Source organism: Pinus tabuliformis, chromosome 4_2 (assembly GCF_031772625.1).
Source record: "Pinus tabuliformis cultivar Carrire ecotype Pingquan chromosome 4_2, CPIR1, whole genome shotgun sequence".
NCBI lineage: Eukaryota > Viridiplantae > Streptophyta > Pinopsida > Pinales > Pinaceae > Pinus > Pinus tabuliformis.
In genome coordinates, this window is record NC_142304.1 from 1,160,870,312 (window position 1) to 1,160,942,400 (window position 72,089).

A 72,089-nucleotide genomic window follows, 5' to 3' on the forward strand; every position below is an offset into this window, starting at 1 on the left:
CGCCATCTTCACTGTCTTGGAGACATGGCCTCCAGACTGGTGCGCCCCAGACCTGGCAGAACTTAAGAAGACAATAGCTCGAAAGAAGAAGGATAATGCCAAGCTGCGCGTCACACAATTGGCTGAAAAAAGGCGGCAGGAAACAGTAGCAGCTAAGGAAAACGCAGTGCGGGAAGCGACACAGAAAGCCGCAGAGCAGAAGAAAGCCGTAGAAGCAGTAGTAGTAGCGCAGGCGATAGAGGCAGCAACCGCGAAGGAGGATGAAGGACAAGCAACGTCCTCATAGGGGCAGGAGGCAAAGGAAAAAGAAACAACAGAAGGGAGCACGGACCCAGGGACCGCGTCCACACAGTTGAAGTGCCCACACATCACAGAGAGAGCGAGACCAAGAAAGAAGGTCAAGGCCTCGAAGTTGGCCATTGACCTGATCACCTTAACTGAAGGTGATCTCCATGACATCGCCGAGACGGTCCGCAATGTCACCAATGAGGCCCTTCAGGAGTTTATGCAGGAGCACCAGACTGTGTTGGGGTCCCTCAAGGTGCAGCTGCAGGAGTTACAGGTGCGGCCCCCTCAGGTGCGCACCCTTCCTACCCACCTCGCAGCAGGATCCTCGGCAGCAGAGTAGATGCTATGCGCACGGATGGAAAACTTGATAGTGTTGCTAGAAGGGGTCCTAGTCGTAGCGAATGTGACCGATATATTTTCGGTTAACATGTTGAAATGCCTTGGCCTTAATTTGGCTACCCTTCCACGAGAGACGTTGTATCAACTACATGATGGGATAACGATAGAGCTACATGCCAGGGAGAGCCGGCGATCCAAGTTCTCAGCGAACAAAAGATCAACATGGAACAACTCAGTCTGTAGCATGAAAAATTGGTGTTGCAAAACCAATAGTTGGTGCAGGTGGTAGATGACGCTTACTGATGTGTCCCGGAGCTAGCCATGCCAGCAGATATACCAGTAGAGGTACGGATTCATAGGTTGGAAACTAGAGTTCGCGAGGCTAGAGAAGAAATGACAAAGGTTCAGTTGGAGCTGAATCTTCAGATCGCTGAGCTGCGATTGAAGGCACAACATTCCACTCCCCCAAAAATCAGAGAATAGCGCTATTGCAGTAGGGTGTGAAGAAAATAGGGGTGTAGTGCGCGACTGTACTAACATGTTGGAGCAAGCACTTGAGGTCCTCACAAATTTGCAGGAGGACCCCAACATCCAGTGCCTGGAGACAGAGGTGTGAGAACTCTTGCAACAATATGATAGTGTCCGAGGAATTTCACAAACAGTCATCCTCACTCAGCGTCTTGTGAGGATGCAGCAAGCTAAGGCACTAAAGGAGAAGGTGGATGCTGTGCGACACAAGGAGGCAGTTCTCAAAGCGCGCGTTCAGCCATGGATTGATGAGGCCTTCATGATCACGGTGAATATCAAAGGAAAGCTCATGCACATACAGGGCATGCATGTGCAGATGCAGGGAAGCATGCCAGACACAAAGGTCTCAAAAGCACAAATGCAGCAGGTTCAACAAGTAGCAGCTCAGTGCGATGCGGACATCAGTATTGTTCGAGAACAATTGGAGTGACTCTGCGCCAAGATTTCCGTGCCGACAAAGTGACTCGAGAGCAAGTCACGATGTTGGTGTTGGGGGCCTGTTGGGCATGGAATCCCCCCACGACATGTTTTTTGGGTCAAAGCCCAAGTTTTGATCTAATATTTTTGTAAATATATTTGAATTGCGGGCGCGGAAGTATGTTAGAGTCATAGGGTTGTTCGCCCTAGTTTTGAATGTAATGTCGGCCTACCCATGGTTCGCAGACCATATAGAGTGAGGCTCTAAGTTGTAAAGAGACATCAGATTGGATAGAGAGAAAAGTAGAAGAAAAGAGTAAGAGTCTAAGTGTGTCGTAGAGTAGGAAAAGGCTCTGCAGCTCAGTGCGTAGAGGCCTAGTAGAGTCTGTAGCTGAGTGCGCGGACCCCTGCAGCTCAGTGCGAAGGGCAGAGTCAAGTTTGTAACCGAAGGAAGATAATAATAAAGAGAATTTTTATCTTAATTCCATGTATCTGTTCTTGGGTTATTGTTTGTTGATATGAAGTGCAACTATACTATTTATTTACTGCACGCACTTGTATGAATGAATTATATTGCTAAGAATGCTTTACACCCGCAAATAAGCTAAGAATCAACTAATCGCAAAATACTAGTAAGACATTGGGTAATAATAGCGTTCACCCCCCAAGTAGGGTGGTGTGAAGGCAGCATCTCAAGCTGTGAGGTACAGGTAAGTGCGCGTAGCAACGTGCACGTAGGGTTAAACCGCGGACCATCTGAATTCATCAGACATCCCCAGGGTGCGGAAACTGGTTCTGCACCCTCCCATACTACTTCGGGTGAGACCTGAGTCTGCGCTCCGTGGACTGTTGCTGAAAGGGCCAGTAGTATTGGGATTTGTTTAGCTAAACCACCTCTAAACCCGGGTCAAGCCCGTACAAGCCAACAAAGGGACACCCATTTTCCACCACCATTCAAGACTTGAGATCATTGAATATCTCTTATCACCAAGCCATGCGAGGTGAAAAGAAGATCATTCTCAAGTAGACCTGCAAAACACAATAGCAACAATGGCTTGACGTTGCCACATCTTCAAGCAGTCTATTTCAACAGTGTGTCATGTCATGCCATGTCATGAGTTGTCACATGCCACACCATTGTGGTTAATGAAGTAAATTATGTTTCAAAAATGTATTGTAAAGTGGAAGTCCAAAGGACATGTATGGAATATAGAGAGTCATGTAAAGTTGAAAAGTCATAGGAAGTCAAATAGTCATGAGGGAAGATGAAGAGGAATAAGGAAGGAAAAGCATCACTTCCTCATTGTTATATATACATGCTCATTGTAAGAGCAAAGGTCTTTTCACCTTGGCTCCTCCCGCAAGGCATTAAAGAGATGAGCTAGTTCTTTTGAGGAGCAAGGAGTGGTTCCAACGCTCCACTATTAAAGCTAGGGGCGTTCATTGTATACATGTGTCTTGGAACTTTTACTTAATATAAGAAGCCTTATGGGCTAGCACATTCTTCATGCATGGATTATAGATATTAGTAAGACTATTATGTGAATGTTTGCTTTCATCTGTGCTAAAGCAGTTGAACTATTTCAATTATTTTGGTACTTATCATAATGAGAATGTGTTGTAATTTCTATTATCGTTGTCGCATCCTCATGGACTATTCCACTTGATATTAGACAAATCTTCCTCATTACATTGGTTGCAATGATCGCCACATCTTTGTGGACTATTTCGATTGGTGTTGTACGAATCCTTCTTGTTTACGTGTGTCTTTACTAGGGTGATACTATTACCTCTCTCTTAAAGGCTCACTTCTCCTCCCCTCTGTGTTGAAATAAATTTGACACACATACAATTGAACACTCACTAGGCACACCCCCTTTCTTTTTGAAAGTTAATTCACATTCCTCTCTCTTGCTGACAATTTGAGCTAAGGCATATCTTTAAGATAATTGACAACTAGGACATATTCTGGATGGGGCTCCTATCCCAAAAGATGTGAGGTCTAATTGGGACCACATACCAGGGAGACCCCTTGAATGTTGGCAGGTCTAGCATCATTGATCAGGTGATCAAATTTATGCTCAAAATTCAAAGTGTTAAAAAATTCTCGAAATCTATACCAGTGCATAGATCTCAGTGACCTAAATCCAACACAACTTGTTTCACTCATAGCTGATATCATATGCTCCTGATATCATGTTTTGATCGAATTCCTAAACATGCAAAATTTTAAAAGTTGGGTTGCATGTATGCCCAGTCGATAGTCCATATGTTAACTAGGTAGATGACTAGGTATTTGATTATACAATTCAGGCCAATGATTGATTAACAAGTGTCTCCTTTTATTGGTTCGTGGATGGTGCAATTTTACTCGATGCAAGGTTTGTTGACTTGGACCAATGGGGGAGAGCCACCTGGGCCAATTGGAGGCTGCCGTGTGGCCTCCAGTGACAGGTCAAAAATTTAGTTTGTGGGTTGAACGGGCTTGGTGTGATTTGAACGCACGCCCTCTGGGGTGGCAACACAATGCTCCACCATTGCGCCACCCATGTTTCTTATTAACCATAGCCAAATTTTTTTACTTAAAGTTTACCATCGACATATTTTGGGGTAGGGTCGGGGCTAAGCCCCAGACCTGGTCACCACAACCAAGAGATCCAAGGGGTGGGACTAAGGGTTGGGGCTTAGCCCTGGCCCCATGGTCACAACCCATAAAAAAATCAACGAAGTGGAGAACTATGGCGGGTAGAGTCATATGTGGATCAGCCCTAAAGAATCAGCCCAGATCACATGACCCTTCATACAACCGTGGGTGAAGAACAAAGGGAGATAGCCCTGGGCCATATGAGGTCAATACGACCACCAGCACAGAGAGATGAGGGGGGTCAACCCGTAAGGCACTTGCAGCGGGGGCCTGTTATCACTCCAAGACACTCTCCTAGGTTGTAGGTCGAAGATTCTTGGTAACATATAGTCTTCAATATTGTTCTCTGAACTATTGGAATAAATGAGGTTTTGGATCAAGTTAGATAACCATTTCAGCTCTATTCTCACTGAAGACATGCATGAACACTCTCACCAATACAAGGCTTTAGACCACTAATGCTCAATAATTTATAGATTCAGTAGATAGATGGAGAACACTGACTGTACCAACAGATTGAATACATAAACATAAATGAATGGCTAGCTACAGGTAGCAAAAGAAAATACTGATTGTACTGGTAGATGCATATATGACCACACATGGATGGCTAGCTACATGCAGCAAAGAAGCTTGCAAATCTAGATTATCAAAGCAGAGATAAGACGATAGTTATCTGGCCTTAGACACAAAGAAAACATGAACAAACTGTTCAAATGCAAGCATGGAACAACAAAGAGAATGTACATTGAACATATAATGTCAAAAGAAGCTTGTATTGCTAGAATAAAGATGAGAAGCTTGAAGGAATGGAGGAGGAATAATCTCCAAAAGTTGAACCCTTATTACATTTTACTTTCAACTATTTATAGCTTGTTTACAATTCTCGTGAGCTCTAAGAGGATCAGAGTCTTGATCTGTCTTGTTAACTGATTGATTCCCTCAATAGGAAAGCGTGGCTCAGAGATTTTCTCCTTCTGATAGAGGAATAACCATATTCAGATATTTTGGATAGCTTGTTGCGCTGTCTGGGAGCTCTCCCATGCTAGAGATGCCCCACAATCATCTTGTTTTTTCTGGTTGTGTTATTTTGTGGTTCCATGATTGTTTCTGGTTGATTTGGCAGTGTTGCGTTGTCTATGCTCCTTGATCACTTTTGTTGTGGGTTAGCTATGCATGCTATGGCTCCATGACTGCTTTGTCGTTGATTCGGCCTCTACTCTGTGGTGGAATGGCTCTTCAGGCCTATGAAATCCCTCTAAAAATGCGGACAATGACTACTTTCTATTATGAACAAAAAACACAACATTATTGTAAAACTCTCACCTTCTTTGTGTATTTTGGACTTTAAAAGTCCTAAAAATGGTTTATTCACCTATCGGGGCCACCCTTAGGCTGTCGTAAGTCACATTCAGCCTGGGTCCCTTGCTTCCTTTGTATTTAGACTTACGCCTGAAAAACACTGAAAACATTGGAAAATTGGCCTTTGGCAGACTTCAAAATATATATATATATTTCACTTCCCAGACCCGAAATCGCTATCGGCGCTGCCCTGTTTCCCTATGTATTTTGTTAAAACAACGAAAATACACATAATACATTAAAAATGGCCAATCCGCGGACTTGAAATAATATGTGATTTTATTCTGAAACCCATCCAGTCCGGGTCTTATCACATCACACACATACACATGTAAAGGCTGCGCCCCTTGGTCTTCCCGATTACGATCCGCCGATGTGATGTGGGTTGTCGATCCACATGCGCGATCGATAGTCCACATTGAATCGCCAATCGTGTTCGCTCATTCCACACAACTTGCGTCGATACCTTCGTCAATGCGACCCGCCGATAGCGATCATCGACGATCACTGATCGGCGGTGTCATGCACCTATTGCCACTATCTGCAACCACCGATTGCCGATTTGCCGCTTAGATCTGGGATGTTGATTAGCTAGATCTAACAACTGCTGTGCATTCTTGAGTTCAAGCCTCTGATAATGGTTTTTCATGGTTTTTGGAGTGTTTTAGCCTCCCGATAGTGCATTTCTGCCCTTCCAAGGCTAACATTGGCTCCTTCTGGGGATGAAATCCTCCCTGTGAGGTTTGAAGAACTACATATCAATGCCTTTCCTGTAAAAAACAAGATCAAATCTTCCTACTAGTGTTGCATTGGGCATGGAGTCTCTTTAGCATGAAATAAAAACTTGAACAAGGCTTGAAAAACTTAACTTAAATAAAGTTCAAAGAACAACCCATTGAATAGGCCATCAAAAACATCTCCTCCTTCCTTTAATGCGTTCCTCTTGAGAAAACAATCACCAAACTGAAAGTTGACCCTTTTTACCTTTCTAAGAAAGGTTTCTTTCTCTTGGTCAATGTGCATATTGACCAATTCATCAAAGACTTGCAAAAGCCTATTGATTTGATCCTCTACTTCAAAAAATTTCTAGCATTTGAAATTATCAGGCAGAGATGGTCTATATTTCACCTCATCTCCGTATGCTTTCAACCTTGGATGTTTTGCTTGGAAGGTTTTGTACACCTGTTGAATAATAAGGTCCGCTTTATACTCTGCTATGTCATTTGTGACTTGAAAAGTTGATATAAAAGATGAATCAATGTATTCCTGTGTGGGGGACACAAGGACTTCACCTTTTCTTGCAACTCCCTTAGAGCAAGCCCCATCAAAGAACATGTCCCAAATCTATGGGTCTTCTTCCTCCACGATGTGGAAAACTGGTTCTTTAAGCTGCGTAGAGGCCAACTGATAAGGCTTGGTAATGTCATGACTGAGCTTATCCATGACAGCCTTGGGCATTGGATTATGGCTGGATCCAGTGTCTAGAAGGAAATTATGAAGGATTTTTTCATGAATAGTCAGAGAGGGATAGAATGATGGGGAGATGTCTTCACACTTTTCAATGATTGGGCTGAGAATAACAGCTGGTTGGTAATCTTGCAGATTTACATAGTCAGTGGAAGCTTGGATGGCATTAGGATCAAGAGCCTCAAGGATAGATTTCTTGAAGGACTCAGTAATCAGAGGCATAGATATTCTTGGCTTCTGAATTACTAATTGAAAACTGAAAGAAGAAGGGGACTTGTCAAACCCTCTTACCTCTATGGCTGGAGCTTTGAGGATGATAGGATCAATTGTTGGTTGCTTCTGCTTATTAGCTTGTTGTTCTGCAGGGACAACAGCTTTAGGAACAGGAGTTTCCTTGAAATTATTCATCATAGACCTCAGATTATATTGGTGCTGATCTTTAATTTGTAGAACAACATCACCATCCCATTCTTGGCTGATATGGTCATTTTATAATGACTTCGCATAGGCATCTTTGGTTAAAAGGTCGCGCTCCCTTTGTCTTCCATACAATGGATCTCATCATCTTCTTCAAAGTGCTCTTCTTCCATGACTGCATTTTGAAAAGGGGTCTTCACCCTTTGGTATTCATTGGCATCTTTGTTTCTTTGCAAGATTTGCAACTGGTCGTTTACCATTCTATATGGATTTGGATTTGGAGGAACAAAGGTATTAAGAACCTTTCCTTTCCCAGAATGCTACTCAACCTTTAATTTGGAAACTTCAGAGGCTAATGACTCTATCATCTTGGTCATTTTATCGATCTTGGGATTTGAAGATGATGAAGGTTCGCCCCTCCGTCTCCTTCTATCAGCATTACCTTTGAGATTTTCTGCAGCCATGATGTTTGATTCTACTTCCAGGGCTGCATCTTGCATATCAGCCAAAGAAGCACATCGCCTCTCCCTCAATAGTAAAAAAAAGTCAGAATCAAAGGCGCTGACATAGATGAGTCTAGCAGAGGTAGTGGTGGGTTTCACTTCAGCTGCTATCTTGCTATACATGCAATTAAATCTCTTATTAAAATCAGATAGCAGCTCACCATTTTCCCTCTGTAAGTTCCCAAACTCAGTGTGGTAGTAAAGGAGATCCTTCTTATCCCCCCAATGCTTTAGGAATGCATCATATAAGGCCTCAATATCTGCTATAGATGCTGGGGTCAGTTCCTTGAACCATTTTCTAGCCTCTCCATATAGGCTTTGGACAAAGACCCTCATCTAGACATCATCTTCACTAATGTCTAGGTTATCAGCATAGCTATAGAATGACTCAAGATATTCTTCAGCTGAAACACCTTCAGTTCCAGTGAACTTAGGCATATACTTTTGATATTATCCAGTAGGCATAGCATTCAAAGGAGTGGGTAGTATTAGAGGTCCATACCTAGCTATTGGTAAGGTAAATCCCCTCTGCGGATAGAGGCGATCCCACTAGTCTAATACAGAACTAGCCACAAACAAACCACGCTGCCGCGCAAGTTCCTACTTATATATTAAAAGTGAGTTGAAGGGACCAACCTGTAGTCCACGCTATGGTTGAAGCAGTTGAGTTCGTATCCCTGCTCCCTCGTTCCAACAAGTCACAGTCCTCACGATCCTTATAAGTGAGCTCCTGTACATGCAAACGAAGAAACGGATACAAGCATACAATTCACTGATAATAACAAGTATACTTCAGTCGGAAAGGAAATAAATCATGTTACTATGATGAATAACGAGATTGGAACTATAACAGCAGTCGCTCATTTATTAATAATAGAAAGGAAAAATTACAACCAAGTTCCGACGCTGTGAACTTTCCCTTTTACTAGGCGAGCAGCTATATGTCCTGCAGTAGCATTCTCCTTCTCTCAGAATCTCGGCAGCATAACCCCTCTAGCATGACTCTGACAACTCAATATCTACAACACTCTTACTCCAGAAGTCTCACAAACTCCATCACAAACTCCCTCACCAACTCCCTCACAAACTAGCTTATCTTAATGAACAATGACAAGCTTTTATAGTTGAAGGTGGTAGAAGGGTTCGATGTACAAGGACACACTTCTGTGAATGGTAAAAATCCATGAAAAGCTTCAAAATCCATAAAGATGGATAAAGCTCGACAAAAGACTGACTTTTTATCCTCAGAAAAGCTCCATGTAATGAAGGAAACAACAGTCGGGCGTGCATTAAGGCAAAAAGCATGACTAAATTTGGTTGGCGCGACTGTTGCTCTAAGATAGGGCGCCAATGGTCGCGCCCTCTTTTGAGGATTTTCATCATTGGCGCGGGTATAATACTGTGAACTAGCGCCAATGGAAAAAGATCACTTTCCAGGGGTAATCAGCAGAAGATGTCTTCAGGGAACTTGGAGTACATGCTCAGGGGAACATAATGCAAGTGTTTTTAGACTTTGTCACTTCTTATAACTCCTGGGATGGGTCCTCCAAGGTATGACAAGAGGAGTAACAGGGATGGTGACAAATTACTGTGTAACACTAGCAGCTATGATTCTTTCCATTTTGGTAGGTGCTTTTGGACCTGCCATAGCTGTGGTGGCTAAAAGAGTACCGGGAGTCTGAATGATAAAGGGCTAAGGAGTGACTGATAAGACTAAAGGAGTATGATGGATAGGAGGTGAGGTTTCCTTTGGGCATACAACAAAAGGAAAACCTAAAGAATAAGGAGATTTATGAATCTCTAAGAGTTTTTCTTCACTGCTAGTATTAGAAGCTATACTCTCAACATATATTTGTTCTATTATAAGATTTTCTTGAAGAGATATAGGAGATTGTTTAGGTTTACCTGAACCGGATGCTCCTTTTTGCAATACCTTTCTTTCTTTGATGATCCTTTCAGGATCAGGGACTTGGTCAGCTTGTGACTTCTGAAGATTTCTTCGAGTATGCCTCACGAATTGAGCCAGAACTATGAAGTGGAGTCGCCAAGAGGTTCGGCCTCCAGTAGAGTCGCCAAATAGATGATTATAACCAAAAATGTGCCCAGATTTGTCTATCATCAAAGCTGGATCTATGTCATTTCCTAGGGAAGTTGAGCTTCAGTTTCCTCTCCTCGGCAGTGGTGCCAATTATGTTATCACTCCAAGAAAATATCCTAGGTTGTAGGTCGGAGATGCCTGATAACATATAGTCTTCAATATTGTTCTTTGAACTATTGGAATAAATGAGGGTTTGGATCAAGTTAGATAACAATTTCAGCTCTATTCTCACTCAAGACATGCATGAACACTCTCACCAATACAAGGCTTTAGACCACTCATGCTCAATAATTTATAGATTAAGTAGATAGATGGATAACACTGACTGTACCGGCAGATTGCATAAATAAACATAAATGAATGGCTAGCTACAGGTAGCAAAAGAAAATACTGACTGTACTGGAAAATGCATATATGACCACACATGGATGGCTAGCTATAGGCAGCAAGAAGCTTGCAAATCTAGTTTATCAAAGCAGAGATAAGATGACAGTTATCTGGCCTTAGACACAAAGAAAAAATGAACAAACTATTCAAGTGCAAGCATGGAAAAACAAAGAGAATGGAAACTGAACATATAATGGCAAAAGAAGCTTATATTGCTAGAATGAAGATGAGAAGCTTGAAGGAACAGAGGAGGAATAATCTCAAAAAGTTGAACCCTTATTACATTTTACTTTCAGCTATTTATAGCCTATTTACAATGCTCCTGAGCTCTAAGAGGCTCGGAGTCTTGATCTGTCTTGCTAACTGATTGATTCCCTCAATAGGAAAGCGTGGCTCAGAGTTTTTCTCCTTCTGACAGAGGAATAACTGTATTAAGATATTTTGGATAGCTTTTTGCATTGTCTGGGAGCTCTCTCGTGCCAAAGATGCCCCACAATCATCCTATTTGTTCTGGCTGTGTTATGTTGTGGATCCATGATCGTTTCTGGTTGATTTGGCAGTGTTGCGTTGTCTATGCTCCTTGATCACTTCTGTTGCAGGCTAGCTGCGCGTGCTCTGGCTCCATGACTGCTTTGTCATTGATTAAGCCTCTTCTCTGTGGTGTAATGGCTCTTCGGGCCTATGAAATCCCTCTAAAAATGTGGACAGTGACAGCTTTTTGTTATGAACAGAAAACACAACATTACTGTAAAACTCCCACCTTCTCTGTGTATTTTGGACTTCAAAAGTCCTAAAAATGGTTTATTCACCTATCGGGTTCACCCTTAAGGATATCGCAAGTCGCATTCAGCTTGGGTCCCTTGCTTCCTTTGTATTTTAACTTACGCTTCAAAAAAACTGAAAACACAGGAAAATTGGCCTTTGGCAGACTTCAAAATATATATATTTCACTTCTCGGACCTTATTGGGTTCGGGCTTTATCGCCATTGGCACTGCCCTGTTTCCTTTTGTATTTCGTTAAAACAATGAAAATACAAACAATACATTAAAAATGGTCAATCCACAGACTTGAAATAATATGTGATTTTATTTTGAACCCATCGGGTCTGGGTCCTATCGCATCACACACATATACATGTAAAGGTTGCACCCCTTAGTCTTCCTAATTGCGATCCGCCGATGCGATGTTGGTCGTCGATCCAGGCACGCGATCGACGATCCACGTTGAAACGCCGATCGTGATCACTCATTCCACACAACCTGTGCGAATACCTCCGCCGATGCAACCCGCCGATAGCGATCATCGGTGATCGCTGATAGGCGGTGTCTTGCGCCGATTGCCACTATTTGCGACCGCTGCTTGCCGATTTTCCACTTAGATCTGGGCCGTTGATCAGCTAGATCTAACAGATGCTGTGCATTCCTGAGTTCAAGCCTTTTATAATGGTTTATCATGGTTTTTGGAGTGTTTTAGCCTCCTGACAATGCATTTTTGCCCTTCCAAGGGCTATTGGCATGCTACGGTTTTGACTTTGAATGATTCTTAAGAGAATCTTCAAGACATTTGGGGCATACTTGGATCACTTGGCATGATTTTAAGCAAACTCTTGAGACTTTGGGAGTGTTTTGGGTCCATTTTTGGGCCAAATGCCTCCAAGGCTAACAGGGCCAACCCCAGGGCCTATGGTCCGTCACATGACCTTACATCGAATAGTTGGAGCGTGAAGCCCTTAGTGTGAATTTTAAGCACCAGGATCGGGTTTTATGGGCATGATATAACCAAGTGCCAGATGTTGGAGGCCCGATCAGTGGGGGCGAACGGTTAGACCTAACCCCTTGGCACGTGGCCCCCATGTGACTGAAAATTTCAGAACTAGTGGATTAATGGACATTTTAATTGTTCGACAAATTTTCCCATCGGTGAGATTGTAGGCCAGGTTTGCATGCCGATTCCTGACTTGTGGCGCTCAAGCTAGGTTTAGGTTGAATTGTAGGATGGATAACATAAGAAATTCATGAGAGAGCTTAAAGGCTCATAAATTTTGGAGTTTTTATGCAAATTGAGCTCAAAAAGAGGCTGCTTAGGGGTTTCTGGATGTTCTAAATCTATTGGTAACCTCTATTTTCTGATTTGAGCACATCCACAGGCCTTTTTTCAGGTTTGAGACTAAAGGTGTATGGATCAATCAGGGATTGGAAGCAGTTACGGGAAGTTTTTGTGCATGGAGAATACCATGTAGGGATATTCTCAATTCTAGGAGGCTACTAAAACAACTATAACCAATAGGGTTCAACTCAGGTTCAACTTATCTTATCATGAAGTTTTGATTATATGTTTCAATGTGGAATTGAAGCATGCACATGAAGGTTTTAACTCATTTCAGTTGAAGTATGTCATATTTGAAGAAGATGGTTTGAGTTGATGTTGTTGTGCGAGTTATTTGTAGGAGAACATTACCTTGCAGGGGTAATAGCCATTTATTTACCTGTAGCAATTGTTTATGTACTTCATTGATACTAAATATATGAGTGGTCTAGTCATGTTGAAAAGCTTAGAGATGTAGCCCAGGAAGGGTGAACTCCTTCAGCAAACCTTTGTCTTTCTCTTCTTTATGTTTTCATGGATTATGTGTGTTATGTTCATTATGTTCAGCTACATATGGAGACTATTTCATGATTTGAAGAGACATTGAATGAGCCTATTATTATAAGACCCATTTTTAAACTTTCAAAGCATTGACATAGTCCTAATTTTTGTTTATTTGATTTTGGAAAAGAGCAAGAATTCACGTAAATCCAATTTCAGATCAACCGTCAACATTTATGGTGCTAGAAGGAGGGCAACCATATTTTTATGGTTGACAATCTCACCAACCCCAATCTTACTTCCTCTAGTCAAGGCAGTAATATTCCCAACAACTCCCTTGCACACATTTATGAAGTTGGTAATTCTTCTCAACCTAGAAATGTGAAAGCTTACAAAGTATCTTACGATCAAATATGGGCCATACACCCCATCACCAAAAAGTTTGCGAGAGTTATTGGATGGATACTCAGAGTAGATGCTCTTCCATATTTTACAAATAAGATCCAAACCACCCCCACTGGGATATTGGTATTAATAGTTGAAGAATTGGTTCTTTCCATCCTTTAAGAGTTAGCAGATTATGAAGAAAACACAGAAAAAAAAGAACCTCCAACCTTCAATGGTGGTGATGGTGATAACTTAGTGCTCTCGAATGATACTTTCTGTGGGTTAGGCGGAGAAGAAGAAGAAAAAACCAATCAGATTCTAACAAAGAAGTGGAAAACAATGACGAAGACATGACATACCAAGATTTGGACTAGATGACTCAGGTCCCACTTGCACTATCGAGTGTTTTACACAAAATGCCAAGGCACCCAGAGAAGCTATTAACGAAGTATGACCCTGACAAAGTAATTAAAGTGGAGGACCATCTAGACAACTTCTACCTACATCTGTAAACACTTGAGGTACGTCATGATGATGTTGCATGTGGATTGTTTCCATGTACCTTAAATGGCAGAGTAGCTATATGGTATCATAACCTTCCTTCGAACTCAATCTAGAATTGGAGGGGTTTTAAGAAATTATTTCTTGAAAAAATCATTGATGATAAAACCCCCACCATGCTTTTGAAAGAGTTGGGAAATCTCAATATGGAATAGAAAGAGAAGGTGAAAGATTTCAGTCATAGGTTTAACTGTATCTTCAACATATTTCCGCCAATCACAAAACCTCATGACTCGATCACGATTGAATTTTTCACATATACCTTACCATCAAGCATTGCGCAATTTGTGAAAGAACCGTGAAACCAAATTTGGCTAAAACTTTTGAAGAGGCGATCATAGTTGAAAAGGACTTGTGTGTGATTAGAGTCATCGCAAATGACGAAGTAACAAAGGACTCCAAAGACACGGGGAAAAGGTCTCAGACCTCCATAAGAAAGGCTAAAGAAAAGCAAGCAATTAATCTTGAGAGCTTGAACCACATTATCAAGTATCTGTCCAATGAGTTGGAAGAATTGAAACAAAGGTCAAGTGATACCACCGTGTGTAATAGGCCTCCTAAGTTCAACCTTCTGAGAAGGACTTCAAAATATGGCAGCAACAACAACTAGCCAACCAAGTCTACGCAAAGCGCGAATTTTTTGTTGAATATTGAAAGTATGGGCATGGATCAATGCTATTCATTTCATCAATAATACCATTTAGAGAAAACATGCCCATAGTGGAACCACAACATGAACGCTCTGGCTGCACACTTTATTGACATAGTGCTTACTGACAAGCAAATTGAGCCTGTAGAAGAAAAGGAAGAAAATGTTGCAGCCAAAGAGAGCCCAAGCATGGGGCATGAGGTGAACACATTAAATTGCATACTCGCAGCTAGAAGAGCGATTCTGAAAAGCAACCATGTAATGACCTGGCCCAGAAGCAGACCACCCGATATAACTTAAAAAGCCAAGGGCTGACTCCTACACAAGAGTTGACGAAGCAAAAATTGAAGGAACATTTGTTAAGAAAGATCAATCCACTCGTCAACTCAACGAAAAATACTCAGAACTAGTGTAGAAATGAATTCATAGTGAAAAGCACTTCCATAGGCAGCAAAAGTAAGTCCATCACTCCAAAAGTAGTGGACAAGTCAACTCCCACAAACACTTTGGCAATCTCTTCTGCAATAGATTATAACATAGCTGATGAAATGGAGAAGGCTCATGTGAATATCTCACTATTAAATTAACAAATATCATGAGCCAGCGAGACATGTTGCTATGCACACTTGGGCAGTTCGTCTCAAGTAACAATGTGATCAGGGATCAATATTTTAGCTAAAAACTGAAAGTGCTCAAAATTTATTCATACATGAATTAATAGATAGAGTTCATCTCCATCTTTCCAACTCCGCAAACGGTTTGAAAAACTGACATCGTATGCAAAAGTTATATCTTCTGCAAGTTTGGTAAAAAGAAAGCCCCAGGGCCATCCCCCATCCCATCTGACCAAGCTCCTAAACCAGGAGCTAGGGGCCAACTGTTAAGCAGGATTAGTGTGGCACTAATCAGTTTATCATTTAATTAATTCGTAATTAAGTTGATGGAATTTATGGCGGAGCCACTAAATCTAGAACAACCACCAAACTTGACACACTTAACTGGTAGTTCTCTAGATTTAGAGGAGGTTTTCTAGGAAAACCTATTTGAGCCATAACTTACTCAATACTCAACCAAATTTCGAAAATGAATAGTAATTTTTGGCTAATTGGCATGCTGGGAATTCATTGGAGTATGTTTCAGAGGTAGAAGAGGTCATATACAAGTGTGTGTGTGTGTGTGTGTTTTTTTTTTCACTTGTAGATTTTTGAAGCCTAGGGCCACTAGGTGTTAGAGGCCATTCCCAGAGAAGCTGGTAATCAAATCAAGTAAAAAAATAGTCATTTCTGATAGATTTGAATGTTTTAAACTCATTGGAATAGGTACCAAGGGCATTGGATGCATGTAACAATAACTTGAGCACTCTTGAAGCTAACACAAAGGCCTACACTATGAAGCTGGACCAAGGAGATGTAGCCCAAGAGGGGTGAACTCCTTAAAAAAAAATTGTGTATTGAGCTTTGTTGTTTGTGCTTGTTGTGTTTTTATATGCTTCTATTCATCCATTTAAATTCATTCTTTTTAGTTCATGCAAAACACTAAATTTCACCAAGTTAGATGAATTGAAAATCACATGCTCATGGATAAACTCTCTATGGATAAGAAAACCAAAGAAAATAAAATTTTATATATGGAAATAATACTAGCATAGCATTAAACATAAATCAATTTCATATCAAGTTGGTATCAGAGCACAAGGTTGCTTGCTTGATTTGCTTGAAGGGTTTGATAGTTGCAATTGTTGTTATGATTACAAGGTTGAAGTTGCAGAGAGGAGAAGGGAAGCTACTGATAGCTAGTCTTGAGATTAGGACAAGAAGGAAGAAGGTTGAGAAAGCATCATCCTCATCTAAAGGACCACTCAAGGCAACACCTGAATCACCTCAAGTTCCATCTCCATCAGTTGAGATTGAAGAGGCACAAATTGCACAAGAGGCTGAAGTGATTGAAGAGGTACAATCAATACAAATTTCTGACCCTGAATCTATACCCATTATGTCTAGAGAAAGAGAGCATGAAGGTCCCTCTTCAGAAGAGAAAGGATTCAAGAAAGCTTTCTATACTTTGACTAAGATCGTTAAAGTCCTCTATGCAGAGTGGAACACCAAAATGGTTGGAGAGAGTTCTAAACCTCCACATGGAGAAGGAAGCTCAGAGGACAAAAAGGATGAAAAGAAGGACTCCAAAGGAAATGGTGGAAATCCACCTCCATATCCTTCATCCTCATCATCTCCATCATCTCAAACAACGTCATCTTCCACAACCACCACTACCCATACTCATTCCAAAACCCCAAAAGGAAAAACTCCATTACTGAAAGTGGACATAAAATTCGAACTTCCCATGTACAATGGAGAAGTGAATGTAGAAAAGTTGGAAAATTAGATTCAACAGTTGGAGGTATACTGTAGAATTCAGAACCTTCAAGAAGATGACATAAAGATTCAGTTGGCTTCACTGAGGCTAGTAGGAGCTACACTAGTTTGGTGGGAAGTAAGGACTCAAGAGGAAATGTGAATCCATGGTAAGATATCCATTTCTTGGGTTGAATTTGTTTCTGCAGTTAAAAGATAGTTTTATCCTTTAGCCTATATGTAAAACCCATTATGAGTTGGCAGAATTTTAGGCAGCTTAAAGGCCAATCAGTCCAATATTATACACAGGAGTTTAGAAAAGGGCTTTGTTATTAGGAGTAAACTTGAATTCACAAGACACACGCTTGAAATATATTGGAGGTCTACATTCCTATTTGCAACATACTATCCTTATGTTTAACCCAAGAAACTTAGATGAAGTATGTGTGCAAGCCACACATATTGAGGTGAGGGGAAAACAAAACATAGAGGAGAAAGGTGAAAGTGAGGGTAAGGGAAAAGAGAAGGGAGGAAAATGGAAGGGAAAAAAGAATGCAATTATAAGAAAATAGAAGGAAAAACTCACATGCAAAAATTGTTCAAAGACTGGCCATGACGAAGACCATTGTCGGCAACTTCATCTAGAATTAAAAATAGATAGATTGAAAGCTAAAGAGAAGGGAAAAAATGTTGCTATAGCTGAAAAAGACTTAGGGTCAGATTCAGGAGATGAGACAAAAATTACAGCTATGGTTTTGAAAGGTCAACATGTTGAAAGTACTAGTTGCTCAAATAATCACAACAACACTCCAAATGTAGACAAAAGGGAAGAGTTGTTCACTGTCAAAGTAATCTCAAATCATACCAAGATTGATGCACTCTTTGATAGTGGATCACAAGAAAACCTAATTTCGAAAGACTTAGTTAAAGAGATTAAACTTGAAACTGTACCACATCATAAACCATACCCTTTGGGTTGGATAGTTAAGGATGCCAATTTACAGGTTTCAAGGAAATGCATTTTTAGATTTGCTATTACTACAAGCTTTGTTGATGAAGTCGAGTTAGACGTGGTTCCACTTCACATTTCTAGAATTAACTTGGGAAGTCCATATTTGTATGACAAGAAAGTGGTGTTTCATCACTATGAGCACAAATATCATTTGCTTAAAGATGGGGTGAAGTATATTGTGAGAGCTCATCACAAGAAACTGAACATCTTTTTAGTTAATGCAAGGAAAATGAAGAGGCTAGTTCATGCAAGTCATAACTTGACATTGTTGATGATTAAACAAAGAGATGTTTTGAATCATACTTTTCATAAAGATGCTTATAATTGTAATGAGTTTTTTTAGAATGATAACAGGTTTCCTTTGAAAGAAGGTGAAAAACATTTGCAGCAGCCAACATTGGTGTTGAGCGGTGTTGAAAACAAGGTGCCGGTGCAAGAAGTTGCAAAGGTCAAAGAGAAGAGGACAAAGCAGCTTGTCAAAGAAGGCATGGGTTTCACAAATGTTCATTTCTAGTTTCCAAAAGGCACATTACAATGGCGAAGAAACTTGGGCAAAATTCGACTCAAGTACAAGGCAAAAGTAGCTAAAAATCGCCATAGAGACAAAGTGCAAGGTGAGAAATATTCCAAGTTTCCTTTGATTGTTGACCAAGGTAGGAACAATATGTTTTCTGCAAAATTAGATTATTTTTCTACAAATTCAAAAATATTGCAGCATGACGGTGTCAAAGACAACAATAGATGGTCGTCAGAATCAAGGAAAAATTTGACTTTTTATGAAAAGCTCCAAATAATGAAATTAGGAAAACTTCAATTGATAAAGATTGGAAGGATGATGGAACAATCCCCTCATCAATATAATGAGTGATCAAAAGAGCTTTTGGGGTCCAAAAGGCTTCTAGTGGGGAGGAATGATCAGGGATCAGTGTTTTAGCTTAAAAAATGAAAGTGCTAAGAATTGCCTCAGACCTGAATTAATGTATGGATTTCATCTCCAAATTTCCAACACCACAAACGGTTTGAAAAACCAATGTCGTATGAAAAAGTTAGAGCTTCTGCAAGTTTGGTAAAAAGAAAGCCCCCTAGGGCCATCCCCCACCCGATGTGACCAAGCGCCTGAACTAGGAGCTAGGTGCCAACTGTTAAGTGGGATTAGTGTGCCACTAATAAATTTATCATTTAATTAATCCATAATTAAGTTGGCAGAATTTATGTCGGAGCCACTAAATCTGGAACCACCACCAAACTTGGTGGACTTAACTGGCAGTTCTCTAGATTTAGAGGAGGTTTTCTAGGAAAACCTGTTTGAGCCATAGATTACTCAATTCTCAACGAAATTTCGAAAATGAATAGTCATTTTTGGCTAATGGGAATTCATTGGAGTAGGTTTTAGAAGCAGAAGAGGTCATCTACAAGTGTTTTTGTTCACTTGAATATTTTTGAAGCCTAGGTCCATTAGGTGTTAGAGGCCATTCCCAGAGCAGCTGGTAACCAAATTGAGTAAAAAAATCATTTCTAATAGATTTGAATGTTTTAAACTCATTGGAACATTTACCAAGAGCATTGGATGCATGTAACAACAATTTGAGCACTATTGAAGCTAATACAAAGGCCCACACTATGAAGCTAGACCAAGGAGATGTAGGCCAAGAGGGGTGAACTCCTTCAACAAAAATTCGTGTATTGAGCTCTATTATTTGTGCTTGCTATGTTTTTATATGTTGTTGTTAAGCCATTTAAATTCATGATTTTCAGTTCATGCAAAACACTAAATTTCCCCAAGTTAGATGAATTGACAATCAAATGCTCGTGGATAAACGCTCTATTGATAAGCAAACCAAAGCAAAGAAAATTTTATATATGGAAATGATACTATCATAGCATTAACTAGCAATCAATTTCAGATCACAATGCTTCTTCACAAAAGGGAATTGAATCTTGTAAGTCCTCTAGTTACCTGGAGTATGTACTTAATTCTTTAACATTTAATGTAAACACACTTTGCCCTTCGTTTACGTTGAAATTTGAAATTTTCAATTATAATGTACAAAATTGCTTAGTTTATTCTAGTGCATCAGTAAACATAATGCCCCTATTTTTCGCAAATAAAATCAACGCAAAATGGGATAAAATAGATGCACAGATCATTCAGGTAGACAAGACTCTTGTCCATGCAATTTGTGAACTAAAAAATGTGCTTATTTGTTTATCATCCAAGATCATCGAGTTCACCAATGTATAAAAATACTAATTTTGGACATTCTAGAAGCATATGGTGTATTATTGAACATATACTGGTCTAACAAGTTGTAGGGATACTTTACAATGGATTGGTCACATTTGTGGCTTCCATATAAAGGTAGAAACAATCATATCTGGGTGAAATCAGAGAGGTACATGAAACACACGATAACTCCCTTAGAGGGTGAGAATGAGCCATTAGCTTTCACAGATCTTATATTTGAAAACTGAACTAGGGTATTATCTTGCTCAGCCATCCCCAGTCCCACCAAATACACAGTTGGAGCTCCTTCCTAGTCAAACTGATGAAAATGATATTTGTACAGTTAGTAGTAGTAATAATAATAATAGTACTAGTGTTGTATGTAGTACTTGTACATATGATATGTGGACTTTGTATTTTGAAGGTTCCAAAATGCAGGAGGGCTATAGAGCTGGATGTGTTTTAATAGACCTATGATAGAGAAAACACATGATCTCTTGCCGCTTGGAATTTGAGTGCACGAACAACACTGCGAAATACAAAGCACTCATCTTGGGTTTGCAAAGAGCCTTCAACCTCAACGTTGTGGTTCTCAAAGATATAGGTGACTCAGAAATTATTGTACGACAGGTACATGATACCTTACACTGTGTCATCTCATCTCAAATGTTACCAACAAGAGGTATGGGTTTTATTTTGCATTTCCAAGGTTTTAATATTATCTTTGTTCCTAGAATGCGCAACGCAACTATGGATGCATTGGAAAATGCTACTGCTAGGTTATCACTGCTTAGGGACAATTTTTCTGTAGAAATTCTTTATAAGCCATTCGCCCCTAACAATGTTACTAATTTATGAATTTTCAATGATGACTAGTAGATACTGCATTTTATGGCGAACGCCAATGTATTTAAAGATGCATCACTCAATGAAGACAAGCATGAGAAGGCATTGCAGGATGCAACCAACATAAGCAAAGGAAACCTCATGCAAAAAGGCAGGGTATCATTAGAAAAGTTGTATGAGTTGCAGAATCGCTTCTGAGGGTCAGTCAATGAAAAGACCCACAACTCAATGTTGTCACATGAGAAGATAGATTTGGGAACAAAAAAGGATTTGAAGTATGTTAATCTTGGTACTTTTTGCACACCACAGGAGTGACATGATTTTATATACTTATTCAAGTAGTACCAAGATGTATTCGTGTGGATGTATGATGAGCTCAAAACTTATGACACGCTAATTATTCAACATGTAATTACAATCAAAGAAGGGGCCAAGCCATTCCAACAAAATCTGTAGAAGGTACATCCTACGCTTGAGCCTCTCATTCAAAAGGAGTTAAGGAACCTACTGGATGCTCGGATCATATACAAAGTGTGACATTCTACCTGGGTATCAAACTTGGTACCGATAAGAAAGAAGTCTGGGGAAATCCACTTGTCTATTGATTTACATAACCTGAACTGTGCCTCAGACAAATATAACTACTCCATGCCCATTCCGTCTATGGAATAGACACTACAAATAATATCAGAGTCAAAAATTCTTTCTTTATTGGATGGGTATTTGGGATATAATTAGGTTCTAGTCTCAGAGCTTGATAGACTTAAAAACAATATTCTGCACTAAGTTTGGTATGTTCACATTCAAGAGAATGTCATTTGGGTTGATTAATTTCAGTGCAACATTTCAACGCGCCATGAACATTTCATTCTGTGGATTGATTGGACAAATCGTGGTGGTATACCTAATGATGTCATAGTGTTTTCTAAGAAGAGATCTAACCACATACGCCATTTGTGGAAATTCTTTGAGCAATGTCGTAAGTACAGGATATCCCTTAATCCAAAGAAGAGTGTTGGGCCTCCAAAATGACATCCTCGTTTACCCTCATTTCCATCATTTTTCCATATCCCATAACTATTTACCATATTCTATACCTCCATTACCCTACATTAATAACCATTTTCATTATCATATGGGTTTATCATTATTATTTTCCAAGTCATTTATTTTAAGTATTTTAAGAGAATTTGTAATTAAATATTAAGAAATTAACATGTTTTCATATGTATCTAAAAGTGGTATGAGTTGTATGATATTGTAGGCCTATTTGAGGATTTTATAAGGGTCCTATTTGGCCACTCAACCACAAATTCGAATTTTAATTCCAATTCATGAATATTTGTAGAAGATTTGGATCATTGACTAGGCACATTCAAAGGAGAAGAATCATGGATGTTTTGATATTTGTCTCCTATCAAAACTATGAGAGAATTGTGAGAGGATTTGTATGTCATATTTTCAGGTGATTGGTTATAACCACAAGAGATAAATGTGTATTTAGGAGAGATTTGAGGATCTACATTTATTGATTAGTTATCTTAAGTTTTTGTATAAATAGGAGTGCATCTTTCATACAAAAGGGTTCCAAGTTCATGGTTCCATACAAGATATGTAATTTGTAAAGTGAGGATAGAGAGGAAGAGAGTTGAATTATTGTAATATCTTTGGATCTTTTCTCCAATGTCATTTTATGGAATACATATTACTACTTTGATCTCTAATATTTGATAATCATTCGATGTGATTGCGAAGGAGTGGAGGACCCCATCAACCACAGTTTGCACACCTTTTTCATTTGTTGTACATATTGGTAACATTGTGTAATTATGTTATTACATTTATTTTCATTTTAAGCAAGTGTGATTTTCAATTCAACAGGTGTGATTTTCATTTTAAGCAAGTGTGATTTACATTTTAAACAGTGGTGGTTTCATTTCAAGCAAGTGTGGTTTCATTTATGTAAGTTTAGTTTAGTTTCTTGTATGTTATTTTGATTCATGTTGTTTTATTAAGATTGATTCAATTTCTTTATGTTTGGATTGGATTGATTTAATTTGTTTTGTAGCTAGTTTCAAGTTTATTGCATTAGATTAATCTATTTTGAGAAATAATCACCTAGTACATATAATACACGTATACCTCATCAATTCACGAACCCTGGGTTGAAAATTTAATGACATGGATTTAACTCACAATGAAATCACTCAACATTTTGGCACTGTTGCTAGGGAGGCATACATAGGTGTTTATTTTGAAAGTTTAGACAACTCATGATAGTTGAATTCATTCTTAGATGCATGGTTAAAAGCATATTAAAATAATTTATGATGCATATTAAATATTCAATCATTTTTCAATACTTTTTACTAATCTATGTTCAAGACAGGAATTATCAACCAATTGGAGTAATTCACATACAATTAAGAATTTGAGGAATGTCTTTCCAAGAACTTTCTCTAATCTTAGCAATAACTAGGATATCTACCTCCGAGGAAGAGTATATTTTAACTGCATTCATAAACTTGTTTACCTCTCCACCTCCACAAGAAGATCTTCAAGTCTCTTTTGATTCCCCTTGTCAATTTGTTTAAGAGACTAAAGAATCATGGAATACTTTTGATGGGGAGCAACCATTAGAATCTAAGATTGAGGAATGCATAATAAAGGATGATATTTAATGTGATCTAAACCAAGAAAAGAATCAGGAATGTCATAGATTTACTGAAAGATGGTTCCAATCAGGGATCAAGTCACATCACTCTTTCATTCTTCTTTACTTCTTGATTGCATTATCAAAACAACTGGTTGTTCATGCTTTGATTTACTTTAATGCATATTTTTCAAACCTAAGCATGAATATATTTTTACTCCTGTTACGCACATGGTTACATTGGAAATATGCATATACATGAACCAATTTTCTATCTCCAGTAGAGTAGGATAGAATCAACAAATAAAACTAAGTTTGGTGATGTTTTTTTTTCATAAGTTAGATTTCATTTTATTTGCAATTTTATTTTTGGTGGTGCAGTACTAGCCACCTCGCTCACTAATTATTTTGCAGGAAGATCTAGAAAGAGAGGAGAACAAACCGAGTTTTGAGAGACGAAATTTTACTTTGTTTTTCAAATTTTAGAATAATGAGTTAACAAAATTCCTGAGTATGATCTCTTCTTGTGCCTTGTGCGACCTGGAAGATCAGAAAGGAAAATTGAATAAAGTTAGCTTTGAAATTTTGAAATAAAACTCATAGATCTAAAAATTGGATAGGAGATCTAAATTCATTATTCATTCTAAAAATACTCAAAATTTAATCTCCAAATTTCAATTAGATCTGTCTCAAAATTTGTTAAAATATTTCTTTTTTTTTTTTCATTTTTTTTTTTGCAGAAATTAAACTGAAGATATCTCACAAACCAGGAACTGAGTTTTCATAATCATTTTACAAGAAGTGCATAATATTCCGATGAACAACCCCTGGAAATTTCAGCCCAATCCGCTTCATGGTTTTCGAGAAAATGAAGATCATCACCTACAACCATTTCACTTATATCGTGATATCTGTGCATTGGATAGATATGTGTTTTTGTGTACAAGAGTATTAGGACCATAGGAATCTTCATAAACAATTTCAGCCCAATCTGATATGCAGTTTGTGAGAAATCATTTCTGAAATTTATAGCAATTTAGATGATATCTCGAAATATGTGCAATAGATGGTGTTGATTTTAGGTGTGCATAAATAGTAGAATAGTAGGAACATGTATAAAAGATTTCATCCCAATCCAATGGATAGTTTGTGAGAAAATGGCCCACGATTTTTTTTGTAACACACCTTGTGGCAACCTACAAAAAAAAAAGAGTTGTAGCTTCAATGTTTTCCAAATTTTTAGAGAATAAATTGGTTATGAGATCCATTATTTTTGGAAATAGGATGAGTTCAAATGAAAATAAAATATTTTGGTCACATTAAATTGATTGAAAAGTGCACTTAGACACTTGATTTCTTCTAAAAATATTGAATTTTGTTTTGTTGGGCATTTGTCAAATTGTTACGTTGTTAGTCAAATTTGTAGAAGGATTAATATTTTAACTTTAATTGACGTTTTAATGGATTTTGTTTCATAAATTAAAATTGTGGCTTATTGGTAAGTCTTTGAATTTATAAAAGATAGGTCATGAGTTCAAATCCAATAAAATCCAAAAGTTGTTAACTATTTTACAATTTTGACAATCCTTAACTAGGCAACAATTTCGCTAACATATGGTGACATTGGATTGGTCCACGTGGCTACATATTATTGGTCAAAATTACACATTCATTGCCCCATTCTCCACCATGTCATCTTGAACATTCAGCCCACGTGGCACTCCCTAGTGTTTCCACGTGGCACCCATGCACAATTTTTTTCCTGTTTCATAAAAACTTCAAACAATCATAACTCTTTCATATGACATCAATTTTCGATGATTCAAATGTCGTTGGAAAGATATTGAATAGATATAAACAATAAGAGAGTTTTCATCAACATTTGAAAAATTAAAATATTGAAGAAGTTACCAAAAAAACACCAACACGTAGTCCAAGGTACCACTTTCCAAATAGGTAAAAGTGCATTTAATTTTTCTTCCTTGAATTTGTTTTATTAGTACTATTTCTAAGTTTTTTTGTTTATAAATAATATGAAGAGAGACTAATCACCTATTTCTCTCTCTTGATATTCTTACATTTTATTGTAGAAAAGTGCTAAGCTTTTGCAGGTTCCAGGACAATAAAAGAAGATTGCTATATGCACAAGTGCCTTTTAAAGACCAAGTTTCTTTTAGAAGAGCATTTTAATTCCATGTCAAATCACATCCATTACACCATCACTACTAAACAAGGCCTCTTAGATACCAATTTTACCATTGCTACTCATTCTAAGCCTACAATCGATCCATAAATTTCCATCTCCCTACTGCCAAACCATGATTTCAAAACTCATTTTCCCTTTGCAATCTTCATACTTTCCTGCCTCATTTTCACTCACCCTTAACCCAAAAATAAAGTCATTCAGCTCCCTTTTAAAGCCGAGCCACCCCATTTTCCTCTTCCTTTCTGTCAAATAAAACTTGCTTCATAATGCAAATATTTCATCTATGGTCCTTCAAATTATTATTTTATACTCGCGTTAGATGATGGAGGATTCATTAAGGCCTCCCTTCTAACAAGTCTTGATGCATCGACTCTGGCACATCATCTAGGATCAATACTAGAGATCTTTCAAGTACCTTGAGGCTTGCATGCCTTAATGGCAAGTTCTCTCGCCAATAAACAATGGGAATACATCAATGTCCCCTGTTTGTCGGATCTTCTAGGTGACTCGACTACGACACATCTATTCGTACCTAGTAAGATGTACTTAGGCATCTTGACTCTCATTAACATCAATGGTGAGTAGTCTCGTGTTGGTTAATTGAATTTATTAATGGCCAATAATCTAACAATTTCTTTTCTATGCTCAACATCGACACATCTATTCACATAGATAATAATTATGCCACTAAGCAGGAAAGAATCAAGACTATATGATTTCAGCAGCTTGCAGCAAGACTGTTACACAGTAATTTGTCAACGAATTTGAATTCCATGATCCCAGATATTGCCAGTCCATATTACTAACATCTGTGTTATTTCATGTTTCCAACTATGTATCATTACCTTCTTGCAATCTCAGGAAGAGTGTCTCATTTCATTATCTCTGAAGAAGGCCCTTTTTCCCTAAGTTTTTGGGTCGACGCGAGTGAGAAGTTATCCTCCTCATGAAGATTGGAAAAATAACACTATCCCTAACGAAGTCTTCGTTCTGTCCCTGTGTTGCACCTGGGACGATCTATATTTGGAAATTTTTTCAGCAACTCGTCGAAACTTCTAGATGTAATTGCTTCATGGGCGGTCCTAGGACTGGTTGTTGGGTCGGTTGAGCTCGCCTTTCTCCTCTGGGATAATTGTTCCACCTTTTGTGCAACCTCCTTAAGAGATAAACTCCTCCTTCATTCTCTTATGGGACCTCTCCCTCCTATAAATATCTCCTCCATGAATAACATCAACTAGCTTGGATGTAATGGAATGATAGCTAGATGTAATTTGATAGTTTCAAGTTTCTAAGAGAGGAGTAGATGTAGAGAGTGTTATTGGAGTGTGGAAGTAGCCTCATTTGTGTTGTGATTTGAGAGATTCTTGAGTAGAGTTGGCTTGAGAGCTTTCTAGTATCAACCCTCTTGGACAACAGAGAGAGTCATATGTTCCCTTGGGAGACGGTTCACAAGTAAATGCTTACAGAGACATACCGATGGAACCCTTCAAGGAGGCTTACGACATCAAGGCCCGATTGTAAGTTTACTTTGATTTATATTAATACAAATCAACAATTTGTTTCTATATCGTGCGTTTGATTATATTTCGATAGCTTGAGGTTCCTTGACTCTTCAAGTAGATTGTTTGGTTGTTTTCTATTTGTGTTTATGGTGTTTCTCTACTTCTTGTTTTCAGATATCAATGACTAGAAGAATGAAGAGCTGGAGCGACACGGCGAGGACTTCATCAAACGTCAGATTGAAGGTAGGTCTTCATAACACCAACTTTCTAAGGAAGCTTGCTTTGATATTGTCTGTGCAATGACTAGAACCACTCTAGGGCTAGAGGGGTTGCCTCTGTCCGTAGAGGGAACTTACCTGTGTCACAAGTTGGTGACTCGACTGGGGAGATTGTCTTTTGTCTTTTGTGTTGATTGGCTTTATTTGTTTATTGTCTTCCTTACTGTTTGGGTAGCATACTTCATTCTGGAAGCTATTAGCCTACTTCTATAGCCTTCCCAACCTTCTAAGTGATAGATCTAGCCCTGCTCTAATCAAACTTTTATTTTTTGCTTTTAATTTTGGGTCGTCGCTATTTATTTCCTAATAGTCGCGAAGTAGTCGCGTCTGTGTTGACTGCTGGGTTGAAACTTATACTGTACAGCGCAGATAAATTGTCTAACAGTCGCGTCGAGGCCTGAAATCGGCTTGGCGCAGCTAACTGATGTACTTTCGTGACGATGTCACAAATTGTTTAGTTAGGGGAGTGCGATGATTTTCTGTTGGCACATGTTGTTAGTGTTTTTCTTGTGACGATTCCTGTGAGTTTCAAAGTTTGAGGTTTGTTTGCTTGGTTGGCCAGTGTGTTTGGTCCTCAGAGATTGTTTTGCTTCTCTTTGTTGTGTCTAAAGTATTGGTTGTTAAGATTTTTTATTTTGGTTTTCAAGTCTTTTCAAATCCTCTCTCTTGAACCATGTGACCTAAATGCCCTAGGGTTTCTCCACTGCTTGGTTTGCTTGGGTCACTCCTTTATTGAGATCTTTAGACTCTACTTGGTAGAATCTCTCTCATAGTTTAAGGCTTATTATATTTTGTTTTTTGTCATCCTCTCGATTGGTGTATCTATTTGGTCACTGAACTTTCTTGTCTAGGTCATTCAGTCTCCTTCTTTCGCTTGACATAAATTGTTTTGCTTCCCAGTCAATGAGATAGTTTTCTAGTTTTTCGAAAAAGGATTATTTCTTTAGTTTTGAGTCTTTGATTCATTTTTACATATAGTTGCTTATCATTTATTCAAGAAAATCAAAAAGTGCATTCATCTCGTATTAAGGTTTTAAAAATGATTTTTTTTGCATTAGTAGGTTCTTGCGATTAAGATATTGAAAATCAAAAAGTGTGTTTCTCATTCTTTCTTGGATTGCTTGCAAGTTTGGATAGATGGTAGAAATGTTCCTTTTTCTTTGATTGGTTTGCTTGTTTTCCATTTAGTTGTTATGCATTGAACCTCTCACTCTTCCTTAACTAGTTATTCATCCAACGAAAATGGTATTTTTGCTCATCTAGTTGCATTCTAGGAGTGTTAAAGATACATTCGATAAGGCCTTGAAATCGAGACTTAATTCAAGATTAATTGTTAAAATATATTGAATGAACTTAAAAACGCATTGGAACCTAACGATCACATATCTAGAGGTCTAGGCTAGAGACGTGTTCCAGCGTCGTTAAACCTAGTTCCTATTGTTCTCACTAAGGTTGGGTGATTCCTCCTTTTGTGATGCAATAGATGCTAGTACGGATTTGTGCTCCCCGTACCGTCACGTATATATTGGGAGACCCCACTAGGTTATCATCCTATTATCCATAGGAAGCCGAGTCTACTGCCTTACGAGTCTGTTGGGGTTGCAAAATGTCGTGCAAATATCACTCATTACCATACATTTTTCACCTATGCTTCCATTATATCACTCACTATTCACCACCTTGTCACTCCATTTTCCCTATTATTCACCATTAATGGGTCTCATTTATATTTTCCAAATATTATTTATTTTTAAGCATTTTTGAGAGAAATTCTTGATTAAACATTAGAAAATAATATATTTTACTTTATATATGGAAAGTGGGTTGTTTTTGTGACATGTTAGGTGCCAAGGAAGCTTCCAAGACACCTTTATGTGGCCTTGAAGGATCAAATTCGAATTTGAAGAAATAAACCTCATGGAGAAGATTATGATTTCATGGAGAAGATCAAGGACAAAGGGGGGTTACGTGTCAAGATGGTTGAGAGATTTATGGAACTAAATGAGAGATTAGTGGATGATCATTATGAGTTTGTTACTCATCCCATTGTATAAATAGGAGTACAATCTCCTCCATTTGTAATCTTAGAATGTTGAAGTTTTTGTAATCTTAGAATCTTGAAGTTTTTGTAATCTTAGAATTTTGGAGTATGTAATCTTAGAAGCTTAGAGTTGTAATCTTAGAGTTGGTTTGTAATGGAGATTTTGAAATAAAGGATCATACTTCAATTTTGCTTCTACATTTGAGTCTCCATTGAAGTGGTGTGCTTGTGGAGTTATGGAGGGCCCCCATGGCCTCACTTGCATGCTTATTTGCTTATTTTAGGTATAATTTATTTTATGTTTTTGTTTGATTTCAACTTTCAAGTTTTGTTAAATGTTCTAATATTGGAAGAATCTTATTTGAAAGTGTTCTTGTAAGAGAACCATAAGATCTCATACAATTATTAGATCTAGGTTTATTTCATTTCAACTTTTAATTTCTTATTAGATGTTCTAATATTGGAAGAGATCTTGTAGAATATGTTCTTGTAAGAGAATCATAGATCTCAAACAATTGTTAGATCTAAGTTTGATTAGTTATTGAAATAGATCTTAATGAATATGTTCTTGTAAGGGGAATTTAAGATCTTGGACAAATTAGGAATCTTTCTAGATCTATCTATTTTAGATAGGCACTTCTAAGTTTACCTTCCCAGGTTGACAATAAATTAATCACTAATTGACATCATCAATTGGAACCAAACATTTTGGCGCCGTTGCCAGGGAATTGCAACTAGAAGGATTTAGTAATTATTTTATGCATTTGTTTTTATGGACTAATTTGTGGAACTTGGTGACAGCAGGTTCATAAAGGAGTTCAAAGTTTGAAGCATTTTTATTTTCGCACATAGTTAATTTAAATTCAGTTTTTATTTTAAACCCCCCATTTCTCACTAATCCATCTACGAATGAGGACTTTGAAAATGTTGAACATGTACTTCTTGGAGAGCAAGGACAATAACCTTGAGCCAACTCTAAGATAGGTTACTCACGTACTAGTAAAACATAATGTAAAATTTTTAAATCTTGATGTGAGCATGTACAAATTTTTAGTCCGTAGATGGCTTCATTGGAAGCATTCTTTTACTTAGAAAATAAAAACATATTTTAAATTAATGTAGAATAGATTAGGAAAATAAAAATGAGATCTCATTAGAAGTCATTAGAAGTCATTATCATTAGAAGTTTTTAGTCTTGTTTTCAAAAAATAAATCATCATGAATAAATTCAGTGGCACATCTTTGCATCTCTATGTCTTGTTTCTATATCACGGGTGAGCCAAGAGCTGATTATCGGAAAGCCTTGTCTTCTGAGAGTCTAAATGCCCCCGTGACATTGCAGAAAGAGTGTAGATAATGCAAGGTTTTGTTGTAGATCTTAATAGTGTTTTATCCATCCACACTAACCTGCATAAATAAAAATAAATCAAGAGATTAGTATGCTCTCTTCCTGCGCTTCGTGCGATCAGGAAGATCAGAAAATCTATTGATTTATTCCAATAAAAATACTTTTGCTGGAAAATTGATTTGCATGAGTGAAAAATCATCTTAAATTTTTTTAGATAAAATTTAGTTTTTAATTTTTAATTTTAGTTTAAAAAAAATAATAATAATAAAATTCCCACATAATAATATGTATATCATATATATATTATTATTTAAAAAAAAATTGAAAACTAACAAATTTTTTTGTCCCATGTATTGTTAGTGAAGAAATCACGGTTGGATAAGATGACTTTGTAAGTCTCCTCGGATATAATTCCATGACTCCATGCGTAGTCCATGTTACCTTTCTAGTCATAGTCGGTATGCGTCTCTGGGTTGCCCACCATGAAACCTTTGAGGTTGATACGGTTTGTCTGAGGAAGATATTTGTTGTTGAAATCATAAATGACCTCTGCAAGTTGTGGTACGTAATGCCCTCCATAGCTCTCTCCTGCTATGTAAAAATCGTGTTGTTTGTATTCGGGAAACCTTGTAAACCAATTTTGCAGAAAAGCAAATGTGTCCGAAGCAGTAAGGTTGTCGCCAAGTATGTTGTAAATTGATGATGTGTTAGTATAAGAAAACCCTACTCCAACAGGTGATTCCAGAATCAATAAGTTGGCCTCATTGTTCCATGCATATTCATTGAAGGAAAGCGTAGCATCGGGAGGGTCCACAAGGAAAGGTCCTATTTCCTGTGTTGCTCCATATCCAACAGAAGAACATCCAGGACCTCCATTGAGCCATAGGACCAACGGCTTGTTCTCCTTTTGAGAAGAAGCTTCATAGAACCAATAAAAGAGAACCCTTCCACCCTTTTCATCCACAGTCACATGGCCAACATAATGGTTGAATCCAACTTTCGGCTGCCCAGGTAGTTGGGTCACCTTATCCAATTCGCTTGCTTGATTAACTGTCAGATTTGAGATGGCTTCGCCTTGATTGGCACACAAACAACTCAGAACAAACCCTAGAATTATCCAACAAATTTTTCTACAGGCCATTTTCACAGGTCCGTATCAATCAACTTCAAAATCCTCCTGCAGTTCAGATTATTGCATGCCAAACCTAACAGGCTACGATCTCTTCAAGAGACTGAAGGAAATCAAGGGTTTGAAGGAGATACCTGTAATTATAATGTCATCAAACACATGTGTCACCAACGAATACACAGAGCTCTAGTCACAACTCCATTTGCCTAACTAAAATGCCTCCTCTATATTCAATAAGTGATAAAAAAATTGGATTTGACTTATCTTGGAGAGATATGGCATCTGCATTATCTTCTCTTGATTTTCTAGACAAAAAGCCAGATTTTTCAATGATTCTAGAGGATTTTGTGTGTTTTTTAGGGATATTAGAAGAAAATCCATTTTAGTGTTAGTTTATTTTTAGAAATTTTCTTTATTAGTTTTTAATAGAATTAGTTTTTGTTGATTTCTTTATTAAAAAAAGAAAAAAGAAAAAAAAAAACTAACTCAAAATAAATAACAAAAAAAAATTGTTTTTTTAAGTTTAAAAATAAAAAATAAAAAAATATGAATTTCATTTTTTTTTTTTGTTTGTTTATTTATTTAAAAGATAAATAAAAATAAAAAATAAAAATAAAAATAAAAAAATGGAACAATTGGAAACAAATTTTGAGGAACGATTTATTTGGAGAATTCTATAGATGATGATTATCTTGTTTCGATAGCTTCAAGTTGGCATTAAACTCATAACCTATTTTTGTTGAATGCTTTTATATGACATACTAATATGCAGAACAAAATAGATCTTTCTAATGCCAATCTTTTTGCCGAGCATATTTGATCTGACACAAACATGGAGTATTACTTTTCATGGTTATTTTTAAGCATGGAATGATATTAAAATCATGATTGAGTCAATTTCAACAATTTGATTGTCCTTAATATGTTTTATTTGGTATGAAATTTTTGCGTAAGAATCATGAAGGAACTGGCCATTTCTTCTAGAGCACACTTATGTTTTCTTTGTACCAAGTTTTTTTACACGTTACAGGATAATCAAGTATTCATTAAGGAGATTACATTGTGCGCACAATTGGTCTTCAAATGACTAAATTCATGAAAAATTCTAAATACAAATCCATGTCCACAACCATTACTTTGCAACTCCCTTTTTGCAAAAGATTTTTCCACCAATTGTCAATCCATAAAGCATACCATTTCCATTATTCACATCCATTCCTTACAAGCTTATTGTCATTACCATTCCCTTTCATTTCCACCAATAACACACTGCTTCTATGTATATCATTGAGTCAAAGTCCTAGAGTCTAATTATCTTTCTAAAAACACCTAGAGGCTTGCATTCCTTAATGGCAAGTACTCTAGCCAATGAACAATGGGAGTACATTAATATCCCTTGTTCATTAGATCTTGTAGGTGACTCGACCACAAAAAATTCATTCGTACCTACAAAGATGTGTTAGGCATCTTGACTCCCATTGGAATCAGTGATGGGAGCTCTCGTGTTGGCCAGTGGCATTCATTAATGGCCACTAAGTCAACAAATTCTTACTATGTTTGTTATAGATCTAACCTATAAATACTATAGATCTGATATGAAAATATAAGAGAATACAAATAAACCCATAAATAATATGAAATGATTCTTTATTAATCAAACCCTTATGGTAGGGTAACACCATACATTCACTCCTTAAGGTAGGAGAACACTCCACAAGCCATATGCCTGTTCATACAATAATCCTTGACTATCTCCCATGTGGAGTCTCTAGCATCTATATAGGCCTCATACATACAATACCATGGATCATTACCATGGTTCCCTCATACCATCAAGCTAATACCATGGGCCCATTACATTATTATTAACTACTTGTGGTCCCTTACATGACATGGGTTAACCACCTTATTTATTACTATGGCCCATCCCATTATTACATTATTACCTTGGGTACCTCCCTTAGTACCCCATATTATCCCCTCTAGGTATATAACATTCCACCCCCCTTTGCATGTTTTGTCCCCGAAACATGGGAAGAACACAAATAATAAGATCTACTCAAAAGAGTAGTCCACTGGTACAATGCACGTGCATCTACCCATCCAAGAGAAAGGTGAACCCTCGGTCTCACTGATGCCTCGCTCGCTTGAGATGGAAGTTGACTATGGTAGCTCTGTAGTGTTGATGTTTAGTAGGTGGATCTTCGCTCCTCTCTATCTGTCCTGCGGGGGTTGTTGTCCATGTGGCTAATTGGTTGCCATCTTGATGGTTGTCTTGCGGGGTGATGTGGGTGATGATATGTTGAAGTTTTAACCCACGATGGCTTTTTCTTTAATTCACCTTGTTGTGGTGCCTGTTGTGGTGTCTTCTTTTCCAATATGACTTCAACCACTGAGCTCTCATCTGATGTACCTGTAACCTTTTCTGCTTCAGCCTCTGTTTGTGTTTGATTGTCGATCATCAAAGGCTCATCATCTGATATGTCAGTCCCTGGAACATCTTCTGCTTCCGCCTCCATGTACTCTACCTATTTATTGATGGAAATATCCTGTAATGTAATTTTCTTCTTTTTATACCAGAGCTTCAGGAATTTCTTCTGCACATTAATATTGATAGTACCCGCAGATTCCATCCAAGGATATCCCAAAACAACATCCATATTATCCATCTCTGAAGTATAAAAATCACCATGCAACACATACTTATCCATACAAATCTTCAAATCCTTATACACTTGAACATCCTCATCATCCACTTGTGTGTTTTCAATGTGTTTTGCGAGAACTTGTAATGTTTTTGCCAAATTAGCATTGATGAAATTATGCTTGCAACTAGGATTTATAGAAACAATGATCTTCTCTTTCTGAATCAATCCATGAACCTGCAATAAGGAAACATCAGTAGAAAATAACCCTTTAGGTTCCATGGTTTCCTTCTTTTCTGTAAAGATAAAATATTTGCTAGGAAATGTGTCTGTCTGTGTGAGCTTATCAACAAGATTAGTTTTTTGGCCAAAGTGGTCCATAATAGTTTTTGTGAATATGTCCCAAGTCCAAAACCTTCTATTGGAACATTGATGCTCTTACCACCATTGTCGTCTTTCATTGTCCAAGTATGTGCTTGCCACCATAAGCTGAGTCTCATTATCTAAGATGTTATTCAGATTGAAATACTTACTCCATTTGTGCTAGCCATCTAGCTGGATGAGAGCCATCAAATTTATACAAGTTCCTCAAATACCGATTTGGGCCCGCCATCACAAAAAATTTGGCGAAAATTTGAAATGGTCACAATTCCGTCAATATTGCTCAGAATCCCTATTATAACCTATTTTTGGAAATAGAACAACCATTCTGCATCTGCCCATGTGATAGAAATCTTGATTTAGACACTATAATTTCAAATCTGCATTGCTACTCTCCCGCCGTCCCCCAAAATTTCTGAAAAAAAGAGCCGATTTTAAATCAGTGATATCTCCCTCATCCGGACTCCGATTCGACTGATTTTTTTTTTGAAATTGGGTATTTTTTCACAAAAAATCCAGATATGCAATTAGATTTTGCAGATCTTATGCTAGGATGTTCAGATCTGCGCCGCAAATTCGCTGCCCCGAAAAATTATCTGCAACCCCACTGATTTTTAAATCAGCGATATCTCCTTCATCCGGACTCCGATTCGACCAATTTTTTTTTGAAATCGGGTATTTTTTCACATAGAATCCAGATATACAATTATATTTTGTAGATCTTGCACCAGAACGTATAGATCTGATCTGCAAACTCACCGCCCAAAAATCCCTGCAAAAAATATAAAAAAAATTCTCCACTTTTGTGCCCAAAAAGTGCTCTGATACCACTTGTTATAGATCTAACCCAGAAATACTATAGATCTGATATGAAAATATAAGAGAATACAAATAAACCCATAAATAATATGAAATTATTATTTATTAATCAAACCCTTATGGTAGGGCAACACCATACATTCACTCCTTAAGGAAGGAGAACACTCCACAAGCCATATGCCTGTTCATACAATAATCCTTGACTATCTCCCATGTGGAGTCTCTAGCCTCTATATAGGTCTCATACATACAATACTATGGATCATTACCATGGTTCCCTCATACCATCAAACTAATACCATGGGCCCATTACATTATTATTAACTACTTGTGGTCCCTTACATGACATGGGTTAACCACCTTATTTATTACTATGGCCCATCCCATTATTACATTATTACCTTGGGTACCTCCCTTGGTACCCCATATTATCCCCCCTAGGTACATAACAATGTTCGACACGAGCACATTTAATCACACAGTAAGATTCGTGCCATCGACCGATGAAGACTTGAAGTCCCATAATTTGTAGCAGATGAAGCACATTTCCTTTCATTGTTTTTCAGTTTGTCATGACTTGAGGACAAGTCAATAAATAAGGTTGGGGGGAGGAAAATGTAACTTATATATTTTGTATACGTTCCAAGCCTTATAGATTTTCAGCCATATTCAGCAGACTCATCAGATTTATCAGACTATCCAGTAGCAGATACGACAATGCAGATCCATCTTTCATCCACAACTTGCAGAAGAAGCTTCAGATCAGAATTGTAGCAGCTGAACATGCATGATTCATCCACTTTTGTAGGTAAGTAAGGTATGATTTTTTCTAACCCTTAATCTTGAAATTCTTTTTAGATGCTAAAATGATGATATTTGGAAAATATTCCACTATTTCACTATTCCCTTTCTCATTAAAAATTGCCAAAAACCATCAGTTGGGGAGGGGGGAATTTCACACTTCATTTTTTACCTCATCCATATTACATCTTAACCCACATAGTCTTCCCACAATAAAAACTACTACAAAATGATGAGCATATTAAATGAATTCTTAAAATGATTGATCTCAATAAAGTAAATAATGATTGTAAACATAAGAACCAATCATTAAAAAGAGATCTTAACAAAGTAAATAATGATTGTAACACAAGAACCAATCATTAAAATAGGTAAATGATTTGCAAAAATAAAAAGTTATCCAAATATGTGCAAAGTTAAAAGGAAGTCCATGATTGAAAGATTTTTGTTACACAAGAACCAAACATCTTGTAAAAGGAAGCTCATCTAAGAAATAAATCAAATAAGTCATTGTAGTAGCTTGCATGAGGACATGCAAGAGCTTCAGTTGGGGTTTCAAAATGTCATGCAAATATCACTCATTACCATACATTTTTCACCTATGCTTCCATTATATCACTCACTATTCACCACCTTGTCACTCCATTTTCCCTATTATTCACCATTAATGGGTCTCATTTATATTTTCCAAATATTATTTATTTTAAGCATTTTTGAGAGAAATTCTTGATTAAACATTAGAAAATAATATATTTTACTTTATATATGGAAAGTGGGTTGTTTTTGTGACATGTGTAGGTGCCAAGGAAGCTTCCAAGACACCTTTATGTGGCCTTGAAGGATCAAATTCGAATTTGAAGAAATAAACCTCATGGAGAAGATTATGATCTCATGGAGAAGATCAAGGACAAAAGGGGGTTATGTGTGTAGATGGTTGAGATATTTATGGAAATAAATGAGAGATTAGTGGATGATCATTATGGGTTTGTTACTCATCCTATTGTATAAATAGGAGTACAATCTCCTCCATTTGTAATCTTAGAATGTTGAAGTTTTTGTAATCTTAGAATCTTGAAGTTTTTGTAATCTTAGAATTTTGGAGTATGTAATCTTAGAAGCTTAGAGCTGTAATATTAGAGTTGGTTTGTAGTGGAGATTTTGAAATAAAGGATCATACTTCAATTTTGCTTCTACATTGAGTCTCCATTGAAATGGTGTTCTTGTGGAGTTATGGAGGGCCCCCATGGCCTCACTTGCATGCTTATTTGCTTATTTTAGGTATAATTTATTTTATGTTTTTGTTTGATTTCAGCTTTCAAGTTTTGTTAAATGTTCTAATATTGGAAGAATCTTATTTGAAAGTGTTCTTGTAAGAGAACCATAAGATCTCATACAATTATTAGATCTAGGTTTATTTGATTTCAGCTTTTAATTTCTTATTAGATGTTCTAATGTTGGAAGAGATCTTGTATAATATGTTCTTGTAAGAGAATCATAGATCTCAAACAATTGTTAGATCTAAGTTTGATTAGTTATTGAAAGAGATCTTAATGAATATGTTCTTGTAAGGGGACTTTAAGATCTTGGACAAATTAGGAATCTTTCTAGATCTTTATATTTTAGATAGGCACTTCTAAGTTTACCTTCCTGGGTTGACATTAAATTAAGCTCTAATTGACATCATCAATTGGAACCAAACAGAGTCATAACACACCGAACACAACATTTCGGAAGATTGACTGTCGTCGGAAAGTCCTTGGTCATTTCTCTTTCATTTTATTACCAAGGTGTATATGCAGTTTTACAATTTGTTTGGTAAACCTCTTGCCTAGAATTCCAGAGTAGTCACTTTCGTTCCTTTTTTGACTCTTTAAAAGTAAAAGGATCATCCGAGCACTTGTCTGTTTGAGCTCGTTTCCAATCGAAAGTGATAGAGTCACCTTTCATCCTTTTATCGACTCTTAAAACATGAAAAGGAAAATTTTTGTTTCAATGTTCTAAAATTAACTTCCCACAAAACATTCTTGGTAATAGTTGATTTCTTTAGTGATTATTTAGCATCGATTCCAATGGAAACATTTCCGGAGTTTGCTAGTCAAGGGTCCCCCTCAGAAGGGCGCCCTAATCTTTTTGCTTCCTTCGGAAACACTGGTGCTCCTTATATGGAGACATTGTCCCTCCTTGGGTTAACCATTGGTTTACCTGTCTGGTTATTCTCAACCTCGATAATCCCGAGTGTCTCGACTCCGGCCTCACCATATCCTTCATTCGAATCATGCCATGATGATTCTAAGGCTGACCCCTCCCCTTCTTCTCTTGTTTCTTCACCTTCCTCTTCTACTTCACCTGGTGAAAGTTTTAGATCCAGTAACCAGGAGGCTATGAAGAAGAAGAAGAAGACGAAGAAGAAGAAGTCAGCTAAGGAAGGGGCTGACTGTGCAAATGTTACTCCAAATGCACCCCCTATTGGCAAACCTTCTGATCTTCCATGGAAGGTAAAATTTCCTTGCAATTTGTGTAAGGGTGATCATCTTCTCCGAGACTGCCCTGACATTCCCAGAGTCTTGGAGGTATGGTCTCAAAATTTCAATCGACCATCCTCATCGACCTCTAGCGATCGTGTCGATGCTACGCTCTTGGCTAGTGATGGTAAGAAGAAAGGGAAGAATAAATTTCCCTGTAGGTTATGTGAAGGAGAACATCGTCTTCACCTTTGTCCTCTTATGGATATAGCCTCTAAAGTTTTGGACAACCTTATGGCTTCTCACCCCCAACTCCCTATTGGTTATGAGAGTATTTCTTTTGACCCTCCCCCAATTGGTAAAGAGATTGACTTAGATTCATCTCTTACCCACCTTGCTCTTCCTGAGCTTGACTCTCTGGTGTCTATTCCTGACCAACCATTGGTCGAAGAGAGTGTCGACTTGGTTTCACCACTAGTTGCTCAGTCTGTTCTAGAAGTGCATCATGATCACACTGCTCATGTTCTTATCATCTCTTCAGATTCTCATGAATCAAAAGATGGCCCTCCTGTCTCGACTGCTCAGGAGAGTCCTTCTTCTATTCCTGCAACGTATGGGGGGAATCATACGATACCCCCACCAAGTAGTTCTGTCGTTTCCTTTGATTGGAGTCACTTGACTGCTTTCTGACTCCCATCTTATGTGCCTTTCCAAATCACCATACATGCCTCTAATATGTCCGTGCGTGACACTCTATTGGATGAAGGTGCATCTGTTAGCCTCATGTCTTCCACTACTTGGCAAGCTCTGGGTTTCCCACAGCTTGTGCCTGTCACCCAGAATCTGTTTGCTTTTGACGGAGGAACCAATAAACCCTTAGGGATCCTTCCAAATTTCCCCATTACTTTGGGAGGCAAGACCTTCTATATAGATGTGATGGTTGTCCAAGGTTCATTAGATTTAAATATTCTTCTTGGACATGACTATATTTATGTCACGGGAGATCTTGTTTCTTTGCTTTTTCGTGTGGTTTGTTTTCTACATGATGGAAGAATTGTAACTCTTGATCAATTGTCATTCATTAGTCACCCGATACCTCCTTTGTAACCATCATACCCTATCGGATCTTGTTTGCAAGCAATGCCTTCCCCACCACAGGTCAATTATGTGGCTACCTGTTCCGCCTCCACATATGTTGATGATCACGCAGATGGTCTCATACATCATGTACTGGGGGCATTGGAACCTAATCTATCGTTGGTACCCAATGACATGTATTCCTCCCAGAGCATGGTTCTTCCATCTAGTGAAGACCTCTTGGGAGCCATGTTCTCATATGGCTCGTGAACAGTTTTGATGAGGACGGTTCTTTTCTTGTGTCAACCTCGTTAAAAAATGACACAAGGGTCTCGAGGATAGTTATTTTACTGTGTCCACCTCATTAAAAAATGAAGCAAATCCCTTTTCAAAATTGAGTCTTTGATTAAGATCCCATAAAATCCCAGTCGAGTCTTTCTTGGATCTTGAAAGTGAACCTTCATTCCATTCACCTAGTTAATTGCAATGAAGCTTGGGGGGCATGTACCTCGATTTGGGTCATTATGCTTGGGGGCATGCAAACTTATAGCAAGCAGAGTTCTCCATGATTCAAGATTGTGTAAAAATGAACCCACACCTGATTTACATCTTGTGATTACTGTTTTATCAGCTAATTTCTGCTAGATGAGCCTTGGTTGTTTCATTCCATCGTTACCATCTCTTTAGCTGACCATACGCTTTCACTTGGTTGTTTCTCCTTTCTTGAGGGACCGTAGCGATGAGTGGTTTGATTAGCCAGCCTCTTGACCATTACATGTTTTGATCCGTTCCTCCATTGCCGGAACCAGTTGATACCCTTTATACCACTTGTTCCTCCAGGACGAGTCACCTTTAAGCTCTTTTCTGACTCGAAAAAAATGAAAATATTGTTGAGTATTTTTCCCTTTTGACTCATAAAAGAAATAAAATGGGGGGTCTGCTTTCAAGCTGTTTTCCGACCCTTTTAAAAATGAAAAAATCATCAAGCTCTTATTGCTTTGAACTCGTTAAAGGCTGTGAAGCATCATCTACTCAGAATACGTTTACCACTTTTTTGGGTTGGGATAGATTATTTACGAAAAAGGTATATGTTGATCTTCCATGGTCAATAGGTTCCCTTGGATATTATTTTCTACATTTTCTGGTTCGAGGGACAAATTTACAAAAATGGATTTTTGGAGTTTTCTTTTTTGTGTCTTTTTCAAACTCTCTAAACATGAAAAAGACTCTGAGTCTCACCTATGTTGGACTCATTAAACCCTGACGACATTGGCCTTGTCACCATGACAATATCGAGATTCTCCTTCCTAGGGCTCGTTAAAACTCACTAGGTTGGATTCGTCTGAAGGATGAATTTACATTACAAGCATATGTTATCCCCTTCAAGCTTGTGTTTAAAAATGTTGGGTTGTGCTATATTCTTTGGACCCTATATTAGGTTGGGTGAACCTACCTATGGTTTTTGGTCCATGGTTTTGGACGCGATGGTTTTCGGTCCATGGAATTGATGCTTCGACATGTATATATATGTATTGTAACATTGAAAGGAATATAATGAAAAATCAAGCTGGTAGTCCCAGTTTTCGGATCCAGGGGAAAATCTCTGTGTATATGTGTTATGCTCTCACATTGTTTATTTTCTGTGTTTTAGAATTCGTATGCAGGTAATTTTTGTATAGGGTTAAAACCTACATTTGGTATCAGAGTTGTTTTGGCTTCAAGGGGATGCCTTTGTTTCTGAGGGGTTTTGCTCGGGCCTATGGTAGATTCTTTTCAGTGGGAGATTTGCGAGATCGATTTTGGTGGTGAAAGAAGATGGCGAGCAGTGGAAAGATAGAGATCGAGAAATTTAATGTTCAGAGTTTTGAGTTGTGGAAACTCAAGATGGAGGATCTGTTGGTGGATAAAGATCAGTGGATCGCGGTAGATCAGGGTACTAAACCAATGGGAGTGTTTGATGAAGAATGGAAGAAGTTGAATTGGAAGGAAAAGAGCACAATACGATTGTGTGTCTCAGATTCAACATTGCTGAATGTATTAGGGGAAGCTACGGCGGAGGCTTTGTGGGACAAGTTAGGGACTTTGTACCAATCTAATTCTCTGGTGAATAAACTGTTCCTGCTGAAAAAGTTGTATAACCTGAGGATGAAAGATGTAGACTCAGTGACAGAGCATCTAAACGCATTTAATACTATGGTAAGTCAGTTAGTATCTATTGATATTAAAATTTTAGATGAATATAAGTGCATCAGTTTGTTGTGTTCTCTACCAGATTCATGGGATAGTTTGGTTATTGCAATAGGTAGCAATGAAACTGCCTTGCAGTTTGATGAAATAGTCTTATCCTTGCTGATGGAGGAGATGAGACGGAAAAATATGGAGAGCCAGAATGGTGATTCCTTGTCTGTATGAGGACGGTCCCAGAACAGAAACAAAAATAAGTCATCAAGTGGGAGATCTAAATCTAGAGGGAGATCTAAATCTCCAAGAAAACCTGTAAAGGCCGTGTGCTCGAAATGCGGAAAGGAAGGACATTACAAAAGGGATTGTAAATCTAAATCTCCTGATAAAGGAAAGGGATTTGATGATGCTCCTTTTGTAGAGGAAAAAACCACCTCAGATGAAGGTGGGGATGTGTACTTGCCCTCTTCAAGTACACATGTAGATCATGAGGCAGGGTGATTGACTCAGGTGCTTCCTTTCACTTCACTCCCCATAGAGAGTGGTTTTGAGAGTATAAGAAATACAATGGTGGTGATGTCTTCTTAGGGGATGATATGAAGGCTAGACTCGTTGGTTGTGGAAAAGTAAAGTTGAAGTTGCAAGATGGAAGGGTTAGAACACTTTAGGGTGTTCTGCATATTCTTACATTGGTCAGAAATCTGATTTCTGTAAGCAAGTTGGATGATGCAGGTGTAAAAACAATGTTCAAGAAGGATACTTGCAAGATGGTTTGGGGAGCACTGGTATTGATGCGGGGAGTTTGGATTGGAACTTTGTACAAGCTACAAGGTAGCACTGTTGTTGATGGGTGCAATAGTTCTGAGGTTCCTGAAAATGGAGCAGAAAATCTAGTGGTCTCTGGAGAGAAGACCATGTTGTGGCATCAAAGGCTTGGACATATTGGAGAGAAGGGCTTTCGAATACTTCATGGTAAAGGTATGGTAGAAGGTATGAGTAATATCTCTCTAGATTTTGATTTCTGTGAAAATTGTGTATATGGGAAGCAAAATCGGGTGAGTTTCCCCACTGGTGGTAAAAGGGCAAAACAAATATTAGAGCTTGTGCAAAACGATGTGTTTGGACCTGTGAAGGTTCCATCACTGGGTAAGACTATGTACTATGTATCATTTATAGATGACTTCTCAAGGAATACATGGATATATTTCCTTAAGAAGAAATTTGAAGTCTTTGACAGGTTTAAAGAATTTAAGGCACTGGTGGAAAACCAAACAGAGAATAAGATAAAAGTGTTGAGGACAGATAACGGTGGAGAGTTTGCAGCAAAGAATTTGAAGAATTCTGTAAGAAGTGTGGTATAGCACGACAGAAGACTACTCCATATACACCTCGGCAAAATGGAGTCAGAGAAAGAATGAACAAGACATTGATGGAAAGGGCAAGAAGCATGCTCAATGGTGCCGGGTTAGGAAAAGAATTCTGGGCAGAGGCAGTGGAGACAACATGTTACCTGGTCAACAGATCACCTTCATTAACATTGGAGGATAAGACTCCACAAGAGGTATGGATTGGTAAGAAACCCTCTCTTTCACATTTGAGGGTATTCGGATGTGATGCATATGTATATGTTCCAAAGTAGAAATGAACCAAGTTAGATTGTAAATCTGAAAAGTGAATCTTTATTGTGTATAAAGATGGTTTAAAGGGTTATAAGCTTTGGAACCCAGTAACAAGGAACGTTGTGTACAACTGAGATGTGGTGTTCAAAGAGGTGCAATATATTATTAAACATGAAGTCCAACCAAAGGAACCTGAGAAGATAGAGTTTGAGCTAAAGGAGGAAGAATCGGGATCTACAACAGAGGAGGAATCAGAAGATGAAGAGCCACAAAATTCGGGTGTAAGAAGATCAACTCGAGAAAGAAGGCATCCAGAAAGGTATAGTCCATCTTCTTTCTGTTAAAATTTTGCTTTATCTATTACTGATGATGATTCCAGAACTGTGAAGGAAGCAGTAGATTCTGAGGATGGAAAACTCTAGAAAGAGGTCATGGTTGATGAAATGGCATCTTTGCACAAAAATGAGGCTTGGGATCTGGTGGAGTTTCTGGCTAGAAGGAAACCCATTGGCAGAAAATGGGTGTTCAAGAAGAAGGCAAATGTAGAAGGAAAGGTGGAGAAATACAAAGCTCGGTTGGTAGCAAAAGGTTATTCCCAGGTGTCGGGAATTGATTTTGGTGATATTTTTTCTCCTGTTGCCAAGGTAACTTCTATTAGGTTACTTTTATCTGTTGCTGCTTCTTTTGATTTTGAGGTAGAACAAATGGATGTGAAGACATCATTTCTTCACAGGGATCTAGAAGAGGAGATCTACATGAAGCAACCTGAAGGCTTTGCGGTGAAGGGTAAGAAATAACTGGTATGCAAGTTAAAGAAGTCTCTGTATGGGTTAAAATAGTCACCAAGGATGTGGTATCAAAAATTTGATACATTTATACGGGGACTTGGATTCATCAAAAGCAAATCAAATCACTGTGTGTATTTTAAATTAATTGGTGACTGTGTTATTTATCTGGTCTTGTATGTGGATGATATGTTGCTGGTTGGAAATGACAAAGAAATTATCTAGGATTTGAAGACCCAATTGTCCTCCAAATTCGACATGAAAGATCTTGGTGCTACAAACTATATTTTGGGCATATGAAATTAAAAGAGACAGGGTAAAGAAGAAGCTTTGGTTAAACCAGAGGAAGTATGTTGAGACAAGACTACAGAGGTTTAATATGCAGGATAGTAAACTGGTGGCACTATGTTCCGGTTCACTAATAAGGAAAGGAGAGTTTGGGGTCTACGATGGTTCAGGTATGATCCTTCTGGCTGGGTTTCTATTCCTGTAGGTGTGAGGTTATTTGTTGGGTAATGTACCAAGATACAAGAAGAGGAAGAGGACATGTCCCGTGTTCCATATGAAAGTGCAGTCGGTAGCCTAATGTATGCAATGGTATGTACTAGACCAGACATTGCACATGCAGTGGGAGTATTAAGCAGGTTTATGTCAAAACCAGGGAAGGAGCACTGGACAACAGTGAAGCGGGTTTTCAGGTATTTGCGTGGCACTAGTGATTATGATTTGTGCTACCAAGGAAGACCAGGATTGGACAGAGTGTTGGATATTCGTGGCTTTGTTGATGCTGACTGGACTGGAGATCTGGATCAAAGAAGGTCTACAAGTGGGTATGTGTTTAACTTATTTGGAGGTGCAGTCAGTTGAATGAGTAAGAAACAATCTGTAGTGGCACTATCAACTACAGAAGCAGAATACATAGCAGCCACTCATGCAAGCAAGGAAGCAGTTTGGTTGCAGAGATTGTGTTCAAGTATGCAGTTAGTACAGGGAGCTATAATGATAGACTATGACAGCCAAAGTGAAATTTTATTGGAAAAGAACCCTGGTAAAGGTGGACACTTTGAAGAGTACTACAGATGCATTGACAAAATCTGTGAGCTCTGAGAAGTTCTCTTGGTGTAGAGAAACAATGGGCGTTTTAGGTTGTAAAAATGACTACACTCTCCTGTGGCCCCCTATGGAAAGAAAACAACAAGTGGGAGAATGTTGGGTTGTGTTATATTCTTTCCACGACTAACCTACGTAGTGAACCAAGGGGTTAGAGGTGCAGCAGATCCCTTGCTTCATTGTGTCGATTGCACAGCAGGGGCGGCAACCCCCCTTGTCTGGGGGGTTTGTGGGGGCAGGTACCCCCTCTCTACGGGGTTCAAGGCAGCGCCTCGGGAATTTTTTTTTTGGACCCTATATTAAGTTGGGCGAACCTACCTATGGTTTTTAGTCCATGGTTTTGGACACGATGGTTTTCGATCCATGGTATTGATGCTTCAGCATGTATAAATATGTATTGTAACATTGAAAGGAATATAATGAAAAATTAAGCTGGTAGTCCCAGTTTTGGGATCCAGGGGAAAATCTATGTGTATATGTGTTTTATGTGTTATGCTCTCACATTGTTTATTTTCTGTGTTTTAGAATTCTACATAATATCTGTACAGGGTTAAAACCTACAAAAAATAATTGGGGTACTCACCAAAAATGGTGGGGGAAAATTTGGGAACATTCCGTTGATCGTATTAGTTGTTACAGAATCTTGTCGCTCTTGGACATCGACACTCTTTCTGCTTCGTGTCGAGTTGGGATATCCTCATTTTATCATTAGCCTTCTGGGTTTTGGGTTATTCATTTTGCCATATTCCATCTGATCCCTGCTGCATCATCATGACCTTTGATCCCTTGGTACCGAAATGCTGCCAAATTCTGGAGTCTTGTCACCGATATGTCCAAGAGCTTAATCCTTCTGCAGTTTGTAGCCTTACACACCTTCCTTAGATTCTTTGTCTCATTCACCATCTTCTTGTTCCTCCGTCTTGTGTCGATGATGTGGGATACATTATGGCCCTCCTTCGACCAGTCGCTTCCTGTCGACTTCAACTCATTATCCGAGAAGTTGACCTGAAGACTCTTTTCTGGTACCTTGGAGCTTGCATGCCTCAATGGCAAGTTCTTCGCACTCGATGATAGACTTGCATCATTGGTCTTCGATTGGGTGATTTCACAAGTGTTCGACTCCATATCATTCTTCATACTTTGTGGATTGTACGAGAAGTACCTTGAGAACCATTGACATTACTGGTGGCCTCTCTCGCGCTTGTTAACAGTTCACATCATTGGCCGGTAATCAAGTTATTTTCTAGTGTGCTCGACGTCAACACATCTATTCGCATATTAGAAATTATACAATGAACAGGTCGAGATTCAAGACCCTGGACTCAGATTACACAAGTCCATGTTGCGTGGATTCATTTATACATGAATCTTTTGATTAGATGGCGGCAACCATACCTGAGTCATTTTTATGGTCTTTCTAATTGGATAGCCTCATCCATACCAATGACCATTTATGTTTATCTTCTAGATGGCTATGCCCATGCCTCATGCATATGTATTTCCTTTCATTATGTACTCATGTATAAGAGACATCAGTTATACTTGCATTTGCAGGTTCTCTGTGAAGACATTCTGTTTGGGTTATGGATTCGTAAAGCATTTCACCCCTCCCACTCTCTTGGCCTTCATGCTTTAGGGGGAATCTGTTACATAGTAATTTGTCACCGACTCTGCATTCCCAGATACCAGATACTGCGAGTCCATATTACTGACATCTGTGCTGTGTCATGTTGCCAACTATGTATCATTACCTTCCTTGCAATCTCAGGAAGAGTGTCTCATATCATTATCTCTGAAGAATACCCTTTTTCCCTAAGTTTTTGGGTCGGTGTGGGTGAGAAGTTATCCACTTCGTGAAGATTGAAAAAATAACACTAGCCCTAGCAAAGCCTAAGCTCTGTCCCTGTGTTGCACCTGTGACGAGCCAAATTTGGCAAGTTTTTCAACAACTCGTTGAAAATTCTAGATGAAATTGCTTCATGGGCGGTCCTAGGGCTAGTTGTTGGGTCAGTTGAGCTCGCCTTTCTCCTTTGGGATAGTTGTTCCACCTTTTTTACAACCTCCCTAAGATATAAGCTCCTCCTTCCTTCTCTTATGGGACCTCTCCCTCCTATAAATATCTCCTCCATGAATAACATCAACTAGCTTGGATGTAATGGAATGATAGCTAGATGTAATTTGATAGTTTTAAGTTTCTAAGAGAGGAGTAGAGGTAGAGAGTGTTATTGGAGTGTGGAAGTAGCCTCATTTGTGTTGTGATTTGAGAGATGCTTGAGTAGAGTTGGCTTGAGAGCTTTCTAGTATCAACCCTCTTGGACAATAGAGAGAGTCATATGTTTCCTTGGGAGACAGTTCACAAGTAAATTCTTACGGAGACATACCTACGGGACCCTTCAAGGAGGCTTACGACATCAAGGCCTAGTGGTAAGTTTACTTTGATTTATATTAATACAAATCAACATTTTGTTTCCTATATTGTGCATTTAATTATATGTCGATAACTTGAGGTTCCTTGACTCTTCAAGTAGATTGTTTGGTTGTTTTCTATTTGCGTTTGTGGTGTTTCTCTACTTGTTGTTTTCAGGTATCAACGACTAGAAGAACGAAGAGCTGGAGTGACATGATGAGGACTTCATGGAACATCAGATTGAAGGTAGGTCTTCATAACACCAACTTTCTAAGGAAGCTTGCTTTGATGTTGTCTGTGCAGTGACTAGACCCACTCTATTGCTAGAGGGGTTGCCTCTGTCCACAGAGGGAACTTACCTATGTCATAAGGACTCAACTTAGAATTCAGCAGTCGTAGCAATAAAGATTCCAATTTCATATCAGATTTATCCTCTATTCATACAACCAAGAGAAAGAAGAAGCAGATCCGATTCTTTTACTTCACATTCTATGATCCAACAGCAACAACCACACTCTTTTATATATAGTTTGTCCACTTTTCAGGTAGGTGAAGGTATGTTGTTTTCTAATCTTTAATCTTGTAATTCCTTAAATGCTACAATTGTGATTTTGGAAAATCCCTCACCACATTTATATTCCCTTTCTCATTTGCCAAAAACTAAAAACACCTTTAGTTGGGGGGAAAGGATCTTAATTCATATTCACGTGTCACATTTCATTTTATACTAACCAACATATTTTTCCCAATCGACTATTATTGCATTTTTATTCCATTTTTTGTTTGTTTGTTTTGCAATGATCAATTGATAAGCACATTAAATGGATAACTACCACTATGGGGCCCTAGAAATAATTCTCAATGTTTTCAAGTATTTTGATGCAACAAAAATAAGAAAAGTATTGTTACACAAGAACCAATACTCATAAATGTTTGGTTGTCACACAAGAAAGAACCATAAAAAAATATGTTGCAATCAAATGTCTTTCAAAGTACACTTTGAAAAGAGAATAAATTTATTAAATGATATGATTATGCAAAGTTAAAAGAGAATCAATACAAAGAAAAAGTTCATATAGAAGCAAAACATTTCAAGAATATCAACCTATCATTAAGGGAATCAATGCAAAGTTGCATGAGGACATGCAACATCTTCAGTTGTGGGGAAATGTTGGGCCTCCAAAATGACATCCTCCTTTACCCTCATTTCCATCATTTTACCATATTCCATAACTCTTTATCATATTCTATACCTCCATAACCCTACATTAATAACCATTTTCATGATCATATGGGTTTATCATTATTATTTTCCAAGTCATTTATTTAAGTATTTTAAGAGAATTTGTGATTAAATATTAGAAATTAACATGTTTTCATATATATCTAAAAGTGGTATGAGTTATATGATATTGTATGCCTATTTGAAGATTCTAGAGGGCCCTATTTAGCCACTCAACCACAAATTCTAATTTCAATTCCAACTCATGAAGATTTGTGGAATATTTGTAGATATCTGGATAATTTACTAAGTGCATTCAAAGGAGAAGAATCATGGATGTTTTGATATGTGTTTCCTATCAAAACTATGAGAGAATTTTGAGAGGATTTGTATCTCATTTTTTTTTTGTGGTTGGTTATAACCATAAGAGATAAATGTGGATTTAGGACATATTTGAGGATCTATATTTATTGATTAGTTATCTTAAGTTTTTGTATAAATAGGAGTGCATCCTTCATACAAAAGTGTTCCAAGTTCAGGGTTCCATACAAGATATGCAATCTGTAAAGTGAGGATAGAGAGGAAGAGCGTTGAATTATTGTAATATATTTGGAGCTTTTCTCCAACTTCATTTTATGGAATACATATTGCTTCTTTGATATCCAAGATTTAATAATCGTTCGGTGTGCTTTCTGACCAGTGGAGAGCCCCCCCATCAACCACAGTTTGCACACCTTTTTAATTTGTTGTACATATTGGTATCATTGTGTACTTATGTTATTTCATTTATTTTCATTTTAAGCAAGTGTGATCTTCAATTTAGCAAGTGTGATTTTCATTTTAAACAAGTGTGATTTTCAATTCAGAAAGTGTGATTTTCATTTTAAACAATCGTGGTTTCATTTCAAGCAAGTGTGGTTTCATTTATGCAAGTTTAGTTTAATTTATTTTATGTTATTTTGATTCATATTGTTTTATTAAGATTGATTCAATTTATTTATGTTTGGATTGGGTTGGATGATTTAATTTTATTTGAAATTAGTTTCAAGTTTCTTTCATTAGATTAATCTATTCTGAGAAATAATCACCTAGTACATATACTACATGTATACCTCATCAGTTCACAAACTCTGGGTTGACAATTTAATGACAAGGATTTAACTCACAATTAAATCACCCAAAAAAGAGAATTTTCGCAGTGTCTGAGGGTAACGTCTTGGGCCACATCATTTCCAAAAATGGGATTAAAGTAGACCAAGAGAGGGTCAAAGAAATTATGCAGATTCCCTTCCCAATGAACAAGAAAGCTATGCAGTCTTTCTTGGGGAGAATCAACTTCCTCCGTAAGTTCATCTCTGATTAGACTCATATTCTCAAGCCAATACATGATATGGTAAAGAAGGATGCAATCTACAAACAGGATAAAAGGGAAAAGGATGCATTTTAGCACATCAAGTAAGCTATCGTAGAAGCTCCTGCTCTATACAACCCAAATTTCAGCAAATATTTTCTACTCTAAACCTTTTATTCTGACACTACTCTCATCGTTGTGCTTACCCAAAAGGATGATCAGAACAATGAGTGGAAAATATCCTTCATGAACGCTAGTATTCAAGGACCTGAACTCAACTATCCCTCCATTTATAAACAAGATTATGTAGTATACAAGGTAGTGAAGTACTTTTGACCCTATCTTTTAAAAAATCATTGTATCATTTTTGTTCCGCACCCAATGGTTAGATCATTGTTTTTTCAACAAGAGTTAGGTGAGAGAAGAGTGAATTGGATGACCTAGTTACAAGAGTATAATTTAGAGTTCAAAACATTTCATACAATCAAGGGCCACAGTCTATGTCGACTAGAAGTATAAGTAGTGGATACAAAAGAAAAAGAATATCCCTCTGGACGAGAACATGAAATCAAAATGTACAATTTAGAGTGAACTACTCCCACTATTATTAGACTCTTGGTACGAAGATGTGCACCAATACCTTAAGCATGGCATTGTTCCCTCCCATTTATCTGCATGACAAAAGAGGGAACTTAGACTCAAATAATTATCTTATCAATTGGTGCATGGGGTTATTTTCATAGAGCACCATAATGGAGTATTGCTCAGGTGTTTGGAAGCACACAACTCAGAGAAAGTATTGCGAGAACTCTACGATGGAACAGTAGGGTGACATTTTGTGGGAAACACAACTACACATAAAATCATGCTGGATGGTTTCTATTGGCCCCCATTGTTCAAAGATGCCTACACCCACAAATGTCTGGTCTATCAAAGGTGTGTTGGCTGAAATAAGAAGTCAGCCACCCCATTGTAGCCTATCACAGTGGAAGAACCTTTTCAACAGTGGGTTGGGTGTCATTGGAGAAATATTTCCACATTCGTCAAAGCAACACCGCTATATTCTCACTACCACATTCTACTTTATGCGGTGGATAGAAGAAATTCCTCTTAAATAGGTGAATGATCAAGAAGTCATCAATTCCCTTCAGTAGTATATCATTTCTAGGTTTGACATTCCTATTTCATTTGTTTTTGATAATTCAACGTACTTCTCATCGCTGGGATTGTGATTTTGCATCATAAAATTGAATTGTATTGAAGCATTCAACTAATTATTATCTATAAGGGAATGGTCTTGCTGAGTCCACAAATAAGAACCTCATATGTATCATCAAAATTACCATATTCTATGAATAGAGGAACTAACACTCTACTTTGGCAAATGCTTTATGGGATGACCGAGTCATGCTAAAGCCCTCTTTGAACAACTCCCCTTACTTCCTAGTTTATGGAAAAGAAGCCATCCTCTCTCCTAACATTTACTTGTTTTCTCTCCAATTTTCACAAGAATGCCAAGGTAGGACATGCCTATTAGTGCAATGTAGGATGGACACTCTTCACAAGTTGCAGGAAAAAAGGTTGAAAGAAAAATAAATATTTTCACTTCATTAAAATTGTATCAAGAGGTGGTTCGACAAGAATTCTACAAGGAAGAATAACTTTAGCGTGGGTGACTTAGTATTGAAGTGGGACAAAGCCCACGATGAAAAAATGCAAGCACACCAAGTTTCAATTCCTATGGATTGGACTATTCATTGTTCATGAAAATATTGGCCAACACAAATATCATCTGCAACCACTTGACGGGAGGATTGACTCTCTGCTTGTCAATGAGCAAGACTTAAATAATTATTTTCAAAGATTATCTGGGGATGTGCCCTACACTATGAACATATTATTTTCTTGTTTCATTTTGTTTTTGTTTTCTGTGTGTGTCATGTAAATAAATGTTGCATGTCAATGTGTTTCCTAATTTCTTTGTGTGTGGCTGAGTTAAAAGAGATCTGTGAGACACTTGAACATTTTTCTAGCCTTTTTTCCATCTTCCTTGTGTTGGTTATATCTTTTGGTCGATGAATCTCCGATGGAAAATACGATTCGTCCATGATGGTAATTTTGATTAAACCATGAACCTATGTGTATTCAGGAAAACCTCATGCCCACACTCAGTTTTTATGTTTTCATGTTGTCATGCCTATCCAATTAGTAGAGGAAGAGAAGGGGAAAAATATAAATGAGAAACCTAAATCAGAGGTCTCTATATGCTTCTCTAAAGGAACAACCTATTATTATCTCAATAAGTTGGGATCCATCTTCCACTCATAAAATGAATAAGTGTGAATGCATGGTCCTATAAAATAAATAAATAAATAAAGGTGAAAGAAGAGAAAGGATTATTGCGCAGAGAGGTGAAGCAAGAAAATACATTGAGGTACTGTCCAGGATCGTTGGCAGTGTAGAAATGTTTGTGTTCCTATAGTGACTCTATCGGGGTACTGTCCAGGCTTGCTAGCAGTGGAGCAACACCAGAGATGAAAAAAACATACTCTAAAAATCTTAATCTCATGAACTTCACTACCCTTCCCAACTTGAAACTTTGTGATATCACTAAATTTTATGATGTGTTCAACTGAGAAATGTATAGAGGGGACCATTTTATTCATGGGGTAAGTGGGGATATCAAAGTAATCTACACAGTGAATCAATACTCCCTGAAGAACCAACACCCTGTATAGAAAGTTAACCAAGGCAAAAAGGTTATAATTCTACCAATGTGTCACCAAGTGTTGTCGCTGCTATAAAACCCTCCAAAATTTTGGCTTATGCTCAATTTCAGAGCCTTCCTTGGTCTTATACATTGTCGTTGCAAACTTTGAGACTCATTCCATGTGTTTTCTTGAGTATTTTTTGTCCCCTTTGCAATATAGACAAAATGTCGTCCTTTCGCATGTCAGCTGTCGCATCATGTATATAAGCCTGTTTTGGTGGTTTCAAGAGGTCACCTTTGTGTAAATGAGTTGTTTTAATCATATAAACACTCATTGTAGTCATTTCCAAAGTTTTAATCACTGTCACAAGAGTGTTTTCACAGTCGTCGCAAAGTGTATCTTAAGTGTCACACTTGCCGTAAAATTTTTGTAAATATGTTGCATGAAGGGAAATTTATTTTCATGTATCCTAGATTATCTATGTTGTTATTTTGTCAAGTATGCTAAGTGTGTGATCACATTCAAAGTCTTATCATTTTTCACATCAATCTCATCAATCCCACACTAGCCATTTTATGAAAACCTTCCTGGCCAAGCAATCTAGCTTCACCAGGTCTCCCTAAACTACTCATTGCATAGTCTCAGTACTCTACTGTGACATTTCCTCTTGGCACTATATAATGTGAAGTTCCTACCTCCCAGGAATGCTTCATTGTGCAATTTTTGTGCTCAAGCCCTGACCTTGACTCCCAGAATTGCGCAATTGCTTCTCCCAGCCTAACCTTAATAGCACACTACATAATATCTAGCCTTAATCTCATCCTTGAGCTCCCAAAATGAGAAACTATGAAATGGAAGAGCCACTCTTGTCTCCCAAAATTGTGTGATGTTCTCACCTAGTGCTCATTCCCTCAGTTTGTCACACTGACCCTCATAACTACGTAGTTTGTCCCCTCATCCTAGCCTGAACAACACACTACATAATCTCAAGGTTGAAGTCTCCCCTTGACTACTTGAGCTACACAATTGCACTGTCACTGAGCCCCTTTCCCATCCCTCCATCTAGTTTCAACTCAGTCAATGGATTTGTATGCATAATCTTAGACTAGGGGGTTTGAGACTGATGTTGTCTCGTCATGAGTGAATTTCATAAAAAGGTACCTTAGTATGCCATGTTGAGATGATGACAAAAGAGGTGAAGGAGTGCAACATGCTGAAAGACCATCTTGTAGCTGAGTACGCAAGTTGATAAATCAATAGAAACAAAAGGGACACCAGTTTGCGATCACCATTCAAGACTTGAGATCATTGAAGATCCCTTATCACCAAACTATGCAAAGGTGAAAAGAAGAGCATTCTCAACCATACCACAACACACAGTAGCAATAGTGGTTTGACATTGCCACATCATCAAGAAGCCTATGTCAGCAATTTCATGTCATGCCATGTCATGAGTTGTCACATGCCACACCATTATGGTTAATGATGTAAATTATGTTTCGAAAATGTACTGTAAAGTGGAAGTGCAAAGGACATGTATGGATTATGGAGAGTCTCGTAAAGTTGAAAAATCATAGGAATTCAAACAATCATGAGGGATGATGAAGAGTCATAACTAAGGTGAAACATCACTTCCTCATTGTTATATATATAGCCTCATTGTAAGAGCAAAAGGCTTTTCACCTTGGCTCCTCCCGCAAGGCATTAGAGAGATAATGTAGTTCTTTTGAGGAGTAAGGAGTGGCTCCAACGCTCCACTATTAGAGCTAGTAGTGTTCATTGTATAAATGTGCCTTGGAAATTTTACTTAATATAATAAGTCAACATGTTCTTCATGCATGGATTATGGATATTTGTAAGACTATTCTGTGAATGTTTGTAATTCATGTTTTTTTTTCATCTGTGCTAAAGTAGTTGAACTAGTTCAATTATTTTAGTACTTATCATAATGATAATGTGTTGTAATTTCTATTATCGTTGTCGCATCCTCATGGAATATTCCACTAGATATTAGATAGATCTTCCTCATTACATTTGTTTCAATGAATTTCACATATCTGAGGACTATTTTTCTTGATGTTGTACGAATCTTTCTTGTTTTATGTGTGTCTCTACCAAGGTGGTACTATTACCTCTCTCATAGAGGCTCACTTCTCCTCCCCTCCACTGTGAAATAAATTTGACACACATACAATTGAACACTCACGAGGCATGCCCCCTTTCTTTTTGAAAGTGCATTCACACTCCTCTGTCTTGCTGACAGTTAGAGTCAAGGCATATCTTTAAGATAATTGGAAAATGGGCCATATTCCAGATGGGGCCCCTATCCCAAATGGTGAGAGGTCTAATTGAGGCCACATATCGAGGATACCTTTTAATGTTGGTGGGTCAAACACCGTCAACACGATGAAATAATCAAATTCAAATTTTAGTCGAAATTCAAGTTGGTGACAATGAATGGTTGTTTATGTAGAAAGAACAACTTATGGGTTCCCACAAGAAGTTCATGCCACTCCAACACAAGGATCACACAAGAAGGTTGTGGGTGAGAATGCTCTTGAATTGATTCCTCCACCATTTCTCAACTTACACCTTGTCTATAATTCATTTCTTTCTTGCCAACCTTGAAGAAGAAAAATTAATTGGACATTTATAGAAAGCTTAATCCTAACATTATTGAGTAAGCTACAATGGATCAAATCATGAACATCGATTTGAAGAGTAACCTATCTAAAAATATATGTATAATCTGTTTGGGTGGTTGAAGCATGTAACTTCTTCATAAGGAACAAAAAACATTATTTGGCATAAGTTTCTCCATTTGTTGTATTAATTTGACACGATGGATACCGTTTCAACTAAATGGGGAAGCATTGTTCATGGTAGTTGTACAAGGTTAATTAAAAATAAATGTTGATAGCAAAATTGTTGAAGTCATATTGGAGCTGCTACAACAACCCTTCAAAATTCTTGACCTTTCAAAATTTTGGCCTGCACTAAGTCCATACATGTCACTCACTTACAAAGCTCTATCTTGACATTCTTACAGTAAACCAACCCTGCTGGGTCCCTTCAGAAGTGTAACTTTCGAGGATTCAAAGTTCATTTTCTGCTTAGGTAGTAGGTCGCATGAATTAAACTTTCATGTGCTTAAAAGGTTCGACCCTACGACTTGCCTCCTTTTGGTTAAAAAAATTCTCTAGGTCTCAACGAATACTTTGCGACTTTTCACTTATCATGTGACTATGTGACCTCATGACCTTGCCCTAATGGGTTCGTTGGGTTGCAAGGTCACAAACTCATCTCCTCGATTAGTCCTACGAATTCATGACTTAACAACTTCGTGACCTCTTCGTTGGAGGTCACTTGGTCATAAGGTCAGTAAGTCGCAAAGGGGTGAATGCATACCCATTGTGACCTGGCGACCTATGTGAAACCTCTCGGACTGCACAGGTGCGAATTTTTATATAAATAGTCCATCTGAATGGTTATTTCGAAATTGTATTTGGGTACTCATGGGATAAAGAAGCTTGGAAACTCAGATAGGTGTGTGACCCTTCCAAGTAAGTGACCTTTCCTCTCCCCTACTATCATTATTCATTTCCATTTTCCCTTTGTTGCCCCCTGACTTTACACCTTCCCTGATTTGTGGGTTTTTATCTGCCTCTCATGGCCCCTCATTTCAACCCTACAACCCTCTAGTTAAGTATTTACCCATATGAAATCCTTTTTGTCTGGATTTCAAGTCCTATCTCTCTCCCATCTATGATCCCCTTCTCAGTGACTTATATTTATAGCCTAGTAAATAAATAAGGCCCCATTTTGAGATTCAACTCCTTTACCAAGCTGTCCTAAAGAACAAGTCACTTGGCCAAAAGTCATGATAGGTAAAATTACATGACCTCAAAATTGTAGTGACCTTACGATCCCCCTTACGTCGCAACCTAGTGACCCTTACGACTGCTGTGATCAACCTATCCATGCGACCATGCGACCTGGCAATCCCTATGACCTAGAGATCCCTGCGACTTGCGACCATGAGACCTACCTAAATGCATGACCTAGCCTACCCTAGTTGCTAAGTTGTACACCTTATCCTCTTAGTTCTAGTGACCCTTGACCTATGTGACCCAACAACCTCTCTTAAGCAAAATTCCTCCCTCGGACCTTCCAGGAGCTCTGAAATCTTGATTTGTGTTTTTCTTCTAGTTATAAAATATTCATGTTGTCTCTCTCAGCGTGGGATTTATTGATTGACATGCCAGGGGATGTTGATCTCGAGCGTATTTCAATATCTTCTTTCTTTGGAGAGGTGGAACCTTTGGTAGTCAAGCCTTCCTGAAAGAGCGTCGAAAGAAACATTAAAGAAATCTATCATGGTCCACCTCCTCCTATTTATAGGGATACAAAAGGAACCCTCAACAAGGCCGCCAATCTGTCCTGGTTCGACATTTATGAAAATTTTTCTAAGCAGGACATTCATAAGGACCAGGTATATATCAACATCAAGAGGTATAGGCTCCACAAAGTGGTCTTGCATTTGCTTGTCTTCTCGTGCACAGAGACCACTGATTGGATTATACAAAACACAAAGATAGATCGATGGGTAGTAAGAAATCATACAGGTGAAAATTTAGCAACTATGTCTTTGACAAATGTTTCTTCTTATGACAGGTTGTTGGGGAAGGAGGTCATTCAATAACAAATCATTGTCATATTTCCTAGTTCTAGCTAAGGACATTTTAAGAACTTGGTGGCAAGACCCTTCTAAGTTTTTGGTAAAGAATGATCAAGTGTATAGGATGGAAGGTATGAAGAAATTTTACCAACTCATTGTGGCAATGATGAATCGATTGTAAAACAGGGATGACATCGATACCTTCCTCGGGACTGGGTTCCTATCATGTATGTCTTCGCTACTAGAGGTACAATCTTCAACTTGGCTAGTATCCTAGTTTCTGCGTTAAGGACTAACATACATTTGAAACATCCTGAGGCAGACCAACTGTTGTACCTCCGAGATAGTAGTAGGTCAAGCTACCAATTCCAGAGCATCTAAAATAATTGCTTTGGGGGGTTTTCGTTTTAATTTTGGAAGACCAATTAAAGAAGACATATGTAGGATTGAAGTAATTAATCCTTTGGGTTATATTAATACTTTAGCAAAGGGCTGCTATAAAGAATTACACAGTGATATAGATCAAAATAGTGGTGAGTAGGAGACAACAAAAAATATGATTATCATAGTTTCCGGACTATAAAAGAGAACAATCATAAGTTGGAAAACCTTCTGAACTACGTTCAAAAGATTCAAGGCAGTGTACTTAAGCTTACAGAAGATGTTGATGATTTATTGATTAGAGGGGATTAGCTACACAGACAGGTGCATTAATCCAATCTCTTAATAGATGATCACTTCAAGAGCTTATAGGAATTAATTGAAACTCTAATTGTTCCTACCTAGATATCTCTATAAGTCATAAGCATATGAAGAAAAACATAATCATTGAAAATAGGAAAAACTTACAAGATAACACAAAACTGTGTAAAACCAAATTCAGAATCCTCTGTTTTGTATTAAGGCCCCAGAAAGACTGAGTACATCAAGTGTCTACAAAAGCTTCCTTCAAAGGTGACTTCCAAGTTCAAAGTAGAACTAATAGTCAAGACTTTACAAGCAATGAGCTATGAATTTCAACTCCGAACCTTTTACAACTCTAGAAAAGAGTTATTTATACAGTAATGAAATTCAGGAAAAGATCCTGAAACAGATTAATATTTTTAGGAAAAGAAAGATCTTCATGGAAAGAAGATAGGGGCAACTGTTTGAACTACTTCTTGTTGTCCCCTTCATTTCGGCTGTGCTAGATTTGTTGTCTGATATTTTTGCCCCTTTAGCTGATTGCTTGTTTGTATCCTTCACACTGGGAGATTGATTTCATTTAACCATTTATTTGATATTGTTTGAACTCTGTAAATATCCTTTAATCTGGCTGAGTGACCTTTACTATGCTCCTTTCTTATTTACTGCGCATTTGAGGTTTTTACTGTGTTTTTCACAGTAAATCGCTCATTTTGTCTTCCAACTGTTATGCAGGCTTGTTTTTATAAACCTGGAACAGCAGTCTTCACCTGCAAAACACATAAAACTATTAAGAAAGACTTAGGTGGCAGAGAAGGTCTTCATTGGCTTCAAAAGGCTTATCGGAAGGAGTCCGGGGCATATCGAAGGGTGAAACCATGATTTAATTGCCGCAGAGGCATAATGGAGGCTGCACTGTGTGAAACAAGCAAAACAAAGCAAAAATGGCCTTTTTATGCATTAAAAGGGAAAAAAAATTAACCTTTGAACTATCGAGTGAAGGTGAATAGTGGTGGAAAGAGTATGAAGGGATTAAATATGGTGAGAATTTTAATTGTGGTTAAAAACATGATTAGCAGTTAAAATGGAGTTTCGGGTCATTTCTATGTTTAAATCGAAAAAACGATTTAACGCAGAAAATCTTTGCAAAACACATAATGGCGGATTTGAAATTTTATTAACCTGTACTGATAATGATATCGGATCCGAGCTAATATCGCAGTATGGCGGGGGAAAGCGCTTCACAAAAGAATATGATAATGAGCAGATGCGTCGTGAAATGATATATGACATATAACTATGTTGGGTCCGGGCTTCCATCGGATATAAAAAATCGTAGTGGTGGGAGATATATGTACTGGACGGGATGTGCGATGAGGTCGAATGCGATGTGGCGATAGAATGTAATATATAATGACATCGGGTCTGGATTCTCATCATGCATCGCATATCGCAATGGCGAAGGGTTATGTGTTATAAGCAGGACTTTGCGATGGGAGCGAACATGATATGGGAATAGATTGCGATATATATAGCGTTGGATCCGAGCTTCCATCGCATATCGCAATTGGAGGGGAATGTATTCATGTGGAAAAGATTTGAATCCACCGATATTGCGATGCGATATGTTAATACATAGTTTTATTAATAAAACTAAGTGTTTTCGAGGTATTTTATTAAGGATCTAATATATACGGGAGAGGGGAAATCTTAAGGATTTAATAATATATGTTAGTGTTAATATGAAATATAGCAGAAAAGAGGAATAACACTAAGTATAATAATTTTTATGAGTTTTTTCTTTTCATATATGCATTAATACTTAGGGAAAACATTATTTGTGGGTTTTTTTCGGATAAAAATGGATTTTACATGGTATTTTTACTTTTCATAGGTAAAAAGGGTTTTTACCATAGGAAAAGGGGATTTTATGGAAATGAATGATTATGAACTGTATGAAGGGGAAATTAGTAAATATATGAATGAATGGAGATGAATGGGAAGTTAATTACTTGATCAAGTAGACCTTCATTTGCCTTGTATAATTGCCTCATGAGCATAGAAACATGATAAATATACATTTTGTCCAATCAATAATAAACTGCTGCAACCTTTCTCTACTTACCCTTTGCTTATCCTATCATTTTTTCTTCACTTAATGGGTGCATTTAAGCTAGAAAACCCTTTTCCTTTCTTCTTATTTAACAAAAACAAACTATCTAAATCTACCCTTATAACCTCCAAGGGCTCAGATTAAACTGATGAGCACCTTATTATTCTCTACCTAACTACTAATCTGCCAATATTAAGCAGTTTGGCCAGATCTTTATTCTCTAAATATAACATCAAATTTAAAGCATGAAGCAGTCAAGATTAAACAGTTTGACTCTCATGTGTTGTGCCATTTAAAACAAGCTGCACACAACCATTATTTTGCAGAAACAGAGTAGTGGCATTTAGAATTGCTCACTTTCCGAGCTTATTTGTTTTATTTTCTTTCTAATCTAACATTTTCTTTGATATGGACATAATTATCAAGATATTTTCTTTTACTAACATTTTATTCACTATTATTATGTCCATACCCTAACTTAACTTTTTTTCAAATATTCTATCTAATCAAAACCAAAAAATGCTACAACACCAACCATTAGAATTCTTTATTGCCTCGTACCTATTAGATGAGATCTGTGCAAGATGTTAATTCGATCATCAGAGCTACAATTTGACTACAACTACTGCAGACCTTGTGCACCAACATTATAATATATTTTGGGACTTAGGCTCTAAAAGTGTACATGATTTCGCCTTTGAGACATTCATCACCTCATTATACCAATTTCTCTTCGGAGAAGATCCTCCTTGCATGTCAAAGAGGGATATGGAAACTATCACCAAAGTAGCATATTGGTTCCCTATTGAGGAGGGCACGTTCATCAAAGTCTTTGGCTCATAAAAAATGCCTCACGCATTCCTAGATTCACCACAAATAAATTATTGTTACAGGAGGTATATTATCATATGACTACATGTTTTTCAAAGACATTGAGTAAGGGGAAGAAGAAGACTTGGCCCGCTTTTCCTCTCACTATTGGGGCATATATTATTGAAAACTTCAAGGAAGTTGAGGAGGAAGCTAAGGAGATAAAGGGATTCCATTTTGTGACCTTGAGTCGCCGTACCTATGATCCTAGAAGAGTGGTAGCAACTCACTGCAAGAAGGCCAATTTTAATTGGTCATACTTGCACACCTTGAAATCTCATGAGGATAAAGTCATAAATTGGTACAATGCAACAACGAATTTCAGCCCATGTGAACAAAAAGAAAAGGAGGAAGATCAAGCTGAGCATTCCCAAGAGAATGCAAGCCTACGAGAAATGTTAGCCTTAGTTAAGAGAAAGAAAGAGAAACAAAAGACAAGAGGGAAAATGAAGAGGCCCAAAGGTGAAGAAATAGAATATCCTCTGAGCGAATAAGATGAGGGTGAAGATGAAAAAACTTTAGAGGAAAAAAATGCAACCTTATCCAAGAAAAAGCAGTAGCTAAAGAGAAAAAGAGAAGAAGAACTAAGATGGTTGCAGAAATCAGGTGACCAATAGCCCAAATATTAGCCTGAGAAAAAATGACAGGAACAAGAAAGAAGGAAGAAACAATAGGAGGAAGAGAGGCTGAAAAGACAAGAAGAGAAACAGAGGGCCCAAGAGGAAGAATAAAAGAATAAGAGGTAGCAGGAAGAGTTGGAGGAGAAATGAAAACAGGAAGAAGAGCTCAAGAAGAAACAAGAATAGGAGGAGCAAGAAAAGAAGAGACTAGAGGAGGAACATAAGAAGCAGGATGAAGAGGAAAAGAAAATGAAGGAATAATAAGAACTAAAGCCACAATATGTTGGGCATTGAATCCCCCCAAGGCATGTTTTGGGGATCAAAGCCCAAGTTTTGACTCGATATTGTTGTAAAGACTCTGTGAATTGCTAGCATGGAGTGTGAAATGTATGATAGAGTCACAAGGTTATCCGCCCTAGTTTTATAATGTAATGTCGTCCTACCCATGGTCCGCAAACCATGGGATTCTATAAATAGAGCGAGGATCTAAGTGTAAAACTAATAGAGGAAGCATAGTAGTAGAGAAAAGAAAGAGTCTAAGTGACTAAGTGTGTCTTGGGTCATAGAGTAGTAGAAGGCTCTGCAGTTGAGTGCGCAGAAGCCTAGTAGTCCGTAGCTGAGTGCGCGGACCCCTACAGCTAAGTGCGCAGGGCGAAGTTGAGTCTGTAACCAAAGAAGAAATTAATAAAGAGAAGTTTTGTAACCAATTTATGTATCTATTCTTGGATTAACGCATATTTGATACAAATTGCAAATATACTGTTTATTTACTATGCGCACTTGTATGAATGGTTTATGTTGTTAAGTATAACTTAAAGCACACAAGTAGGCTAAAATAATAAACTAACATTGGAATACTAGTAAGGACTTGGGTAATAACAGTTTTCGACCCCGAGTATGGTTACGCGAAGGCAACATCTCAGGCTACAAGGTACAGGAAAGTGCGCGTAGCAACATGCGCGTAGGGTCAAACTGCATACCACTTCAACTCATCAGACATCTCCAGGGTGCGGAAACATGGTTCTAGCACCCTCCCATACTACTTCGGGTGAGACCTCAGTCCCCACTCTACGGACTGTTGCCAAAAGGGCCAGTAGTACCGGGATTTGACTCTGAACCTGGGCTAGGCCCCAATAAGCCAACAAATGGTTCTGTTGCTGGGACCAGGATCTGCATAAGAGATGTCTGATGTCGTGTCATTAGAATACGACAAAGAAAGAAATTGAAGAGTGGTTGGACAGAAATATTCACGAGTTCACGGCACAGGAAAATAGGAATCCGTGAGTATCAAAGGAATAGTGGTTAGAGTTCTACTTATATACAAAAATCCACGAAATTTTCTTTGCATCCTTTCCCTCTGAGTTGTACAAGTGGATTGCAAAGCTAGCAGACAGTTAAGGAAGGTGTAGGCTCGAAAGACCTATTGTGTGGACTCCAGAGTTGGTGCATAGAGTAGAATCATCAGGAGATAAGATCGCACGCGTTGTAGACCATTGGCTCGATCGGATTATAGGAGGGTTTATCACCAAGTTCGCGGTAGATAATTTAGTTAGCTATAGTAAGGCGGAATGATGCTTCCTTAAAGGACTGCGAGGTAAGTACGTTAAATATTTGAACACTTGGATTAAAATGCTACTGTGTGAAATGCGGGTTATGTGAATAAATTGATTTTGGGGCTACGCGAAGTGAAAGGATCTACAGAAACGAAGGTAGCAAAGAATTAGAGACTAGTCCCTTGATTTCATCTCTGCGAGAGAGCAAGGAGGAGCTTGCGAAAGTTTCACCAAGAAGTGCGATCAATTTGATAAGACAGTGAATTCCGTGCATACCACCCCCACCTACACCACCACCAGTTTGACCATATTCACCCCCATATTTGCCCACACCACCTCCGCCACCACCATAATTCAATATGGCGAGCACAATAAAGTTTTCGGTGTTCAAAGGAGTAGGGAATGAAGATCCAGACCAATTTTGGTTCATGGTAAAGGTTGTATGGGAAGCACAAGGAGTCACAGATGAACATATAAAGAAGGAAACACTAGTGAGCATGTTGCAAGATCATGCACTGACGTGGTACATTAACCATTACAATGACAATCTAAATGTAGGGATCACAAATATCCAAGCTACGCTAAATAGGGAATTTAGCAAGCCAAAATCAGAGACACAATCGATTATCAGATTTAAGGAAATCGCGATGCTTCTAGGTGAGACCCCCTGGGAATTGGATCAGAGACTGAAGTGTATGATTCGTGAAGCCAACATGACCTTGACGGATGGGAAACATCGCACATGGTTTGTAGCGTCATTAATGTCGCATCTAAGGAATGCGTTGTCACAACAGAAGCTGTCAACTCAGGCCGAGGCCTTGGAGATCGCAATGAGACTACACGAGACCCTGATACAAGATCCTAACTTGGGAGTCCAACAAATCAACGCGTAGTTGAAAAACTTGTGTCTGGAAATGCAGACCTTGAAACAAGATAGGACAGCTCACCCAGAAGTGCGCGAGGAGTTATGGTGCATAAAGTGCAAAGGTTAGGGACATGACAAGGACCATTGTCTAGTCTTTGTGAACTACCTGGTGGGAGGAGGGCCAAAGCCATTGAGACCAGAGGTACAAGCAGGACCGAGCGCGACACCTACATTATGGTGTGCAATGTTTTAGATAGGAGGGAAGCATGCTACATATAACTACCATCTATTACAGAAGTATACGCAGACGTCCCAACAGTTGTTCTGTACTTTCTGTAGGCCAGTAGGCCATGATGAGCGTACCTGTAGAAGTTATGAACTGATGATGGATTAGACTCCTACCTACAGATTTTAAACCAAAACGCGAGACCTCGATTAAAATGCAGGGATGGCGCGCACTGGATTTTAGGTGCGCGGTCGAGGTGGAATGGGACCAGGAAGGGGTCGCAGACAGCTGATTTGTTACAATTGCGGAGGGCCAGGGCATTATGCCCACGATTGTACAAATCCGATGAGAGCATCATGTTTATATTGTACCCAGTTTGATCATGAGATGGAGGACTGCCCCACACTGATAGCGAGGTTGCGCGATAAAGGAACACTCCAGCCTCCCCCGACTTAGAACCTGCAAATGATGAGGTCTGAATTACGTGAGGAGGACCCGACTGCAAACATCATGCTCTGAATTGGTATCACGACAGGAGATGACAAAGGCAAGTAGCTCGAAGAGAGTGCCTGGGTTGGCAAGGCTCCAACAAAGGAACCAAAGTTCGATTTGGAGTGCGCAAAGGAGACATTCATGGAAGCTAAGAAGAGCTTCACGAAGGCCTCCACTTCAAGTAGTAAAGACAAGCTAGAACTGGAGATGGACCCATCAATTCTCACTACCTTTCTAGAGACATGTATGAAGCTGTTGTGCAACAACAAAGTGGTGAAGGGGCTACATGAACTCATCACTAGATGTGTTGGACTAGGAGAACTGCGTGTAGTCTGGAAGCTCAGAAAGTACACAACACGAATAGGAAGGAAGATGAGATTGATTGCGCAAATCGGGGAATATGAAATGGATCAAGTGATTTTGGATCTAGGATCAGACCTGAATGTCCTGCCAAAAAAAACATGGGAGCGCATGGGTAGGCCCGCGTTGCAATGGTCTCCTATTCAATTGCTAATGGCGAACCAATAGAAGATCCTACCGATGGGAAGATTGCGGGGAATAATGATAGATATCGAAGGTGCGAGCGCGCTTTCAAATTTCAAAGTGATATAGATTTTTGATGACAACAATCCCTATCTCGCGCTACTGGTAATAGATTGGGCCACTAAAATGAATCGAGTGATAAATCTAAAGAAGCACAAGATGATTTTTGAGAAAAATTCGCTGTGTGTAGTGGTACCTTTACACCCTGCGGAAGGATCACACTACACAGATCTGATGCGCAACTGTGACAACGACAACGATCTGGACCGTATCTACAAGATAACCGCTCGGGAGCAGGATTGGGTGAATCCTACAGCAGATGGTAGGATTTCGTGGGAGTACGAAAGCTCCTGCACCTCAGATTCGAACGAGGAGATAGAACGATGGCAGAATCAGTTACACGAGGTAACCACGCTCAACTGCAACATGATGATAAGATCACTACATTGTGTAGCAATGGAAGCAAGAGAACTGCCTATGTATAATTGGTTGAACAAGGTGGATGATTTCCTGAACAAATTTGAAAAATAAGTATCGGAACTGCAGCGTCTCAATGCTCTACAATGGGCACTGCATGCTACGCTTGCAAGGTGGTGGGGTACGCACCAGCAGAATTTTGAGAACTGGTGGGAATGCAAAAGGATGATGCTCATACGGTTTGGAAAGCCTCAGATGTGAATGAAATCTAGGTGTGATGGACGAAACAGCCTACGCGCCCACCTCTCCAGATAGGTACAGGCATATGGTATGAAACCTGCATGAACGCACACCGTCCTCGCAATAGAAAACAAGACCAACAAGCAGGAGCAGGTAAGATGAGGGCACGAATGACAAAGTATGATAAGATCTGATGTACCAAATATTATCTAGGTGGAAGCCTTTGAAAAGGTGTGCAAAGTACTAAACATGGTCAACCATGTGAGACACACTAACTGGGACCTACGTTTACCAGTAGTTCTATGGGCTTATAGGACCATGTGCAAAATCTTGACCGCGCGAGCACTTCTGAAGTTGACGTATGAAGCGGAGGCTGTAATCCCTATGGAGCATGCCAAGCCTAGACCGCGTACAGTAGCACCCGTAGATACGATGGTTCGCGAAGCCCGGAAAGAAGGGATCACACAGCCACAAGAAACATAACATATTGGACTTGAGGAAGAAATCCAACGAGGAAACTTTAGACTCCGCAAACGTGAAAAAGAAAGGGTACGATTAAGGAAGAAAAGTACTTTGATGGATGCAGAGGTCAAGAAGTTGGAGGACGAAATAAAGGAAGAGTTTCTCGTCCAAAAGCCTAGGATAGTAAGGCAAGGTGCATATGATCATACTAACAAGTTTGAGAACTATCACCGTGAATTGGTTAGTCTAATGCCTTGGCTTGGACTGCATATCACCAAGCGTAGTGACTAGGGTAGCACATCGCAAGTGGTGAAGTGTGCGATGCCGACCACAACAATAGAAGGGGGGGATTCGAGAACCATGATGGAGGACAGGATGGAGCCCCACACGGGTGGTGAGATCACCTAACTAGCCAAGGTAAGGATGGTCTTAGCGCTCTAGGAAATTGGAAGGGAGCACGAGACTATAAACTATTCTGCCTAAGAGCTGCATGATATTGGGGATGCGCATAGAAGTAGAGAGTCACAAGGTCTGTGACTACGCACGGGGGACTGCGCTACCACGTCAATTGGCCAGAAAGTGACCGTTGAAGTCACTGTTCACGATGGGATGATCGACTTGAGGCCAAATGGAGTGGGTGGCGGACATTTAAGACACAATTTATGGGCAAGATTTGGGAAAATCTACCGCCAAGAAAGCATTAATGAGCCGGAATGGGGGGGCGTGGTCGAATTCGAATTCAAAAGGCACTATAAAATGCAAAAGGTTGCCCAACAAACAACACTTGGTCATTTGCGAATTGATCGTGTTAGGTCCCTATAATACTAGTGATGCCCCCATTAATATTATAGTTGTATCCCTTATTAATATTGTTGTGCCCCTATTGTCCCCATAATGTTATTACTGTGCCCCATAGAATCTTTCTTTTGTTATTTTTGTGCCTTTATATTATTATTGTTAGGTCGGCTTCATTATATTGTGACCCCTTAGACTTCTATATATAGAAAGGAGGTTTTGTCATTTGAATCATCCAAGAATTATTCATTTGTGTAATGTAAAGGAGTTTTCCCCCTCGAAGAGGCTGAATTCTAAGGCGTTCAACTATATTTTCTTTCTTTTTGTGAGTTGGTTTCATAACATTTGGTGTCAGAGCTTTGGATTCTAGGGTTTCGTTGCTCCAAATAGGTCATCGTGGCATTTTCACTATAACTTTTTTTTTTGTGATCTTTTAGAAGCGAAAAAAAAAAAACATAATTGAGATGAAATTTCACTGAACCTGGGGTCCGAATTTCAGAGATTTTTGCGCTATATTTGCGGAGATATGATCTGAGGAAGTTGGTCTTTTTGAAGACTCCTGAATTACACTCCAAATAGGTGACCTTGGGAAAATTGTCATAACTTTCTCTATGAGCATCAGATTGAAATTTTGTAAGAAGGTATAGAAAGAGGATGTACCGTAGTTTCTTGTATATATTTTTCAGAGCCAAAGGTCAAAACAGTGACACGTGGCACTTCATACAAGTTTGCTATTTTGGAAAGGTCTATAATCAGGTCATCTTGGGAGATTGTGCATAACTCTTCCTTGGAGAATCCAATTTGGATCAGACTGGTGACATTGGAAAGAAGATGCAGAGGGATACTACAGGTCACAATTTCAGAACTGGATGATCTGAAATTGCAGAGATACATCAGATTCAATATCACGCTCCTACAAAGCGAAAAAAGGTGTGTAATTTTTTTAAATTCTTTCATAAGCTTGGTTTGAAAAATTAGTTTGAAGGGATTCAAAGGGCATAGTAAAGCATTATTATTGATAATTGATGCCCCGAGGAAAGAAAATGAAAACACCCAGTAAGCAACCTAAAAGCTCGAGCATGACTCATGAAGAAGAGGAAGAAATGCAACATGATATATCAAAATTACAAGACCAAGTGCAACAAGTGTCACTTGCACAAAAAGGTGTAGAAGCTAAGATGGATGGTTTAAAGAAAGGCATGGAAGCTAAGATGAATGGCATGGATGCTAAAATGGATGGCATGGATGATAAGATGGAATAATTGAATACAAAATTGAATAAGTTGCTACAAGAAATAGTCACTAATGGTGAAAGGGTAGTAAAGGAAACTCATGATGAGAACAAAAGAAATGTTAATCATGATTCCATAGACTCTAATGTTGGATCGAAGACCCACCATATTCCAAAAATTGATATGAGGAAGTTTGATGGCAAGGATCCCACAACATGGATATTATAGATGGAGCAATTTTTCGATCTTAATAATGTGCAAAACACACAAAAGGTATGTATTGCAACTTTATATTTGGAACCAAATTAGTTTGTATGGTATCAATGGCTTTGCTCTCATAAACAAATTATCACTTGGGCATTTTTATGGAAGAATTGACAGCACATTATGAGGATACAAAAAGCAACACTTCTTTAGCCAATTGATAAGTCTCAAACAAAAGGGTTCAATAATGGAGCACAATGAGGAGTTCCAAAAATTGAACATAAGGGTAAAAAATATTCCAGAGGAGCATAGCATTGATGTGTTCATAGGTACTTTAAAGGATAATATCCAACATGATGTTCGCCTTTGGGAACCTGATTCATTAGAGAAGGCATTCAGGTTAGCAAGAAAAATGGAAAGCAAAATTATGACAGCCAGGAAGAATACCACTCACAACTATAAAGATGGAAGTGTTGTTGCCCTAGCCTTTCACAACCTATAAGGTTGACACCACAACAATTGAAAGAAAAAAGAGAAAAAGGTCTTTGTTACAGTTGTCATAGAAAATACATTAAAGGTCATAAGTGTGCTAAGAAGAAATTATTCTACATAGATTGTGAAGAAGAAGAAGAAAAGGAGCAAGAAAGGTCAAAAGAAGAGGATATACTCCAGGAACAAAGCCTAGATAAAGAAGAAATGAATCCGACCATATATTGTAATGCATTGGCTGGAATTACCACTCCTCAAACCATCAAGATAGAAGGACAAATCAAGAAGAAAAAGGTAATAGTGTTGATTGATTCAGGAAGTACCCACAATTTTATTCATTGTAAGATAGAAAAAGAATTGAATTGCAGTCAAGTGATGGTTGAAAATGGAGGAATGATAAATTGCTCTAGAAAGTGCCATAATATCAAGCTATCCATGGGAGAATATTGAAAAGCCCAATACTTTCCATTCCAATGGGAGGTGTTGATGTTGTACTAGGAGTCCAATGGCTACAATCCTTGGGTACAAGAGCTTTTAACTTTCAAGAACTTTTCATGAAATTTTATGCAGAAGGAAAGGAAGTTGAATTAAGGGGTATTGCAGGGAAACCAAGAAAGATAATAAGCTCTAACGGTATGACAAAGCTTATAAAAAAGGAACTGTTAGTTTCAGTATTTGAAACCTTCCACCAGTGATCAAATATGCTCTTACAAAGTGGTTTTAGGATGTTAAAGTCAAATTTTGTCATTTAAGTGAGTCTTCAAGTAAAATTTGGTCACTAGGTATTAGGACTAGGGTTTGCTTTCACTCCTTCCAAAGTTTTCCAAATGTCGGTCCATGTCACCATTCAGATGAGTGTACCATCATTCAAAGATTTTTCATCATCATTTCAGGTTCCAATGGGTCATTTTACACGTTGTTCGTGCTTCTGTTTTTCTTGGGTAAGACTCATTTCCCTCTCCTAGGGTTTTGAAGGTAATTTCTCTTGTATGGTCAAATAATCAACAAAACTTGTGTCTTGATGTTCATACACCTTCCCCTATCCTTAATTTACCTTATTAAACACTTCCCATCATTGATATCCCTCAAATTCCTCATTTTTCCACAAACCCTAGTTTCTTGCTACAATTTGACAATTTTCTAGGCTAAGCTTGTGTTTTTCCCTTTTGGACCCCTTCCCCTCACTCAATCTTTGAAATTTCACTTTCCCCTATTTCCTAACATCCCTCCCTACTTCCCAAAATTTTCTCAAGACTTTAGAAGCCCCTTATCCCCTTTATTTCACTTCATTTCAACAAATCCCCTGTTCCACACATTGGGATAGGTTTTACTCAAATGATGTTTCTAAGCAAGAAAAAATGAATTTGTAAAACGTGAGAGAATTTTTTTTCCATAATAGGCCAAGGAAGAAAAACCTCCACTTTTTACACAGGTGTCATGGTCTTAGAGAAATTTCAAAAACATAGTTGCCTTAGGAGAATTGATGCACCTCTGAAGTGACCTTGGGAAAATCAAGATTTATCCTAGCTTGGTAGTCCAAATGACTTGCTTGATGAGTTAAATGATATAAATAGACACAAATATATTTCTAATGAGCTATCATGAGCTCAATTTGGAGTTGAGGAAGACCTTCAAAAGTTGACTGCAATAGCACTCTGCCTTTAGGCAGCCTCATTTCGCACATTTTGACCAGTCTTGGGAGATTTGACTTTTGACAAGGAAAATGAACTCCAAATTGAAAAATTCAAGTTGTGTTGAAAAGTAGTCACAATATTATTTTCAATGAGCTATCATTCACCAAATTTGGACAC

The 72,089-nt window shown here is 38.2% G+C and overlaps 1 pseudogene; it reads right to left on the minus strand.

The window, feature by feature from the left end:
* Positions 1-11,692: 11,692 nt before the first annotated feature.
* LOC149173789 (serine carboxypeptidase-like 32 pseudogene) lies at positions 11,693-32,236 on the minus strand (annotated as a pseudogene).
* Between the last annotated feature and the right edge of the window lie 39,853 nt (positions 32,237-72,089).